General features: G+C 33.6%; 2 protein-coding genes and 1 long non-coding RNA gene across 3 annotated transcripts in view; 2 read left to right on the forward strand and 1 right to left on the reverse strand.

Annotated features, from left to right (window-relative positions):
- The window catches only part of LOC115966099, a 4134-nt gene extending 671 nt beyond the window's left edge, over positions 1–3463 (reverse strand). The window contains exons 1-5 of the long non-coding RNA XR_004086307.1: positions 3209–3463; positions 2755–2865; positions 878–949; positions 759–779; positions 498–565 (exon numbers count right to left, since the gene is read on the reverse strand). This is a non-coding gene — a long non-coding RNA (uncharacterized LOC115966099). The remainder of the gene's footprint in view (positions 1–497; positions 566–758; positions 780–877; positions 950–2754; positions 2866–3208) is intronic.
- Positions 3464–30673: 27210 nt separating this feature from the next.
- Positions 30674–38148, forward strand: LOC115964135. The gene is made up of 4 exons (XM_031083472.1): positions 30674–31175; positions 32950–33021; positions 34221–34292; positions 35784–38148. Exons 1-4 carry the CDS (start codon positions 31166–31168, stop codon positions 37928–37930), a joined length of 2301 nt encoding a protein of 766 aa, XP_030939332.1. The 5' UTR covers positions 30674–31165; the 3' UTR covers positions 37931–38148.
- A 6805-nt stretch (positions 38149–44953) lies between these two features.
- On the forward strand, positions 44954–60637 carry LOC115965852 (E3 ubiquitin-protein ligase CHFR). The gene is made up of 15 exons (XM_031085142.1): positions 44954–45155; positions 46647–46797; positions 48090–48187; positions 49299–49363; positions 49466–49557; positions 49797–49920; positions 53281–53367; positions 55462–55555; positions 56306–56413; positions 56753–56853; positions 57514–57579; positions 57672–57759; positions 58460–58520; positions 59079–59142; positions 60320–60637. The coding sequence occupies exons 1-15, from the start codon at positions 45095–45097 to the stop codon at positions 60449–60451; spliced, it is 1392 nt and encodes a 463-aa protein (XP_030941002.1). The 5' UTR covers positions 44954–45094; the 3' UTR covers positions 60452–60637.
- Positions 60638–65902: the final 5265 nt, after the last annotated feature.

A 65902-nucleotide genomic window follows, 5' to 3' on the forward strand; every position in this document is an offset into this window, starting at 1 on the left:
AGTGGAGGGTTTCTCTTTGGCATTGTCGAGTTTTCTTGTAAAGGATATGGACTACTAAAATTCATGTTAACAGTCCTAAAAAGGGGGGAGAAGGGGGGGTGGGGGGGGAAGGGGCATGGTGGTTTTAAGGAAGGAAAAATATCACCCATCTATATGGTGACTGGAATTCTTTAATTCTGTTAGTCTTTCTTTTTGATTGGTTTGTATTCTTTTCAGTGCAGTGAGTTTACTATCGTAAATTCATTGTCCTTTTATTATCAATAAAGTTTTTTATTACCTATCAAAAAAAATATATAGTGATTGGAATTCCAACAACATGGATCCACTATAGACCAAAGCAAAGAACAGTAATTTATTCACCAAGATTATATAACCTCAATCGCCAAGCTATTAAGCATGACCAATCAAGTACAATTTTCAAAAGAGCAATGTATTTGCACTCTAGTTAGAGCTTTCCTTCTTTGGCTATGAAAATTAAATCTGAGCTATATACTTACCGTGCAGTTTCCTTCACAACATGCTAGCTATCCATGTATCTTGGAATTCCATCACTACTAGGTCTTTGCTGCCGAGGGAAACAGATATGACCAAATTCCATCCATTAATAAAAAATACAAATGAAACTAAAGGCTATGCAATATTTCAAGGGGAAACTTTAATAGTTATGATGAATGGATCAATCATCTTCCTTCAATATGTTTGATAATTACACAACATATACAGAGACAAAAAGGAATTAAAGGGTCACATTGTCAAACCTGCAATTGAGCTCTTACAACCTGGAAAATCAAGTCACCTAACCATATAAGAAGCAATGATCAACTAACAAATGAAATCAACAATTCATGGTCTAACACCAGGCAAGACAAATGCCTACTTGGAATGGATATGTCAGAAGAACAGCAGCAATTTTTGAGGATGCACCCAGAACAGCATAATCCACTGAATTCTGGGAAAAAAATTATGTAGAGTGTAAGAATTAATATACCATCAAACATTCATATCAGAGATACAAACAAATGCCAGTTAATAATATCACAAAGCAATCAATTATACTTCTGGAACTATGCGTAACTTACAGAGTTTTAAAAGCAGTGCAAAAGCCTACACTTAACTCCAATGTGTCTTTCTTAACTTAAAATACTCCTCATATACAATACTTAGAATGCCCCATGTTCCAAATGCTTTAGATAAATTATAGTGGACATTAAAACTTATTGTGCCTTATTTCTTTTAAGTGGAGTAATATTACAAATAAATAACAATGAAGTATGATATAAATTCCCAAGAGAACATACTTGTAATACTCCTATACACTTAGAGGGCACTAGCCATAGCACCAAAATCCTACCTTTTAATACTCCTATCCACTTATTTTTCTTTTTTTTTTAAAAAAGGATGGAATCTCAGTTATGGACAGGAGATCCATTCAGAGAGATGTGTGACATGGGCAAGAAGATATATCCAAGTTATCATGCATCTCACCTTGATAGATTTTGTTAGATTATATCCACCCACATCAAGGCCAAATGACCATTGGTATAGCAAATACTAGCAGAAACAAACTAAAATCCACTATACAATTAGGAATGGCAACAGGTTGGGTTCGGGCCAGGTTTTTCCATACCCGAACCCGACCCGCGGGTCTGTCCCAGAAACTCGGTCCCGGCCCGTTTATTAAACAGATTTTTTTCTTCACTCCAAACTTGGCCCATCGGGCACCCACGGGCCCCGCTAGCCATGCCCCAATTTGGGCCTAAACCGTGGCCCAATCCCCCAAAAAAAAAAAAATTCCTGAAGCCTATACTGTGGCCCAATAATTAAAAAAAAAAAGAGTTTGGCCAGAATGAAATTGTTGAAAATTTGTTGAAAAATAATAAAAGATATGAGGATCGACAGAGAAAATCAAAGAATGAAATTGAAAAATTGAAAAATAAAAAGACCCATCAAAAAATCATGGATGAACAATGACCAAAGATTTATGATTTTCCCTTTCAAGACGAAATGAACCCAAAAAAAAAAAAAAAAAAGAGAAAACGAGGTGGTCCGGTGGAAAAACATGGAGAAAGCAAGGCGACTGGAGGTGCAAGTGATGGCCAGCGGTGAAGAGCTTCAGGTTAATCAAGCTGGCGATGACAAATGTTTAGGCCGACGGTGACAGATCGGAGGTTGGGGGTGAGTGAGAGGGAGTGACCGAGTGAAGAGTGGGAGAGGAGAAAGAGAGTAGGGAGCAGCTAAGTGAACTGATTGTGTGAAATGGGTATGGGATTAGGGTTTTTTTTTTTTTTAACTTATATATATAGGGGTATTTTAGTATTATTCACTTATATATATAAACGGGTCGGGTCTGAGTCCAGGTTCGGGCCGGATTTTTGCAAAAACCTGAACTCAACTTGAACCCGCTTCGATTTTTTTTTTTAAAACCCATACCCGACCTTATAATTTATTGGGCCGGGTATCTGCAGGTCGGATATAAATTGCCATCCCTATATACAATCCTACATGTACACACCCTATCCGGTCCACTAATAGAACCACAGATTCAACATACAGATTTCTGTTAGTGACATCTTTCCATTAAACTAGGACTTGAATTTTCAAGAACATGACAGGACAAGAAATTTCCAGATTTGCTAAAAGGGAGTAAGTGACCCATTTGTCAATGCAAAAGTGTGCATTGATACTTCTAGTATATGCACATTTATACAATTATGCAGACCCAAATTCCAAAGAGCGTTGATTGTAGTGACTTACCAAGAGTTTATCATCACTTTCAAAATCCTTTTTTCTGTATTTAGACTTGAAGTCAATAATAACCTTATGAAGTTCCTCATACGCAGTAAACTGAATAGCACCATGAGAAACCTGCTAAAGCAGCACAAACACCTCTAAGTGGGAAAAATCATTGATTTAGCCTTTCATGTATTGATTTAGCCTTTCGACAGAAATGATGTAATTTGCTAAAGTGCACTGATTTTGAATTGAGAAGACAAGTGAAGTGTTTAATGAAAGACCATAAGAAAGTGTCATTCCAATAAATCCTGCAATAAAAGGAGAAATTGTCATAAAGAATCTAATACGCATATTTTACAGCTCAATATAACTCCACAAGCGTGTTTAAAAAACCATCTCCAGTAAATTGAAGCATCTATACAAGAACTGTAAATCGTTAAAGATAGAAAAAATAACTCTTCAAGGTAAAACTCACCAGAGCTAAAAATTCCTGGAGGAAGCAAAACCATGCAGAGTGCTAAAGAGGCAAGAACAACTACACTAAGTGTTTCTAATCTTTGGATCAATCACTCATTTGCTGCAAAACTATGGAATAAATGACTAGCATTTCTGTCAATCAGTTCAAGATTCTTTGCAAAGAATCGGTCTTCCTCCTCAAAAGCTCTTATAATCATGGCTCCTGCTAGAGACTCGGATAAATGATTTGCTACAAAGGACTTGGTTGTGCCATTGATCCACATAAACTCTTTTGCTGATGAAATCTATCCCCTCTCTCATCCGTCTTTATATAGACCCATTTTTTTACCCAAAAAAAAAAATTAGTAAAATATAGTGACCACTGAAAGTATTATCCTTAGTGTTCATAAACATATGAAGCCAAGAATAGCTTTGAACAAGCTTATTTTGTTAACCAATTAAGATTGAGCTTGGTTCAGTTAATTAATAAATGATCCCAAATTAACATCATAAAAAGTGAAACTTGAGCTGCTCACAAGCTGCTTAGTTCATTTTATAGCCTAGTTTCATGGAAATATGGCCATAATTTGAGAATTGAGACCATAGCTCCAGCCTTGCATTCTTTTTTAAATCGAAGAAGATTATTGGTTTAATTGCATATTTCTAAGCTAGTGATATGATCCTTTTTCTGCCTGAAAGGTGAAATTAAAATATTCGTTATTTCCCCTTTTCCTTAGGTGTGTAAAGATTTAATCGGCATTGAAAAGGAAGATGGAAACTCACGTTGTAAGAATTCATTGATGTTTGAACCCTTTGTGCAGCCTTAAAGCAAGTAGGCCTCCATCATCATGACCAACAAGAATTACCAAAGTAAACCCCATCTCTGAGTAGAAAGAAAGAAGCAAGTCTACCTGAAACATCAGAGAAAATATTTAGACCAAAATCTAAATTTGTTCCAGACGGAATGGGTGAAGATTGATAGGCCAAAAACGAATTGACCCCTTGTGATAAATTAACCAATTAATTTAGCCAAGTGAATTAATTAAGTTAATTAACATGCAAATGCGTGGTAGCACAAACAAATCACCAATAAACTAATTATGTAGCAGAAAATAAATAACACGGTGATTTATTTATGAATAGGGAAAACCTAACGGCAAAAACTTCACCGGATGATTTTCAGGTTACCACTTCCAAAATTCCACTATTATCACAACAAGGAGTTACAAGTAAAGGAATCCCAGTACTTTATACCAACCTACAGCTGAACCCTTACCCCAATACCCAATTGGATTTGTTCTGTAGTGACAATTTCTCCTTTTGATGCACGGCTCCCAAGTACGTGACCAACCAGTTTGATGCACAGATCCCAGTATGTGGCTTACTCCTTTGCACGAATCCATGCACGTGACTAACACCACAACAACCCCTTGATTGTTGTAGTTGATTTGCAGCAGCTTTACATAGAAACACTAATAAGATCTTCAATGTTGGTGCAAGAGACTTTGCTTGGTTACAAAACCCAAAGGCGTACAAAAAACGCAGCAAGAACTCTCTCTTCTGTAATAGGAGGTTAGAGTTTCAAAAATAAAACCTTATGAAGCTCTCCAAAGTTAGGTTTTTCTTTTTCCACCTCCTTTAAATAAGAGCTTAATGGGCTCTCCTATTTCAAATAGGTTTACACAAATCTTGGGCTTTCCTAGTCCAATAAGGATTATACAAACCCACAAACCTTGGGTTTTCCTAGTCCTATAAGGATTATACAAAACCCATAAACAAATAGCCTTTTAGAATAAAAACGTTGCTGGCTATAATCTAAATCTCGTAAGCTCGATAGATCGAGACATCTGTCGAGCTTTAATGAATCTCGACAAATCGAGCTTCTGTCGAGGAGGCATCGAGACCTGCAGATTGTACTTTTCTTGAGTAATCTTCATGTTTTCAATTTAACCACTTGTAATGATCATCTTGAACCTATTTGGATTTACCCAAAAAGAAGTAAAGTGCGTTTTGTCAAAGAATATGCCAATTACATAAAAATATGTCCCTAACAATCTCCCCCTTTGGCAATCCGTGACAAAACCACAAGAGTACATTGAATGTCCTAGAATACATTCTACTCAAGATTACAGAATAAATAAGCCTAGTCTAAAAGATCTAAACCTTGGAAGTTGCTACAAGAAGAAGGTTCTGAATCTTGACTTGGCTTTAACTTGTCTTTCCTAAAAGGCACTAAATAAAACACATCAAGGTACCATGTGGAAAATAATGACAAGTTAAATAAACAAGAAACATGTGTATAAAGAGAGAAAAGAAACAACACATGTGAGATAAAGAGTGAAACACATACATCATAATCAAATAAAGAAACAACACGTGATGTATGTAAATGGTTACAAAACCAAAAGATACACAACACAAAAAAAAAATATATCAATATCAATGTGTATCAAACTAACTCTCCCCCTAAGTTAGTTACATCAAAAACTTTCTTCCCTTTTAACATGAAGTTCTCCCCTTAAGTCTATTACTCCCCTTAAGGAAAGACATTCAATTCTCAAATTTCTCCCCCTTTTTGACACGATTGTCAAAGGGCATAAAAAGCCAAAAGACTTGACTTGAGACAGATAGAAAACTAAAAAAGAGGGAATGAGGAGAACAAGGAACCTTAGACCTAAAAGAAAAAGAAAAACAAGATGCTATGGACACAAAGGAAAAGGAATGCAAAAAACAAAAAAAAAAAAGAAAAAAGAAATGCGTGCAAGAGGATCTCGATCGATTAAGGAGGTGTCAAGAAGCTATTGAGGATCCAGAAACTTTCTCGATCGATCCACATAGCTGTCGAGAAGGTGTTGAGATTGTGATAAAAAAACATCTTAAGAGCTCGACAGACAGCCAGGTGTCGAGGAGATATCGAGGAGGTGTCGAGATAGCTTAAAAATCGTTTTTCAAGAAGGGAAAAACACAGATATAAATGCAATCAAGCATGCAATTCAACCAAAGATCCAGTCAACATTTTAAGCTCTCAAGATCATCTCTCAACAAAAATATTAAGCACAATGATCCCAAAAACACACACACACACACTAGACAAGTCTAACCAATTTTATATTTCAAAAATAGATGAAGACAGTTTAGTGAGCATACATTAACACATGTAAAATCTTGTGATGGCCAAATCACATTGTACCTGCACATGTATCAAGAGTAGTAAAGAATATTGCGTGTTGTGTGAAAAACATCGCAAGATTGCATAAGTGTATACATGTTATAACGATTTGAGATATGAGAAAATCAATTTAACTCACACACAATCATAACTGTTTGATGGGGACTATTACCTTCGAAGTACATCCTATAACTCCCACATTTCTTGGAATACACGCTTGCAATCATATATAAAGCATTTTTGATTTTTTTGCTTTTCATTTTCTTTGCATATTTTTATTTAAGCAAATCATGCATGGACATATAAGAGAGAGAAAAGAAATACCCAATGTTGGTAAGCATTTGACATTCCAATTTTGCTATGTCGAAGCATACAAATGTCATTGACACTGCACTTTTTCTATGCCGAAGATTACAAGTGTCATATTATGATTGGCGGGCAACAGTGGTGAGATGGTTATTTATGTCTTTCTCTTAGGATTTTCTAGTCATTCCCATCAAAAAGAGTGATACGAGTGTTAAGTACAAGATATTACTTAATCTTACTCATCACAAACACGAACCACAAAGTTCACTTGCTTAGTTGTACATAGAGATGCTCATCTAAGTTACAAGAGATACAAAGTTTAGAAAACTCTGTTTCAATGGTCATCCAAAGTACACAAGTACCAATGTACACATAACACACACTGTTTTTGTATTTTTCTGATTTTTCAATTTTTTTTATTTTTATATTAAAAACAAAATAATCAAAACTGAAAACTGAAAACAAACAAAAACATGTTAAACAATACAAAGTATAAAAACTATATGCAAATGCATGAAAGCATGATTCCAAAAACAAATAAGAAATCAAGAAAGAAAGTCCAACTTTAGATAGAAAGAATTAAAGCAGAGGACAAACAAATTGACAATTAAGTTTTAGGATCCTTTATCACCCACACAGCACGAGTCTTTGGCCGTGAGGATGAAAAGGCTCGTGTCCTAGTATGACTACTAAAGGACATAGAGGAATTAGAATTCCCTTGAAATTGAGTCAAAAAGCTCAAAACTTTTAATAATTCACCAAGAATAGGTATAGAGCCTTTAGATAAAGGATGAGACCTATTTGACACTTGCTTATGAGGAAACAACTTGAAACAATTAGGGCGAGTGTGACCAGAACCACCACAATGGTGACAAACATGAGTAGTTTTAGAGCTACTCGACTTCCTAGAAGGAGGTCTAACCTTAAAGGTTGACAGAGACCTCAATTTAGGACAATTTGGCTTAATATGACCAATAATATGACAATGATGACAAATGGGGATAAATTCAGAATTTTTATTCAACCTAGGAGGAGTTTTAGACATAGGTTTAGAAACTTCAGCATTAACATCAGATTGTTTACCTTTGTCTATCCTAGTAATATTAGTCTTCAACTCTTCATTATTCCTTTTAAATTGAGGAATATAAAAATCTTTTTCTTTTGAGTTAGGCTCAACAACAAGCTTGGCACTAGTTAATTTTTTAACTTCAGTTTTAAATTCAACTAGTTGCTCTTCCAAACTCTTAATTTTGTCCACCTGAGATGAAATTTGATTTTTAAAATTCTCATTCAAATTCTTGGCTTCATCCAATTTTGAAATCAAATCATCTTTTTCAAGTTTGACCTTTTTAAATTTAGCTTTTAATTTTGTAGAACATTCAAGAGATTTCATACAAAAATTATAAAGCTTGCAATAGGCATCTTCAATATCATCATCATCATTCAACATAAGATCATGCAAATCAAAACAATCAAGAGTTTCCATGACAACAAGGGTCAATGGATCACACAACAAAGATTAACCCTAATCAAAGTGTGCCTGCTCTGATACCACTTGCTAGGCCAAAAACGAATTGACCCCTTGTGATAAATTAACCAATTAATTTAGCCAAATGAATTAATTAAGTTAATTAACATGTAAACGCGTGGTAGCACAAACAAATCACCAATAAACTAATTATGCAGTGGAAAATAAATAACACGGTGATTTGTTTACAAATGGGGAAAACCTAACGGCAAAAATCTCACCGAGTTATTTTCAGGTCACCACTCCCAAAATTCCACTATTATCACAACAAGCGGTTACAAGTAAAGGAATCTCAGTACCTTATACCAACCTACAGTTGAACCCTTACCCCAATACCCAATTGGACTTGTTCTGTAGTGACAATTTCTCCTTTTGATGCACAGCTCCCGAGTATGTGACTAACCAGTTTGATGCATGGATCCCAGTACGCAACTTACTCGTTTGCACAAATCCATGTACGTGACTAATACCACAGCAACCCCTTGATTGTTGTAGTTGGTTTGCAGTAGCTTCACATAGAAACACCAATAAGATCTTCAATATTGGTGCAAGAGACTTTACTTGGTTACAAAACCCAAAGGCATACAAGAAACGCAGCAAGAACTCTCTCTTTTGTAATAGGAGGCTAGGGTTTCAAAAAGAAAACCTTATGAAGCTCTCTAGGGTTAGATTTTTTTTTTCCACCTCCTTTAAATAGGAGTTGAATGGGCTCTCCTATTCCAAATAGGTTTACACAAACCTTGGGCTTTCCTAGTCCAATAAGGATTATACAAAACCACAAACCTTGGGTTTTCCTAATCCTATAAGGATTATACAAAACCCATAAACAAATAGCATTTTAGAATAAAAACGTTGCTAGCTATAATCTAAATCCCGTAAGCTCGATATATCGAGACATCTGTCAAGCTTTAATGAATCTCGACAGATCAAGCTTCTGTCGAGGAGGCATCGAGACTTGCAGATTGCACTTTTCTTGAGCAGTTCTTGAGTAATCTTCATGTCTTCAATTTAACCACTTGTAATGATCATCTTAAATCTATTTAGATTTACCCAAAAATAAGTAAAGTGTGTTTTGTCAAAGGATATGCCAATTACATAAAAATATGTCCTTAACAAAGATAATGAATACATAAAATGAGTGGGAGGAAGTCTCTCTAACTTCAACATCTGATATATGAAGAATCTGCAAAGAAAAGCCATAAATTAATAACAATACCACTAAATATATTTCCTGATTTTTTCACTTATAACTAAAAAAAGAAAGCGTTAGACTGTAGAAACCATTATGACCTTGAGGAAGCCTCTTGTGGCTAATGCACCTACCAATGACGGCATTGGGACGATCAAAGAGTTGAAGCATCTCAGTCGTGCATCCTATTTGCTTCTGCAAGTCTTGATCGTCATCTGCTAAAGAATACAAGAGTTTTGTAGCCATCTCCACCTCCTCTCCTCAATATTAACACAATTAAAATACACCTACTTATTAGACCTCCAACGTTCTTTCTCCAAATGAGAGAATTGCATCAAATTTAGTCTCCTTCTTGTAATTTGAACCTCAAACTCTTCAAACATGTTGCAACCACTACTTGCAGTTCACAATTTATCAGATATCTAACAAAATCTCTAGTGACCCAATTTAGAATCAGGGGTTTTGGACACCTCAATGACCCAAATTTGACAAGATCTAAACCTTATCTTCCTTCTTCTTGCCTCCTTCACAATGTGCAGAAAACAAAGGAGAATTTAACTTGTTTTCAACCCTTCGTGACCATAAGAGAACAATGCACTTTCCTTATTCATGAAATTCCAATGGCAGCATTCCAAAAAGAGAAATTACCAAAAGTATCAAATTACTTCTTCTTGCTTATCAACAATGCCACATAAAATCTCTCTTAGAACCCACTTTACTCTAGCTAACAACATATCAAAAAACAAGAAAGTTTGGCTTCAAATGAATACCTACCACACATTTGTCCTTTTGCAATCAAAAGTCCAAGCCCAGAAAAACTTCTTAATACATCAGTAAATACAATATACCTTCTGGGTTTTCTCCAAAATCTCAATTTGTTGACAATAAACACTTTGAAAGCCAGTATTCTCCCTAAGCAATGATCCACAAATAGATGCATAGCCACCAAGATTCTCCCCAATTAGAACATTTTGCATGCTTATTCCAGTCACCTATAGACAGGAAATATAAGCACACACTAACTTCAGGCTCAATGGCCTTTTCGTTTCCACCATATATGAGCTCTAAAAAAAAGATACAACTTTAAAAGAAAAGTGAAACGAAAATATCCAGTCACTTATAGACAGGAAGTATAAGCACACACTAAGGCATTTAATGATCTTTTCGTTTTTGCCCATATACCCTCATAGGTCTAATCTTACCTGTTTCATTAGACACAATAGCATAATTAAATTAACATATTCAATCAAATGCACAGTATAAGTAGCTCAAGAAGATGGGAAGAGTAGAAGAAGTACATACCATCACCGGTCTGCAATCAAGAGCATGCGCAGGAAGGCGTCACGATCTCTGCAAACCCTCCACCGGCTCAATGTCCTCAACCGATATCTGCTCAATTTGTACAGCCTCTTCATGGGGGGTTGGAGATGAAGTTCCCATGATGGGCTCCACATGCACTAGAGGTGGGGTGGGCATGCTTGGTGTGGGGACAAATATGCATCCACCATCATAGGCAGATTCACTGAAAACTGGGGGCGACATACGGGGAGGGTCCTCATAGTCCGTGCTAGCACCACGAGACGTAGTCTGGGCTGGAACAATGTCCTCATGACCAGCGGTGTGGGATGGCCCAACACCAGCATCAGACATGCATCGCAGTGTCCTACCGCTATCGTCAGACAGTACCCAATCAGTGCCAAGCCATGACTCTTCTACACTCGAGTCATCCCCTTCCTTGTAGAATGGATCCGTTTCAATCATACGGCTGCGACTAGCTCAACCACCTCCACGACATCCACCCCCTCGAGACCCACCACTTTGCCCCGTCGCGGCCCGAGGCTTGTGTACCAATGTTGGATGCTTCTACGAGCGCATCTGCTAATTTAAGTCAGCCCATCTCCTCCATAAGCTCTAGTGTTAGCTTAAGGTCATTGTGCATGTCAGAACCTTTGCCACACCTCTGTATAGACCTAAGCATCGTCCGAACTTGCAAAACACGAGTGTCATAAAAGCAGGATCGCAGGTATGATGCAAAACATGGATAAATCTATTCCAAAATCAAAAGAAAAAAATTAGTAAATATAGCTAATGAAATCCTTATATTACTTATAATTATTAAACATCTTTAAAAAGATAGCGTATAAAAATAGGGGTTGTCCCCCCTTGTGCAAAAATTTATAGTCCCACCCCAGCAGTCATAAATTTTCAGTTTCCTATTATGTTTATGGCTATGCAATCTAAACATTGAGATAATACTTCCGAAAAACACGTATGGTTGGTTGTACATAAGTTGAATCTTAGCATAAGTGAAAATATTTGAATTTCATTTGTGTATCTAGGCTTCACCAGAGTTACAACTCCATTAATATCATACTGCAATCAGGACACATATTTTGAAGTTATTATTTCCAAAGATACACCAAGAATCCAATGAATTGAAAATATTAAATGCAATCTTAAAGTTTCAATTAAGGGAAGTATCATAAATTACAACATATATCATACTTGAATCTAGTAGTCCAGCACATCTCCTTGCGCATACTTGCAAGATTTCAAATGACCTTTAAAGCTGTTGGAAATTGCATTCTACCAATAGTTTAGTAAGGGACTTCCCAGTCCTAGAGGTAATATCTATCATAAAATATGTAATTAGCTTTCAGTCCTGAAGGTAAGGCTATTTAGTGTGACTGTGAACTATCATGAAATGTCTAATTATCACTACTAAAAAGAGTTGCACCATCCATTTGAAATTACAAGCCAACCAAAAACAAAAAATAAAAATAAAAGAATAAAACCCAACCCACCCTTTTTAAAATTTGAATGTAATTATATGAACAAAAGTGTGGTCTTTCTTGTCATTGCCAATTAACCATTCCTCACGCAAACAAATTGGATCAAGACAAATTTCCTTGTTTATGAATAACTTAAATCATAGTATTTTTTGACTTTATAATATAATGAAAGATAAACTCATAGAGATGTAATGACAATAATTATTGTGGAGTTTTGCATGCATGATAAACCTATTGAAGATATTTAATCGAACAATGGTTTCAACAAAGGGGAAGGAATTGTTGCCTCACCATGAGTTCCCAGTATGCAAACTCTGGTGTTATGTACCGCCTTGTGCTACGATTGTACCACGTCATGTACTCAACAAGGTACATATCATCATTGTCCAAGAAAGGGGCAGCACGAACTTCATGCCCTCGATTGGCCCATTGCTGAATATGGACAACATGTTTTGCCGCCCAGTCCTTCTCCCATTTGCCCTAGAGGGATATCCTGTGAAGGGCAGTCGACGTATCCACAGCAAGTGGAACTGGTTGCTTCATCCCAAACTGACAGAAGACCCGCTCGAGATGATGCCCTTCCACTATCCAAAAGTATATCAATGACACCTCAACCCTCCAAATATGCTGCCCAGCAGTGCCATACACAGGTAGGGAGCCAAGCGTATGCATGTACGACTCCCATACAATCTGCATAAGTGGATTATGTTTATGATAGTAAGACATCATACTAATTTAAGATTATGTTTGTGATATGTAATATGGAAAACATGGAATTTCTTGCTTTTATTCATACACAAAATCTTCAGGTATTATTGGGCAAAAAGTAAAATAACAACAATATTGTGTTCAAAATATTAACAAAATGAAGTCAACAAGCAATTAAAACAATGACTAGCATTGATCTGCAAAAAATAGTAAAAGATCTAGGTTGACCGAGATCCACATTTCATTTTCAGCCCCATGTTCATATGCATAACATTCAAAGCTAAGTGACACCATCAGATACTAGGGTTTTCAATCTGAACCAGACTTAGAGGAGGGTACTGGAGCATCCTTATGGCTGTAAGATGAATCCAAGTTGATGATTTCGCAAAAGCTTTTTATCGTAATAGAAAACTTGTACTAGATTAATTGCATTAGTCATTAACAATGTTTCAATGAATGAGAACAAAATGACTATTAATCATTCTAAGAGTAAACTAACTGTACTTAATTTTCTCTTGAAGCTATCAAGTATATGGAGGGAAGACATATATAAGGTCTACTGAAGACATTGCATTTCAAGTAGCACTTTTTATTTCAAGTAGCACTTTTTAGTTATAATTCTCATCAAATACTGTTATCATATTTCTATCTAAATATATTTTCTTTTAAATTTTAGTGTTGGAAATTACGTAAGCCTTTTAGTTATCTTAAACTAATCATGTCAATGTCTAAAATTACATTCCTTATCTTAGTATCATGGTGGAACAAATTTTGTGGAACAAGCTCTGCATGTATCATAACAGCTTATTATGATCAAGCTCCTCTTGATGAATATGGTGAGTAGCATAAGTTCCTATGCTTCTAAAATTAGATGAATAAAGTAGTAATTAATAATCCACAACTTTTAATAATTTTAGGACTATTAAGGTAGCCTAAGTGGGGACATCTTAAGAAGTTACATGCTGCAATTAAATTGTGCTCTACAACTTTGCTGCAAGGAGCACGAACTAGCTTTTCATTTAGGTCAACAACAAGAGGTATCCAATTGTATTTTCATATATGAAAACTTCCTTCATAGTTGTGCATAATGGAGTTCCCAATCAGACCCAGAAAGTTAGAATAGAACAGCTTTCAATGAAGCCTCTTTTAAACCATTATTCTGGCTTGATTTATCTCAACTCTCAGTGGAAAGCTCCAAATTATCCTATCCCTGTTGTCACTAAGCAATGGCCCTTTAGGATTCTACAATAGGCAAACATTGCTGTATAGCATTTTACTGCAATAATCCTTAGTAGGAAGAAAGAGAAATTTGATGCACTTTTCATAAAAGAAGCATTCTTTAAATAGGTTTACCAGGCCACCACCTATATATACATATGTGCAAAAATGATTAACAGCCAACTTTTATACTAGCAGACTTATTAATTGACTGAATCACAATTTTCATTTACACTAGCTGGCTAGATAGCTAGGTAGTGGGACTGCTATGTTTGTTGTTTGATATCAAGGATTCAAGATGAATGAATTTGAAAGCACTTGTCATAGGTAGCACATGTTTGTTTACATTGCCCATACAAGGAAAATCAAGCAATAATATTGCAGCCTTGTGATCTCACATGGGTATGTGGGAAACTGGATCTAGTTATTTTGCTCACTTGGAAGACTAATTTTGAAGTTGTACTACCACTAGATATGTAAGCATACCATGACTCAGTCAGCCCATTTCCCTGCTTGTTAGGTCTATTCTTAACATTTTAGGAGTTAATTCTACTTAATTTCCTGCTTGGTGAATCGTTTTCAAATTTTAGGCTCATTTCCTTGCTTGCTGGGTCTATTTTACAAATTTTAGGAATTAGTTCTAGATCCATTTATATGAGTATGACTCTATCACACTCCAAACTATACCCAGATCTAGTATTAGCTGTAAGCAATAGTCAATCAACATGTACCAAACTCATTAAACCACAATGATGGAGTGAATACTGTTTCTTAGAGTAAATGCATTCATTTTTTTCTTGAAGTTACTTAAGCAGTTTGATGTTCCAGTGAATATCATTTCTTGTTTAACCAAAGGGTGAAAAATTACAGAGGATTCTCCTAAAAAAAATTACATAATCAAAAGATTATAATCGCAAAGTGAGAAAATCAATAAAATCTACAACATAATGCCCATGTCATTTTCACTAAAAGGTACAGGACCAATAACAAAGAGCTCCACACCATTGAATGTTCAGTTATTCCTCTCCCCCTCCACATGGTCAATTTTAAACAAAGAGGAGCTGTATTGCAAGCAAAAGTACTTCTATGCTTGCTATATCAGCTTCTCTAGCTATACACTTGCACATATAAGTTGAGGGTACTAGGGAATGAATTTTTTTTTTTTAGTAAAGTTACTTAAAATTTTCTAGATTGGACTGATATGCAAAACAAAAGTAGTGTTAATTCCAAGAAATGTGGTACTGCCACAAAAAATAATGAAATTTATAAAAACCTAGATATACCAAAACAATGAGTAGTAAAACTTTTAAGGGATATGAAAGAACTTAATTTGTTTGTTGTTGTACTAAACGCTACTATTTCATCACTCTTACTGGTTTTTAACTAGACTTACAGTAACTGACTTTCTGTTTCATGTGAATGTGTATTGTATTTCATAGATTTATGGATATAGGAAGTCATTATGGGCAGAACATCTTGGATTTACTGAAGACTGCTTCAAACAACTAGAGTCTCAAAGTTTTCATAATTTTTTTCTTAACTTGTGTACCCAATAGAACCAATCTTTGTCCAAACCAATCTTTACGAGATAGGTTCTGCTTCAGAGCTAACAGTTGCTGCTAGAGGCATGAGACACATTTTACACCATTTACAACAACTATTTAGACTCAAACGTAATTAGTTTGACACCATTTACAACAACTATAAAAAACCATGCCTACAATCGAATAAGACACATTTTACACAAACCCAGAGACATCACTGAAACACCACCACTCGATTTGCCAAAACCCCCCATCAAAACCCCAAGCACATTTAAACTCATTAATGAGAAAATAATCATTGCAACATGTAAAAGACAACAAAATTCTCATTAATGAGAAAATCACACAGATATAACCATATAGCAAGAAATACTTTAGATCATCATCATTGCAGCATATAAAAAACAACAAAATTCTCATCTTGATTAGTAAATTTACTACTTTTAAGTAAGTTTTAACAAAATAATCAAAATCCCACATAAAACACAACCTAATATTAACCAAAATTAGAAAAGATATCAGAGGAGAGCAACATACCTGTAATCAACGGCGGCAGGAAGCAACAACGACTGATGGAGACTGGATAGGGAGAGTAAGACTGATAGAGAATGGGGAAGCCTGATTGCAGAGCGAGCAAGGGAGAGTGTAGAGGGAGAGTGATGGCAGAGAGCAAGGGAGAGAGAGTGTACAGGGAGAGAGTGAGTGAATAGGCGTTGTGAGACGTTAGGGTCCTATTGATTCAAATCGCTAAAGCAAACTCGATTTTATTCTTACCGAGTTATGAATAGCTACACGAGCATTTTTTTTTATTGGGAAAAAGCTACATCTGATGCGCTTGCATGGCACAACAATCAGACTAACTCGATCATAGGAATATCGAGTTCTTCATAAAAACTCGACCCTCATATTGTTGAGTTACGAAATATGGATATTTCCTTAATTAGTTTGAGAAAGAGGACAAAAGGTTGTATATTTTGTGCGGAAAGGACATTTGCCCATTTTGGTCTAAAAAGCTCCCAAAAAATACTTTATTGACCTAGAATATAGCGCATAAAAAATATTCGGCCACGTTAATGAAAGCTGAGAGTTGATTGTCAAAAGTGTAAACAAAAGGCTAGACTAGAGATCAAAAATTCATATATATCTCGTTGTTTACACTAGTTAAGGCTCACACATAGCCTTTCTATTTAACAAACTTTATTACATGAGAAACGCATGACTGTTGAATTTTTTTTTTTAGAGAATCTGACTATTGAATTGAGTATGGAAAACATTTTGTTACTAACCGTTTTGAGCATATTTGCTCAATATTAAATTTAGCAAGAAAATGCGAGATACTGTCAAATGACAAATTTTGACTTTAGAGAGCATCCACGTTGGTGGAGCTAAAAATTTTAGTATTTAATAACTCAAAAAGCTAATTTATCTATTTTAACACACAATTTTACAACACACCATGCATCAATGGTATTATTTTTACCATCAGCTAAACACTATTCTTTTTTTTTTTTTTTTAATTTCTTTCTAACTTTCTCTTTGCCAGACTGCCACCAAACCCAACTAAGTGATAAAGTAATAATTTTTTTTATAACTTCTTGCTACACTAAATTGCTAGTCTTGGCAGTTGACTGTAGCAAGAAGGCAAAACAATTTGTCTTTGGCTCCACCAATGTTAGGCACTAAATTGGAGTTTGAGGTGGTAAAATAGCTAAAAAGCTATTTAACCACCACCAATGGTGATGCTTAGGAGTTAAAAGGTATAAAAGTTAAAATTCATGAACTTTATATGCCATTAATGGTGGCTCCAAGAGTTTTTTCTAGGGGGTCAGTAGTAGTGGAGCTAGGAATTTTTCATTTGTCATGGAAGCCAAGTAAAAAATAAAATGATTAATTTTTTCTATATATACAACTTCCATATTATATACAATAATCTAAAGTAGTATCCTAAATACAATTTAGTACACGATACAGCTATTATACAATAGTCTAAAAAATGTTATTAATAGTTTAAAGATTGGTAAGACAATAGCCATTGAATGCATAAACAAATATAATTAAATAACTAATCAAACATTTTTGGCAAATTAATAATAACTTATTATATTTATATGTAATATCAATTATATAAAAATATATGATAAAGAAGAGGAAGACTAGTAACACACTTAGGAGTAGGACTAGGAGTAAATGTAAACTAAGAAAAAAAAAATAGTAGCTAAAATAAGTTTTTTCTTTTGAAGTAGATGACTTTTTAACCATACACAGACATATAATCACTCTCTTGGAATTGGAGATAGAAAGAAAAACCAAGAAAAAATAGAAGGGAGAATTCAAGATAGAGAGAATGAGGAAAAAAATTAAAGTTGTAGATATAGATTTGTTGGTTGTAACAATGATGTAATTTTTATGCTAAGAAGAAGAAAAGTGCAAGAAAAAATAGGTTCATTCCACTGTCAACTACAAAGTAAGCCATAATTTTGGAAAGAATATTTATATTCTTTTTAATGAATGAGCAAAATTTTGGAAATATTTTTTTCTTTCTTATAAAATTAAACATTTTAAGAGCAATGTTACCGATGCGGTCCTTTTACAAAAATTTCACAATAAAATTTAAGTGACAAGATGTTAAAGGTAGATTAAAAAATGATGTCAGTTGTACGTTCAAGTAAAAGCCAATTAAAATTTGCCACGTATTATTGTGAAAATAACATTAAAATGATTATATTAAAGTTTATTTAAGTTGGATGTAAATAAAATTTAAGGTCAAGCGTTCAAATTTTTATTTTAGCGGTCAAAATAAAAAAAATTAGGGTAAATTGCATATTTGGTCCCTATCCTTTACACTATATTTCAATTTGATCTCTAACCTTTTAATTGTGTCAATTTTGTCCCTAACATTTTAGTGCCGTGTCAATTTAGTTCCTAACGTTATATCTTAAATGAAAATTGATGACATGACAAACGGTCAAAATAAAATTTTAGTTTATTATCACATCAATGGAAGCTAATTTTTTATTTTGGCCATTAGACATATCATCAATTTTAATCCAAAAGATAACTGTAGGGATTAAATTGACAGGGTACTAAAAGGTTAGGGACCAAATTGATACAATTGAAAAGTTAAAGATCAAATTAAAATATGATGTATAGAATAAGGACAAAAAAATGTAGTTTACCCAAAAAAATTATATATAAAAATTTTGTTTGGGCGAGGTCATGAACCGCCTGGCCTTAATGTAACGTGGCCCACGTATGCCATCAACTACTTAGAAGACCATCAAAATTTAAAATGAATTTTTTTTTTTTTTTTTTTACATAAAATATTCCAACATCGGGTTTCAAATCCTTTTTCTACTGAGCGTAGATTGTGGTTTCCTTTGTAGTTTGTACCGAAAAATCACCCATCTGCACTGATGATGAGATAATATTTCACCATTAATCATATGTGAACAGATATCTCTGTGGATACATTTGTATCTTTTGTTGGATTATTTTTTGTGAGAATTTATTTCGATAATTCATCACTTATATGCATTCAAAAAAAAAAGTAAATATTATAAATTTCATTATATAATATTTACAAATTGATGTGTCATCAATCACAAAAATGTAATACTAACAATTATTATTATATTGTTAACATAAACTAAATACAGTACATTTGTTATCGCATCAATTTATAAAAATTAACAGTAAATTTGCTAAACCCAAAAAGTGACTGCCGTCCACCAAGCTCAAGTCAGATCTAGGCTGAAATTGGGTGTCCTAGGCTCATCCCCTCCAACAAGTAAATTATTATAAAAAGATAAAAGATTATGAATTTGTAATGTTTGTATGCTTGTTAAACCTTTTTTTTTTGGTAAAAGCCAAGTATTTTGATTAAATATAATACCTTTTAATATTTTCAGCAAAAACATTCACAATTTAAATCATTTTTCCTAATTATTAAATTATTTTATTAAAAAACAATCATTGAACATTTCAACACACAGCCAAAGAAAACAAAAACATGAACCTTCCCGTGCACTCAGAGATGATTCCTGCAATTAATTTGTTGCTAATTTTATGTATTTTATTTAGCTTTAGCCAAAAATAAATAAATAAAAACAAAAAGTGAGCATTCCAATGATGATGATTATTAGTTTATGCGGCATTCACAAGCCTCTCTCACTCATGCGGACTGACATGATTAAAAAAAGTTTTTAATTTGGTCGAATTATTGTATCCTGCGAGGCGTGGGAACAAGGCCTAGTAGACTAGCGCCAAAGAGAGCCCCAGGCCTTATAATTATATTGGGTAAAATATGGTTAATGGTTATCATCTTTGAAGTTTAGGTTATTGTCAGCTAAAATTTTTTTAAAATCGATTAACCTAGTTCCTAGCTACTGTAAGGCTGTGTTTGGTTGGGTGAAAAATGCTGTTTTTTACTGTTTGGAAAGGGAAGGAAAATGGGAAGGATAAAAAACACGGATGGCAGTTTTCTCTCCTAGGTCCAAAATTTTGATTAGGAGGAAAAGTAAGAGGGAAAGGACTTTCCAAAAATACCCTCTCCCTGATGGCACTTTTACAAAAAACCCGGATGATAGTTTTTCTTTTTCCTTTTTTTTCAACGTGACCTGATTCTCTTCTCTCATTTTACCTTCTCACTTTTGCCCACAAATTTTTTTTTTTTTCATCGTGACCTCATTCTCTTCTCTCATCTTACCTTCTCACTTTTGCCCACAAATTTTTTTTTTTTTTCAATGTGACTTGATTTTTACATTATAATAATAAAAATTATATATATGATGTGGTAAATTTTATATTATTTAATAAGTACAAATAAATCTATTTCTTACATATTATGTAACAATGGTATAATAGTCAATTTATATAAATTACATTCTCCATCCCTTCCTTTTTCTCTCCAACCAAACAAAAGAGTTTTCCACCCTCCCACTTTTCCACCCCTCCAACCAAACATACAAGAAGGAAAACTAAATATTTTCCATCCTCTCACAATTTTCTATCCTCCCACTTTTCCACTCCTCCAACCAAATGGACCCTAAGAAAGATTTGTCAATACTTAGAATGTTATTGAATAGATTTGTCAACAACCATGCTCCTACATCACCCAAGCACTTCCATACTTCAATGCAGATTCTATCCGATCTCACGGCTTTTCCCATTTTTATTCTCTTTAATACATTTTTTTTACCTCAGTCATCCTAATTCCTTAAAAAAATTTACAGGTTTTATCCTCCATTGAACTACCCAAATCACTCAATATTTTATACCATTTCCATTAAAAAGTTTATCAAAATAATTTTTTTATTATCATTTAATTTTCTCTTCTTTTACTATTACTATTTGATTTTCATCTTTAATGCACCAAACACCGTTCAAGCTTATAATGAGTTTTAAATAAAATATTAATTATATTAAAATAAAATAAATATGATTTAAATAGTATTAAAATATAAGAAAATCTATCATGTTGTCGCCTTATAACTCAAATCATAGAGGTGAAAAATGGGCGAGTTGGATAAGTTTTGAATTGGATCACAAATGAGTCAAGTTTATTTATACTAATTTATCGTTCATACGTGTTTTAAAAAATTAATTAATGTTTAACCCATTTAATATGGGTGGAACCCAACCCACACATTTACCTATTTATCACATTCATATACATAATTTTTTTCTCCAAAAAAAAAAAAAAAAAACATATGTAATTATAAACACACAAAAAACCTCTCAAAAATGACCAAAATATCCCCAAACTTCCAAAATAAATATAATACTGTCTTGAACCACCAAAATACCCCTTAGAAACTCCAAATTGAAAACAAATATCCTCAAAATCACAAAAATAAAACCTAAAATGTTCAAAATACCCCTCAAACCTCTAAATTAACCAATGCCCCAAACTTCCAATATTAACAAAATACCATCTTGAACCACCAAAATACCTCCTAGAAACTCCAAAATGACCAAAAATACCCTCCAACCACCAAAATGACCTTTAGGGTGTGTTTTTTTGGAAGGGAAACAAGGTAGATGGAAAACTTTGAAGAAAAATGGGAAATAAAACTTTTTTGAAGTGTGTTTGGTTGGATGGGGAGGAAGCAAAATAAATAGTAGGACCCAGGTGTTTTCTCCCTTAACCTACCAAAAAGTTTTCTCTCCAAAATGGAGAGAAAACTGAAAGGAGAAATAGGGCATCATTTTTGGACGAAAATGTCCATGTATAATTGCACCTTCACCCACATTGCTTTTCTTCACACTTTTTTTTTCCTATGTTGCCTGCCTCTCTTTTTTTTTTCCTTTTCTTTTGATTTACTGGGCAGGCTTGTCTAGTATTCTTTTCTTTTCTTTTCTTTTTTTTCTTTCTTTTGTGTTTTTTTTTTTTTTTATGTGATTTTTTTTATTTTTTTTTTAATAAATTTAGGTGATTGAATTTTTTTTTTTTTTTGGTTATTTATCACTTTTTGGGTTTTAATTGGGTATCATTTTTTTTTTTTTAAAAAAGGGTATATGCGTAAATTTCTTTAAACTCACTTTTTTCATCCCTCCATTTTTCCACTCCTAACCAAACAAAAAGAAAGGAAATTAAAATCTTTTCTATTCTCCCACTTTTCCATCCTCTTACCATTTTCTATACTCCCACATTTTCACCCCTTCAACCAAACGAACCCTTAGTTCTAGAACCATCAAAATGATAAATATACTTCTAGAATCATCAAAATAAACAAAATACTCTCAGAACCTCCAAACTAACCAAAATTCCATTAAAAACCCCCTCCCCCCGCCCCCCTCTTCCCAAAAAAATGTCTTCTAGAACCATCAAAATGATAAATATACTTCTAGAATCATCAAAATACTCTCAGAACCTCCAACCCCCCCCCCCATGTCTTTTATATAACCAAAACACCCTTGCAACTGTCAAAATATTTTTTTTTGTTTAAGGAAATAGTAAGCGAGTAGCAATTCAAGAGAAGAAACCCTAATAACCAAAAAAAAAAAAAAAAAATTGTGATTTTTTAAAGTGAAAAATTAGTTTAATACATTTCTGTTTAAGAGGGTTCACAATATTAATGTTATGGGATTTGACAAGAGTATATATATATATATACTCTTTTTTGACGAGGTGATGGACTAAATTGACAAAAAATAAACATCAAAAACTAATGTGACATTTATAGTAAAAGTAAAATGACTAAATTAAAATTTTGCCAATTTATTTCAAACTTTTATCTCAAATTTAGACATAAATAATACAAACAAAGAAAGCAAAAATTAGAAGAGTATATATATATACTCCTAAAATTGATTAGGAAATCGATTTAAAAATTAAAATGACTCCTCCACAAATCAATCCAAATAAACAATAACTAATATTTTAATTCATCACTCATCTTAGAACACGAAAACATTTTTATTCTAAATTTCTAATCATTTACATTTGAGGCTAGAATACATATCTTGCCCTGCATTTTGCTAAAAAAAATAAACTTTTTTTTTTTACAATAATATTCCATCAGTATCACATGGCTAATGGAATAGGATTCAATATATTGGCAGATTTGGCAAGAGGAATGGCATACCTGTGACTGTTTAATCGATGGTTTTTTTCTCCAAGAGGAATGTCAACCTGTGACTGTCTATCTGGCTAATTGATGGTTTTTTCTCCTGTCATGTATGATCTATTTATGTCATTAATTAATCATGCATCATTAATAACAATGAAAGAAAATAATAATACCATTTTTTTAGACATAAATAAAACCACATTTAAAGGAAGCATACTAATTAAATGGTCTGGATTAGGTCCAGTGCTTCCAGTGCACTGGACCTGGTCGGATGGTGACATGTGTCACCATCTTAATAGGTCCAATGCCATTGGACACTGGACCCAAATCGCCCCCTTAATTAAAAGGTGTAATGAAAAGATACAAGCATTGCAATCACTGGTGAATTTTCACATAGGACTGCTCTTTTTTCCATTTCCTCTCTCTCTCTCTCTCAAAAGTTGGGGGTTGACATACTCATATGTGATGGTTTCAATTCTTTTTTTTTTTTTTTGGTTAAAGATGGTTTCAATTCTATAATCCTATGATACACAGATATAATCATGCTTAAAAAGCTTATGCATATCACAAGCATTTAAGATAGTAAACAAATTGAGTTGAGTATTCAAAATTTAGGATTGGTTCATTTATCTTCATTAAAAAATGCTATACTCAAGCTCATCATGAAACTAATTTGAACTCAAACTTGATTCACTAACTACTTGATTAATTTTTTTTCCTCATCCATATATAGTTGACACCAATGATTTTTTTTTTTTTTTAATGAGCATATAAAAGTTAGATTCACTAATGTCGCATTCTTAAAAACTATATGTATATATATTTTTATTAAGAAGAAATACACTATTTATATTATCTATAAATTACATATAATAATTTAATATCTTATAAACTTATCTACAAGTTCATAAATTTAATATCAAGTTCAAATAAGTATATTTTTACACATGTATGTATATAAATATATACTTAAATCAAAACACATGCATACGAATTTGTTCATAAACAATTATTATATTTTAGCTATTTAAAAAAAAATTAAAAAAAATTGAGAATCCAATCGGTCTGAGAAGTAAGCTCTGTACTTAACATTCTCCATTTATATTATAAGATTCCAGCTTCTTGAGAGGTGTCAGATGTGGGTTGTGAAAAATGTGTGGTCCGTGTGGAGTCTATATGGACGGTATTCACCGGACCTGCATTGCTGGCCAAAACTTCTAATAACTGGACCTTGCACTATAAAATTCATGAAAAGTGAAAGGATAACGTGATTTTATTTGCTAGTTAGCCATACCCACGCTCTCCCGTGGAAAGTGGATTGCACCATATTGTAGGACTCGGTGCAATATGCCTTTCTTTTTTTCTTTCTTTTTTCTTTTTTTTGGGTTGAAAATGACTTCCCTATGCTACTTGTTGGTGATAATAGTTGAAACTAGTATTTTACCCGTTGGGTTTATTAGAGCATCCAAAGCAGTGAATTTAAAATTTTAGCTATTTAGCTACACAAAAAGTCACTTTATCTATTTCACCTACACACATGCTATAACAGTGAATTTATTTTAGCTTTTAACACAATAAAATAATATAAACACTACAATAAAATAATATTTCATTCAACCACCAACACACAGGCACAACCACCGTCAAACCCATAAAAATCACTGCACAACCACAATCTCGCTGTGCCTATCAAAACCAGTGAAAAACAAAACAAAAACCCAGAAAAATCAACACAGCCAAACTGAAACCCATGCCCGATATCTTGTCCATTTCAATACCAGCAGACGAGACCTACGCCAAGGGGCACGGTTTCACGGTCTTCACTGACGAATCGAGCCCTAACTGATACTGACCGCCCGATTTTGCTGCCAACGGCGTGGCTTGGTCCTTCTTGATCGAAACAGAATGAGTGCAAAGCAAAACGAAAGGATCTGTGGTGGTTGGGCTTGTGAGATCGACGATAGAGAGAAGGGTCTGTGGCGGCTGGGCTTGTGAGATTGGCAATGGAGAGAAGGGTCTGTGGAGGAAGAAAGAAAAGATGGAGAGGCAGTGAGGAGAGACACAGAGAATGAAATGCAGAAAGAATAAAAAATAAAAAGGTAATGTGAACGCAAAATAAAAAATTAATATTTTTTTTAGCTCTCATGAACAGTGCACATTTATCTATAGATATGCACTGTAGCAATGGAGCTAAAATTTTTAGATTTAGCTCCACTGCTGCAGCAAGCTCTTGGTGTTTGAGGAGCTAAAATATAGTAATATAGCAATATAGCACAACTGCTGTGAATGCTCTGAACTATAGTTATATTCTAGAACTAGATGAGCACTAAATCTATGTTTCACAAATAATTCATAGGGTAAATTCAATTTATTCACATGTTGTTTCATTGAAATTTAATTTGCCTACCTGTGATTTGAAATTTGATATTTTATCTACCTGGGGTTAGTTTAGTTAGATTTCTATAATCCACCTTTGTCAAAACAATTTTTTTTTTTTGAGAGAGAGTTTTAACCTATGACGTCCACTCCTAATGATAGCTCTTTATCATCAGATCAAGACACCAATTAGTTTTTGGTGTAGACGAGGATTGAACCCCAGATCTCTTATTCAACCATCAAAGACTTTACTAATTGAGTTAACTGGAACCCATTGTTAAAAACAAAATTAAATATGTAATTTTGCTCCACTTTTATATCCTCCTCCTCCAAAAATACAAAAATATTAAAAATACAAGATCAAATAAGATAAAAAAAACTATCCATCAAAATATTTGTATTATGAAATTTCAAGCTACAGATAGACAATTTAAATTTTGGTCAAACCTTAAGTGGATAAAGTGTTAAATTTTAAACTATAGGTAAGCAACTTAAATTTTAGCCAAACCACGGATGGATAAGTTGTAATTTGCCTTAATTCATATTATTGCGAGAATCAAATTCAAGATTTAGTGTTTACCAAACCACTTGGGAATATGCGTAGTGACAAGTGAACCACGACCGTTGCTAATTGCTTAGCTACTAGTTTAAAAAATATATACAAAATTCATTCTTATTTTTATATGTGATAAAATTAGCTTAATAAAATTGTTGTGATGAGAGAGAGAAGTCAGGGAAGCTCTTTATAAGTCGAAACAAGAAGGTTTTTATGGAATAATCTTAGACTATGATGCATTGATGCTTCAAACATGAGCCTTTTACAACCAAAGAGACCCAGACTGTAGAAGATATATAATTTTTTGTTGTATAAATTTTGTCTTTAGTGAAATCAACTTGGCTATTCATTTTTAATGCTTTGGCCCATGGGTCATTTTTATTGCGAATTTTGTGATAGGACTGGATCCATTCCCATCTTGGGGGAGGCCACTGTATTAAACAAAGGTAGGACCATGTCCTTTTTGTTTCTAATTAATAAAGTATATCTATTCAACGTTCAACCAGAAAACACTTACCAAAAAAAGTTATAAAGTAAAATTATTAGTGATCATCAAATCCATGTTACTTAGAATTTGGAGAACCGACGACAGGATGAAATCCCATAAAAGTTGGTGGGGTCATATTTATTGATCTAAAATTTTTTTAGAAAAAAATCTATAAAGCATGACAATAGACAATTTTATAAATTAGCTTGAATTAATAAAGTGAACTGCTCTACATATTTACATATTTTGTTTAGTGAACAATATTTATATATGACAAAAATAATTTCGTTTTTCTAATTAAAATAAACACTTAATTTATAATTTTCACTCAACTATCTACCAAATAAATTCTTAACCTTTTTTTTTTAAAAAAAAATTTATACAAAGTAGAAATTCTACTATAATATAATCTAAGTGTATATACGTGTGAAACTCCATCTTGGAAATTTAAACCTTAAGCCCTTACCCTCCACACCCCACAAATACTTAAACTTGTAGAATGATTATCGCGTCAAGGATGCACGGTAGTTAAATTCTTAATCTATTGAATGGGTTAAACTGTAACAAAATTTAACCATCATCTATAATATGTAGTAAATAAAACTTAAAGATGTTTAACTTTCGATTGATTTTATAATATTTTTCCACATAAATTTTTGAAGTCTCATAATTTTACACCTTATTATCTTAATATATATTTTATAATTAAATTTAAATTTCATTCTATATTTAAGCACTCAATTAAAATCTTGACACATCATGTGTTCTTTTAGTAGTAGAATATATGGTTTTGTATATGAACACAATTATAATAAATGTCCAATTGTCCAATGGTAAATAGTTAGTTCCATATACAAATAAAATCATAATAAATGATAGTACCTCATCTAAAAAAATAAAAATAAATGATTGGAATTTGGAACTAATATAATTATTATATTTTATATTTAGAAAAAAAATAGAGAAAAATTATATTATGTTAAATCTTCTCGTGCATTGCACTATATACCGACTAGTACATTAGAATTATATCGCCCTTATTACCTTTCATGAGTCATAGGCTTGCATCTCTTTCCTGAAATAAGAAAAAAGCAGTGAAAATTATTCTACTGAGGATGAAGGTTGCGCCAATGGAGGGAGAAAGGATGGGGACCAGTGGAGAGGTGGGTTAAGACTGAAAGGGCAGAGAGAGAGAGAAAGAGCAAAGGGTGGCAGGAGAAGGTTTTGTTTGGGTCTAAAACTCATTTAATTGGTCATGTACTTCTAATCTTGTTTGTAGGAATTTCTACAACCCGAATTGCATAAAAACCTTGTCCTTGAAATTATGATTCAGACCCAAAATTTAAGAAAGTTTCATATTTTCAAACACAATTCAAAAGTATTACATTTTTATGATGGGTTAAATGCAAAGAGACCCTTGTGATATTGATCATTATAATACTTGTTTCATGTGTTACATAATGGACTTCTTAAGCCACTGTGGTATTTAAAATAACACAATTGACCATTTAGTTATACTTTTGTCATTTTTGTTAGACGAAAAATAACCACACATATTTTGATATATGTGTTAGGCAAATATTAGTTACCGTACACATATTTTGGCTTACTTGATGCCCCATGATCATTTTTGTCTAATAAAAGTGATAGAAATCTAGCAAAAATACTAATTGCATTATGTTAAATACTATTGGGAGCAGTTTGGGTCTAGTGTCCAGTGACACTGGACTCATTGAGATGGTGACACGTGTCCATTTTTGAACACATGTCACAATTTGACCAAGTCCAATGCACTAGAAGCACTGGACCTAATCCAAAGCCAATACTATTTACCTTAAAATTTAATTTTATAGCATTTGAGTGTGTTTAATAATAAATGATATCACTTGGATCTCTTTGCATTTACTAACCCTTTAATAAATGGGTTTCGATCGTTAATTTTAGAGCAAATTACACTTTTTTCACCCTAATCTTTCACGTTGATTACATTTTTCCCCTTGAATTATCTAAACACGCTATCAACCCCCAATATTTCACCCCGATTATAATATCCCCCTATCGTTTGTGTTGGTGTTAAGTCTAATGAAAAATGTAAGCACATATACCACATATGACTACTAGACCCACTGAGTGAGTTTGACTCCACCACCTAAAATTAAAAGATGAAAGTGCCACTTATCCATCTCTATATACATTTTGAGAGAATCTAATGATAATATTCAAGAAAACCTTATATATATATATATATATATATTTTCTTTTCTTTTTTCTTTTTTTTTTCTTTCCCAAATTTGAATCAGAAAACCTTTCAGAATTTATTTTCCATTTGCATAATTTCTTAGGAAATAAACATGACAAGCAAAAAAAAAAAAAAAAAAAAAAACATTTTCTTCTTTGTTAAACATTGCATTTCTCTTCTACGATGAAAATACATAGCTTTTTCTTGTTAAAGTTATGAATTGCCCAATTTGTTGCCAAAGTCAATGATCCACTAACCCTACGTTGTGACTCCGCTCACAATTTCACAATGCAAAAAATTCAATTCCTCCAATACTCAAAACCTTAATCTCCCAAATCCTAAGAAATGTACCTCCAAATCTTTGTCTAATCCCCCGATCCACACAAGGCTTTGGCAGTTATGCCAAATTCTAATTTCCACATATTTCTTCTTGATTAATTTTCTTTCCCAAGTATCTCATTGCTAACAAGGCTTGGTAATCTCTTACAACTGCTTTGAGGCAACTGTCACTTTGCTGCTTGTGGCTACTTGGCACTTGTCTCTATATGTGGCTGTTCTTTGCAATTGCTCAAGGTAAATGCTTGCAACTTCCATGGTAACTGCCTTGGAAGCCACAAGATTAACACAACTTGACATCCCATTGGGCTTTAATCTTTACTATAATTAATTCCAGTTGAGAAGTGTCATTGTCACTTTTCCACATGGCCGTGCCCCATTTTGCTAAGTGTTTTAGTTAATAAATTAATTAGTTGGCCTAAAGGGGTGGTTATTGTTGAGAATTTAGGGTTATTCCTTCTCTTTAATTTTCTCGAGAAATAAACAGATTTGGAAGAAGAGTATTTTCTTGTTTTAAATTTAAATAGTGGAGTCTAACTTTCTCAGTGGATCTAGAAGTCAAGTCGTGTATGTCCAAGCAACTTCTGTTAGACTTAATACCAAAACAAACACCAAAGAAGACATTGAAACGCAATTATAACTTTAAAGGTCAATAATGTATTTTGACCGTTCAAAATGTAGATATAATCGGGGTGAAATGGGTTGTGTTAACGGGTACCTTAAGGTGCCAGTTAACAACACACTTTTGGGTAATTTTTTGGGTAACCTTTTCAGCTTTTGGCAGTTTTTTAGTTTTTGGCATTTTTTTAATCTCTTTTGACAACTTTTTTTCCTTTTTTTAAGCTCGTTTTGGATCCACGTTCACGTTCATGTTTATGTTCACGTTTCCTTGTGTTTGCGCGTTTTCAGCTTCTTCTTCTTTTCTTTTTTCTTTTTTTTCCTTTTTTTTTAGAACCAGTGCCTAGTGTACTGTTTATGGGACATGAATAGTGCACCAAGGCATATGAACAGTAAAAAAAGAATGAACAGTAATTTTTCACTCATTTAAAAATTATTTTGCTAAAGTATTTTTAGTTTTCAGTAAAATAAATTGTATTCAAATGAACCCAAGTGAAACACAAAAAAAGGGAAAAGTTAAAAAGTTAAAAATTCCCTAAATATTTATATATGGATGAAAAAGAATAATTTTCCCTTAATTTTAATTGTTTTGACCAAATAAGTGTTGTGGAACTAGAAAAAGGTTCATTTTTTATCCGCATACTGCCAACTTGCCAATTGACCTTTTGGTATGGGCCATGGGCCATGTGGAGTAATGCACGCGCGAGGCAGTAGCAAGTGGGGAATGATTATGAAAAATTTGGAAACATCATGGTCAATGGGACCAACTGCCAAGAAGACTTGTGGGGTCCGACAGACAAAGTTCACTCACTATCGCTGGGGCTTTCCTTCTTCTCTCATTCTTTCTTTCTCAGTCACTCGCATCCTTCTTTCTTTTTTATGCTAAATATTTTCTTGTCCCTGTTGTGTTGGTTGTATTGTGTTGTCTCTGCTTTAAAAACTGTGTTGTTTTTCTTGTTTGCTTCAATGCACACCAACACACAACACCAATAACAAGAAAGAACCACAGCATTCACCAACAACATAAGCTTTCAACAAACAAAAAAAAAAACTAGTACCCCATTGACAACAAGTTTTCAGCTTTTGAAGAAAATAAAAGACAAAAGTAATGCTTGCCTCATTATATCCCAGCATTGCTTCAAGATCTCTCATTTTCCTTGCTTTCGTTTTCATTGGCTCCCCATGTTTTTCCTATGCTTTTGGTGTCAATGTTGGTCCAGATCATCCTATCTTCACATTTCAGTATCTGGGTTGAAGAATGCTCTCCTTGAAGTCCCCCAAAGATCTGTGATTCAAGTGCTTCCCATTTTTCTGCTTGTGGTTATTCTTTGGCTTCGAGATGAAACTAGGTGAGTACTTAGTAATGTTGGCAAATAATTTAACAAAAGCTAATACTTCATGTTTTAAATAAAATTTATTTTGAAACTGAGAATCTCTGCACCTTGTGAGAAACTAAAATACATGGCATTTTTTCTATCTTTCTTATTTTTATTATAATTTGTCATTTCTTCTGGGTTGTGCTTTGTTGAAGATTTACATTGTTGTGGATCAGTTGGTTGTCTGAATCGGGACATTGTATGCTCTTGGTTAAATATTAATTTGGTAAACCAAAAAAGTTAAGAAAATCTAATTGCTGGGTTCTTCAGGGACTTATTTACTTCTTAAATTTGTATTTGGAATACTGCTTGGTGGTTTTGGGCCTTTAAATGATGGATGGATTACCCGTACATCCATGCTTAATCTTGCACTAATAGGAGTATCTAGGACATTTGTCAAATTCACCAAAGATAACATGAAATTGTATAGATGTGCTTGGAAAAGAAAGAAGAAGACATTGCTTGCTTACTAATTCTTTAGATTCAAATTCAAAAAGTATTGATGCTCATGAGTTAACTTTTGGATCATTTGGAGACCACTTGATGGCAGTGGCATAATCCTCCAATTTTACTGCTTCCATGCCTTATGTGTTGTTATATTTATGTTGTCTACTTAATACTTAGACTTCCTGCATGTGTTCTTTAAGGGAATACCGGTCATTAGGCCTAAAGGCTAATGCTTTCAGGGGCCTGTGAGATTGATAAAATCAGCATTGAACGATTGAATTGTTATTGTGTCTTCCTTGTACTAGAATTTCCCTTGAGGGAATAGTGGCATCTAGCTTATGGTGTTTCATTATCTTTTTAAGTGAATTTTATTATTCATTGACTATACATTGTCCCACATACCCTGATTCTCCATTTGCATCACTTCGAGGTTAATTGCCTATTTTGGCTACATAAGCGTCAATAGGTAAAGGCAATACCCTGAGTCTTAACAATACCTGTTACATGTTTTCTTCCACCTATCAGATCGCTGCTATTTTCAGTCAGTTTTGGCCAAATAATTGCTATTAGCCTATTACCATTTACGTCAGGGTTGTAGTATGACATAAGTGCAACATCAAATGAAAATTTTTGATGGGTAAGACCATACATTTAGCAATTATACATTTTATCAAAAAAAAATTCTTTTAGCTCTATGCTGGTTAAAATGGTCCAGTAAAGTTTTTTGGACTAGACTACAATATTGGCTTGTCATGACACCACCATAGATCACGATGAATGCTAACATGTAGAAAAACCTAGGAGGACAATATTGGTTGTGAAAACTACTACTTTTGACATGTATAATTATTGGAGTACTTCAAAGACACTGTCTGTGTATTTCAATCACAGAACAGAATGCAATAATTTGCATGGTTCACTCGACAAGCGCTACATCCATGGACATTATGGAGATTAAAAACCTTAAGCAAAATCTACTCAGTCGGATACTACCCAAAGAAAAATACATATATGAGCCACATCAAGAGTTATCCCACTATCATTTTCAACAAGAGAAACCTTGCTAACTTGAAGCTTGTCTCACAATCATGGGTGCCAATCTATTATAGAAGTCAGTCCCTTATGCTCATTTACCCTGTTATATATGATAATTCTTCATTTTTGCATGATATCTTTCCTAATTTGATCTGCCAGTTCTCTGCCTATGTGATATTTATATTTTCTTCTGCCAGAACATCAAGTTTAAACCATGTCATGGAATGTTTTTTCATTTACAACCTTTAAAATTAACATGATTCAGGTTCTCAACAAAATGATTTGGACTTTTATCCTGAGCAAAGTCTGGATGGAAGTTTCCGAAAGTTCATATCTGGTTAGTATTAATTTTGGACATCCAATGTTTTACAAGTACCTTTATTTTGCCTTCTATTTTCTAAGATCCTTATATGAATGGACGAGTGCACTTGGAAGCCTTCATTTAATTTAATTTTCTTTTCTTTTTTTCTTCCCATTGCAAACTGTAGATTGTAATTATATGATAAGTCTGTCTAAACCCCCAGTGTACTTGACTTAGCTTCATACTTAGATAAATAATATAAAAAAGAAAATGTCACATGCTATATTCTCTAGTTTCTGGTGATGACTGTGGCTAGCCAATCATGTTTCATTTTCTTGCTGTAAAAGAAATAGAAGGCCAGCCATTCAAAAATTTACCGCAATAATATTTTAAATCGTCATATTTTAAAATCAAATCCAACCTCACTATCCTTCCCCTCCTTATCCCTCCCTCCCTCCCACTCTCTGGTTTAGGTAGACACCCTGCTATCATTTACAGATAATATTCTTTCCAGAGCCTTTCTAGTTTTTCTTTCTTTTTTCTCCCTTCCAAGTGTCTTTTTATATTTGTGATGAGAAGTGAAGATGTAATTAAAAAGAGGAGATAAGTGCAACATAGAACTTGAGAATCCTCTTGATACTTAAATTAAGAAAAAAGCTATAAAGAATTAGAGCCTAGACTAAACCAAAACATGGTTCAATTTAAACTTATTCTTGAAAATGCTATGACTTTGATTGGCAACTTGATCAATACAAAAGTTTTTAATGAATGATGATTACTTTGGTGAATATGAAGTGAAATGCTAATGTAATAGTTATCAATTAATGAACTGTAAAAGCCTGAGGCTATATCATGCCTTTAGTTTGACCCTTCCAAAAGCTTGTATTTTAAGCCTCATATCTTAAAATTCAAGCATCTGTATTGCCTAGAGTTGGAATACATGTTTGTTGCTTTCACAAAGTAAAACTATTAAACTAGCATCTTGTTTTGAAATGTAGCTCTTTGTTGTCCTTATTTCCCTCACTTTCTGCAGAAGATCTATCCTCATATGCTATGATTCTTATTATAGCAAAATATCTGTTCAGTAAAGTATATTGCTGGAGCTCCATGCTTATATCTGTATTTGCTACTTTTATGAAAAATTCTATTGCTTAGTGTAGTCAGTCTGTGCATTACTTGTTTAACATATTTCTAACATGAGTTTTTTGCACACTTTAACTGATATTATGTCTCAGGTTTTATTCACAATGATATGGACCTATCTCCAGGGCAAAGCTTGGACGGAAGTTTCAGGAAGTCTAGCTCTGGTTTGTTATGATTTCTTTATCTTTTTCTTGTTAAGCAGTTGGTAGTTTGCAATCCTCCAATTTATCTTTTACAAATTGCAATGCTAGTTGTTTTCAACTTATGATTATCAATAGCATAGATTTTACATGCTCTCAGTTCCTTTCTTTTGAAATTAAACTTAGATTTGATGTATAAGTCACATATAACTAGAGGATGATTGGGGTGAGAGTGGCTTTACTAGAAATGTCCAGTGATGGAATGAATATAAATTATAAAGTTCTCTTCACAATATTCCCAGAAAGGGGAAAAAGTATAGATGACTTTTCTCACTTTTGTAGTCTCTTTCACACCTTTTCTATTAGTAAGCTCTTCCACCATTTGCTGACACCAATATTCAACCTATATTTTGGAAAACTTTATGCATGCAGATTGATGGGATTGAGGGAGGTGTTGTGTTTGAAAATCGGAGTCAGAAGCTTGATGTTCTGCCTATTAGGTGGTACAGGGTGTTGGAGCTGGTATTTTTCCTTGGAGAAGGAATTGATAATTAGGTTTACCTTTGGAGGTGTCTTATTTAACTCTGATAATTTATTCAACATAAATGACTTCATTAGTAGCCAGTGCTACATGTTAGAAAGACTGAGACTTGGTCCATTTAAAATCCATGAGCAACAATGTGCTCAGTGATCCAGCACTAATATTTTGTTTGATAATATAGTCTGTCTTGTGGGTCCAAAGGGCCTTGCCTTGTGAGGTTCCATGTCATCAAAAAAATATATAGTCTGTCTTGTGCTAAGGAGAATTTAAAGAGGAGTTCTTCCCTGTAATAGTGGTTCTCTCCTAACTGCAAACTTGGTCTCATGCTAACTCACTAGAGTTAGGTTTTGAATTACAGAGGGGAATGCTATAGTGTTTGCCAAACATGACACTGAAGCTATTGTTTGGGAATTGCACCATTACGAAGCCTTTTTCTAAGTTCGAATTCGGATCACCTGCTTTTACACCATGATAAACTTAAGATCACTAAGTTGCTTCTTTTCTTGTTAAGTTGAAGATAATATAATGTGACTTAATAACTAAGGTGAAACAGAGTGCAAATTTTGAAAAAGGCCTACTAAATGCTGGGAAAGGTTTCAGTTTGAGTTAGATAATTCAGCCAAACAAAAAGAGAAAAGAAAGAGTAGAGGATATTTTTTTGTCGTCTTGTAGGAGAGAGGGGGGAGGGAGTCAAATCTGTAAGTGCAACACAATCGAGTAAACAGGCCCACACATGCAAACTCGTACAAAGGGCTTAGAGGTCATCTTTCCCCATGCTTTCCTGCTTTCTAGGAGAAAGGTTCCTAATCTATATCTCTATTGAATTTAATATGCTTTGATCAAACTTCTTAATTCAATAACTACTCGTGTTCTTGTTCTTGGTTTTTTGGTTCTAATATAAGTTCTCTTTGTTACCATCTTCTAAGTAATGCATCGATTTATTTTTAATATTTTTTTTCATCTATGTGATGCAGTAACCTCTACTCATAGTATCTCTGGTGCTTCTGCTTCAAGTAAGTTTGTTCCTACTTCTAGAAGAGTATACAAAGGGCTAAAGGACTATGGAAGGAAACTTGTCAACCTAGAACTTTTCACACAAAGTCTTGAGGATTGGGTTTCTGAGAAATCATGTGCAGATTCAGCCAATGAGGAGCAGTTCTTTAATTCTCCCTTTTTGATTGATGAATTGCGTAAGCTTGACTTAGCATTGGAGGGGGTTTTATTTCAGCAGTTGTTTCGTATGCCATGCTCACCTTCTGTAACAGACGATCTTAAAGAAGATGAGTATCTCGCAGTAGAAGACTTTCTTCATGTAGTTGCCAATGGCTTATGGCGTACCTTTTGGCGTAAAAGTGGACCATTGCCATTCTTTGTATCTGGTCCCCGTCATCCTGGATCCAAGTTTTATACGGTAGAAAAGGCAATGTCAAGGGGAAGGCTTGAAGAGCTATGTGGTTTAGCTTTGCTATCAAAAATTGGGAGTGATTTGCAAGTTCACTGGGATCAAGTAGCGGAGTTTGTGTTATTTAAGCCAGATATATTGTCAAAAAATGAGTTGAAATTGTCTGCTCACAGTATTTGTGAAGCCCTCTTCTATGGTTTTCATATTCTTGTATCTAGGAGTTTGAGCAACATCAATACTGTCAGCAGTGATTCAGTTTTCCTTGTGGTTCTAGATTCTAAATATAGTGGGGTGGTAAAATTTGGTGGTGACCTTGGAAAACTTGATTTAAACTCAGCTAACCCATACCATGCTGTAGCTGAATGGGTGAAATCTTATGCTGAAGTTAGTGTTTCCCCAGTGGATCGGATATGGAACAAATTGGGGAATGTGAATTGGGGAGACATGGGGACCCTGCAAGTACTTTTGGCAACATTTTACTCCATAGTCCAGTGGAATGGACCACCAAGAAAGTCGATAGCCTCATTAGCCTCAGATCATAGCCTCCGCCTTCAGAAGCGTAGGATAGAGTGTCGCCCTAATGAGAATGAAAATGCACTAGTTCCTTTCCAACAGGCTAGCCATCAACATGGAGAGATTGTTGAACTTGATGAGAATGATTCATTTTTGAGAAAGCAGGCCTCACGTTTGAAGCTTACGAAGGGCGAGGTACTGCTTTTGGATGATCAACGGCAGGGACAGAAAAGTTTCCAAATACAGGGTTCTCTGGTAGGAGGGAACTGCTTTCTCTACAGTGCTGTTTCTCTTGATTATCCCACAGAGTTGTTGTCTTTATATGTAGGTGCCCATCCATCAAGACTTGAGCCATCATGGGAGGATATGAGTTTGTGGTATCAAGTGCAGAGGCAAACTAAAGTACTAAATATTTTGAAGCAGCAGGGAATTTCAAGCAAGTATTTGCCTGATATAATTGCCTCTGGCCGCATTTTGCATTCTGGTCCCTGTACAAAGCAGAGCCCAGGAGGGCGATGTGATCACCCATGGTGTGGTACTCCAATACTTGTGACATCTCCTATTGGGGAGCCACTTTCATCTGTTGTTGATCGGGATGGCCCATTCTCCCCTGAGGAAGCAATCCGCTGCTGCCGAGACTGCTTATCTGCTCTAAGAAGTGCAGCTATGGCCAGTGTCCAACATGGTGATATTTGTCCAGAAAATATAATATGTGTTGTTGATATGCAAGGTGTAAGAAACAGACATTTATATGTCCCGATATCATGGGGACGTGCAGTTTTGGAAGACAGAGACGGTGCAGCTATAAATTTGCAGTTCTCTTCGTCTCATGCACTTCAGCATGGGAAACTATGTCCAGCATCTGATGCAGAAAGCCTTGTTTACTTGCTCTATTTTGTCTGTGGGGGAAGTATACAGCAGCAAGATTCTATTGAATCAGCATTGCAGTGGAGGGAGAGAAGCTGGGCAAAGCGAATGATCCAGCAGCAGCTTGGTGAGGTTTCAGCTCTCTTAAAGGCATTTGCTGATTATGTGGATAGCCTTTGTGGAACCCCATACCCAGTTGACTATGACATATGGTTGAAAAGATTGAATAAAGCTGTGGATGGCTCAGCTGGTAGAGGTAAAATGATTGAAGAAGTAGCCGTAACTTTGAGACTAGAGGATGTTGCCGAGTCTTCAGGAACCTCTGGAGGTGGTTCTTAAGTTCCATACTGAGTTTTTGGGGGTTTGCTTTTGTAACTACATTTGGGTGAGATTCAACTTCATTTCTTGAAAGGGCTCTTAAAGCTTCTAATATCTACAGTTTGATATCTTTTTCAGCAATGGCTGATTGAAATTTGATGAAATCATGCTAGCATTTTCTAATATGGATGCGTTGTAAATTTACTATCAATTGTAATTATACAACAAATCTTGTCCTTCTGGTATTCCTTTTCCCTCTATTTATGATTGAAAGTTGTACTAACTCCAGTCTTACTTCTAAGTAATCCCTTCAAGAAGGTTGGCACAATATTGGCATCATGAGATGCCATTTTGTTATACAAAACTATTCTAAGACCGCTGCTTGGATATTCTTTCAACTTTTTTTTTTGATGCCACGGAATATCAGTTATTGGATTCTCCCTATCAGCATCACTGTCACCTTAATCATTATTCCCTTCAGAATTTGAAGTTGGAAGTTGTTACTACCTTCATGTTGTCAACTCAAGTTCTTGCCATGTGAATCCTATAAGTTAAGTAATAACCATAGCCCATAAGGGGCTCTTTTTGCCTAGATGTGAGATTCATGTCAATGGCCCCTCCTCATTTGGTTCATTTAGACTTTTAGGGTCCAACAAGAGTCCTATCATATTTGGGGTCTAGGTTTTTTATAATTGTTTTTATGATTATTCTTGAGTTGGTTATCTTTATCTTATGAAAGAAAGGTCATTATTGTATTTAATTTTAAACCTTTTTATACGGAATTATACTCAATTTGATACTTAAGTTTATATAATAAATTTGGGCCAAAATGGCCATATACCACTATTTAGCAATATATTACGGTTTGCGAAATATTTAGCAATTTACTATATTTTTAAACTTGAGTTTGTGAAACTCAAGTTTGCCATGTAACTCGAGTTCTTTGAAAAAATAGCCTTCAAGTTTGTCATGTTATTTTTATGGAACTTGAGTTCTTGAAACTCGAGTTACATAAAAAAAATGGTGGCTATTTTTCATGGAACTCAGAGTTTGTGAAACTCGAGTTACACGGCAAACTCGAGTTATAAAAAAGTGGTAGATCCTAATTATTTCGCAAACAGTAGTAGATTCATACATATTTTGGCAAATAGTAGTACTTGGCCTGGCTAATAAATTTGATAATGTTGGTGAATTTTTGTTATACATCTTTATCGTAATTCTTTGATGATTATGGCATAATTCATCTATCTTATTGTCCACATACCACAGAACAAAATAGTGTGGTAAAGTGAAAGTTAAGACATTTATTAGAAGTACCTGCCTACCTGGTGCTCTTTTTATTCCATATGGGTGTTCTAAAAACATATTGGAGTGGTGTCATGTTGACATCATGCTATCTTATTATTTGCATGTCATAACAATTTTTGATGGTGAGATTCCTCATAATGTATTGTCTCATGATGCACCATGATTCATTTACCTCCTAAAATCTTTCAGTGAGTCTTCTTTGTTCACGTCTTGGGTCTTGAGGGTGATAAAGCTAGTTCCAAATCTCTTTTTTTTTTTTTTTTTTTGCTGAAAGTTCCAAATCTATTTAGTACGTCTTTCTTAAGTATATTCTGCTAAGAAAGGATACAAATCTTATTCCCTACTTAAAACATAGCCTCATATTCATTATAATGTTTGAACTTGATTTGTTTAATAGTCAAGCTTAAACTTAGGCTTAAGTTTGGTTCATTTACTAAATAAACAATGATTAAAAAATAAAAAAAAATAAAAATTTCCTAAGCTAAGCTTGGAATTTTATAAACAACTAAATTCATTTACAACCCTATAAGAAAAAGGGATTATTTTGCCTTAGAGAAAATATGTATTGGATATTTGGGAGGAAATAGGCTTGTTGGGTTAAAAAACCATCGACTCTAACGGATCCTAATGTCAAATTGTATATGGATCATGGAGGCTTGTGCTTGTTACATAATCCTAAAAGATGTTGCCGCTTGGTTCATAATTTGAACTAACTCACTAATATTTGCCCGCATATGACAACACCTTGTCTTCTACATTGGGAGGCTATCCTTTAGATTGTGGATACCTTAAGGGTATGTTTGGTTGGGTGGATTTTAGGGAGTATGAAAAAAAAAAAAAAAAAAAATTTGAAGAGAAAACATTTTTGGTGGGTATTTGGTTAGAGGGAGGGGAGGGAAAAAAATTGGTGATGCCCAGGTGTTTTCTCTCTGGGCTCACCAAAATGTTTTCTCTCCAAAATTGGGAGAAAACTAGGCAGGGATTCTAATTTGCTTGATTGACAAAAAATGTTCATGGGCTTTATCCAATTGCCTTTTTATTTTTTATTTTTTAGCTTTCGTAGGCATAAGGCAATAAACGTTATCTTTTTTTTTCTTTTCTTTTTTTTCTTTTGATTTCCTAGGGCCTTGGGTGTGATAGTTGTTTTATTTTGTTTTTTTTTTTTTAAACTACATATCTAGTTCCGAACCTTTAGGATGTATGTCAACTTAATCCCTAACCTTTCAAATATGTCAATTTAATCTCTAACCTTTTGATATTATGCCAAAATGTTCATTGTCGTTAAGTGATGGATGAAAAATGCTAACATGACTAACAATGGAAATAAAAAATTATTTTTATGCCATCCAAATTGCCACATGGCTTGAATAAATTTTAAAAAAAAAAAAAAAACTAAACTAAACTAAATTAACTTAAAAACAACCCTAAAACCCAAATGAAGCTTTTCATCTCTCTCAACCTGATTGAATCATATACCTCCATGGCCAAACATTCAATGCTTTCACCGCTCGCCACAACCTACTTGATGGTGGCCTTAATCTTGTCATCCCTTTGTCACTCTCGCTATTTAATCTTGTCATCCCTTTGTCACTCTCGCTATTCCCACCCTTTCTCTCTTTTTGCTCAAACCCAGATCGGTTAATCTAGCTAGATTGTTTGCTCTTATTTTTTGTTCACATTAGGTTTTGGGTTTGTATTAGAATTTAGGTTAATTCAGTCAAACAAGACAAGTTTTTGTTTTGTGGTTGATTGTGTAAATGGGTTTGTTTTTGTTGTGGGCTTTTTAATTGGCATGTGGTGTACAATTGTGCTCTAGTTGTATTGGGTTGCTTGAAAATTCATTGTTGGTATTGGGATTTGGGTTTGTATCAAAATTGTGTGCAACAATACGAATAGTTTGGCCAGGTTGGATTGAAAAGATACAATGATTATCAAAATTGTGTGCAACAACAATCCTTTTAGTTGTTTTCAATTAGGCAAGCTTGGATTGAAAAGATACAATGATTTTTTGAGTAAATAATAGAAGTTTTATTAAAATTGAATCATAAGTATACAAAAAGTCTTGGAGACACAAAACTAGCCTAGGTTTGACATGTCTAGGATAATAACAAAACAGAGGATAAAAACAAATAGAAGGTTGCAGAACTAGGAGTGTTGTTGACTTGCTGCTAACCTTTGATATTCCTCTAATAGTTTGGTAACTTCCTTGAAAATTACCATTGGGTTTACAGTAGAATTCAATTCCCATATTGGACTTGAATGAGAAAGGAAACAGAGTGATAAAGTAGTAGCAACAGCAATGGTCTAGTTGAGTACTTCTTAAGTTTGAGTGAAGAGAGTGAAAGAGTGAGAATAAAGGGAGTGAAAAAAGCTAGGGACAACCAGTTCAAGGCCACCGCCATGGTGGCACTGGAGACAGGTGAAAAGACCGAAGTATTGAAGGTTTAGCCATGGAGGTTTGGTTCTGTCAAATTGCGAGAGAGGGCTTCTAGCTTGGTTTAGCATTTCAAAAAATGTTTCAAAGTATTTAAAAATTAGTTTAGTTTTTTTTTTTTTTTTTAAATAAAAAAATTGAGATGGCAGTATAGGTGTTTGTTGAGGTGGAAAAATATTATCTTTTATTTGGGCCATTTGCCATGTTAGCAAATTTTATCAAAAAGATAACGGCAAAGACTAAATTGACACAATACTAAAAGGTTACGGACCAAATTAACACAATTGAAAAGTTAGAGACCAAATTGAAATATAGTGTAAAGAATAGGGACCAACTTTGTAATTTACCCTTTTTTGTTTAACCAGACGTGATTTTTTTTTTTTACTTGATTTTTATTTTTTAATAAATTTAGGTGATTGATTTTTTATTTATTTATTGGTTGTTTGTCACTTTTTTGTTTTAATTAGGTATCATTTTTTAACAAGGGTATATGAGTGAATTTATACAAATTCGTTTTTTCTATCTATCCACTTTTCCACTCCCAACCAAACAAAAATGAGAAAAATTAAAAAAAATTTTTATCCTCCCACCATTGTCTATCCTTTCACTTCTTGATGCAGATTAGTTAAGGAAGAATAAAATATTTTAATATTTTATGTTGTTTTCTTTTTCCTTGTTGAATTAGGATTTTAATTGTTCTTCTTTTCCTAGCTAAATTGTTTTTCCTTTCTCAAGTAGAAGTAGATTTATTATTTCTTTTCCTAAAAGGAGTAGGAGAAATTCTATTCTTATAAATACTCTTTATAGAGGGGTTGATTATGGTTGTTATGCGTTGATTAATAAAAGTTTGTTAGAGATGTTTTCTCTATTATTTTGCCTACTAGCCTAGTGTTCTTGTGGAACTTAGGTTTCGTGGAAGAGTTGTAGTAATTGTATGTTACAGATTCTACTTCTACACGCCTACGCTGCATTAGTTGGTATCAGAGCCAAGCTAGGTTCCTACTATGGTGCAAAGAGGAGTACGTGGGGGAAAATCTGTTGCCATAGATGACGTGTATGAATGCGATGAGGTTACACGCGATGCGCAATTAGAGGCATTCTTTCAACGAATAAAGGAGTGGTTTGATGCGCTTTGAAAGCAGTTCACCGCCTTAGCCGTTGGAAGTCAACCTCAAAACTACCATCCAAATCCATGTTTTGTGGAGGAGGAGGAGGATCTTGATATCGAGCAGGAGGGTTGCGATATCAAAGAGGATGATGAATATATTGAAAGAGTTTGTTTAGTAGATTGGGATTCTCTACCAATTTATAATGACTATCCTGAAGATTTTAGTCAAGGAGAAAAGATTAAGCTTGATAAAAATAAAGTCATATACATACGAGATGAGCCCATAACTCACATCGTTGATGAGACTTTCGACATTCAAAAACAAAAGGTTATTGATCCCTTTTGGGAGGATTTTATTGAACAAGAATTGATGGAGGTCAACAAGAGGCATGAACGAATGATTTTAAGTAATCTTTGTTGAGGAGGAAATATGAAATTTTTGGATGTGTGCATGGATTCTTTTTTAGTACTTGCTTCATATATCCCGCCGTGGCAAAAGAAGTCAAGAATAAAAATCCGTACATCAAGATTTATTATGAATGAGAAAAGATTGATAAGTAGCATACTGATTCGTCTTGTCTTGCACAAAAGAATAGGATGGAGAGGATTATTTGGGGTTCCAATTGATCGTGGAAGATTGCTACAAAACTCGAGGACGAGTTTTCCCCGACCTTGAGAGAATGATGCAGATTAGTTAAGGAAGAATAAAATATTTTAATATTTTATGTTGTTTTCTTTTTCCTTGTTGAATTAGGATTTTAATTATTTTTCTTTTCCTAGCCAAATTGTTTTTCCTTTCTCAAGTAGAAGTAGGTTTATTATTTCTTTTCCTAAAAGGAGTAGGAGAAATTCTATTCTTATAAATACTCTTTATAGAGGGGTTGATTATGGTTGTTATGCGTTGATTAAAAAAAATTTGTTAGAGATGTTTTCTCTATTATTTTGCCTACTAACCTAGTGTTCTTGTGGAACTTAGGTTTCGTGGAAGAGTTGTAGTAATTGCGTGTTACAGATTCTGCTTCTACACGCCTACGCTGCATCACTTCTTCACCCCTCCAACCAAACGAACCCTAAAACTCATCTAAGTCATGGTCTTTTATATAATCAATAGTCATTTGTGTAATGTCATTTTACAGATTTAGACTAAGATCTACTGCAAGGTATTGCTCTTTCCTAGGAAGAAACTTGATCATCTGTAAAAGCAAGAAGTAGAATGTCATGTCCGACTCTATTGCAAAAGCAGAGAATAGAACCATAATTCATATGTTGTGTGAACTTATGTAGATTTACAAGTATCCTCTAGAGCGATTAAGGTTTGATGTGTCATTGACTATGACTATGAATTGTGACAACTAGACAACAATTCATATATTTAGCAGTATGTTGTAATTATTTCTAAACAAAAATACAATCTATGCAGATGATATGGCGTTGAACTTGAGGGTGTAAGGCTGTAAGCACATTAAAATGAAATGTGTCATCTTAATGTTTATTAAAAATAATATAATATTATTTATTAGCCACATAAGCACCAAGAGTGCCAATGGTGTACATTGTTTGCTGCATAAATGTTTTTCATTAGTAGGTTAATAGTAGGGATCAAATTGACTATAAATTAAAAATAAAAAGGACTAAATTGATTGCTAAAAAAAAAAAGGCTAAATTGAAAATGACCTCAAAATGTAGGGACTAAAGTAGTATTTTTGCCTTTATAATATTGTATGGAAAATATTGGTAATTTTGTCACATTGTATTTGTGCTTCACCTATAAATAATGTGTATTAGGGTTAATTTCAATTTAACCTAAACACAAATTTGCTAATTTTTTATTGAACACAAATTTGCTAACCAAACACTTAATATACACATTTCAATCAAGGGTCAGGGAGTTTAGGGTTGGGTAAGTATTTTTGAAATAATAAGAGAGGAAGGACATTGTCACGGAGTTTAGGGTTGGGTAAGTATTTTTAAAATGATAGGAGAGGAAGGATATTATTATCACGTATAACATTACAAAAGATATTATTATCATATGTTGCTTCAACTTATGAGTCGATAAAGTTGGTAACCTTGGAGCTAGGCAACAAGACGTGTACAAGCCAACATCGTGCTTAGTGGGACACATGATTAGAATTAGCGTATAGCAACAAGCAAAGACCCAAACTTTAGTTTTTTTTAGTCACGCAGAGCAAAGACCCTTGCACGATTTTCTCTTTTCTCTTTTTATTTATTTATTATTTTTCACTATTCCTCTGCTCTAAGCATATATATATATATACCATCTGTTCGAAGTTTGAACGTCTGGGACAAACACAGTGAAAACTAAAAAGCTTTGATGGTGGAAGTGGGAGAGGGTTCAGGTTCAAAGCCCTCTGAAGAAATCTGGGCTAAGCTTGGTATCTCCATTTTTCTTTACTTCTTCTGCTAATATTTTCTATAAAGTTTCATTCTTTGTTTGCCCTGAAAATGTATGAAGATACAAAAGAAGTATTAGAATTGGTTTAGCTTCCTATAGAATTTTATTTTCTTGCATAAAACCCATTTAATAACTTTCTTAAAGACCCTGAAAATGAATGATTTTCTCACTGTTTTCAAAACCCACAAAAGGGTTTCCTTTTCCACTCTACTAAGCGCTGGATTTAGCCTTTCTCTTTGAAAACTGAATATTGTTGAGAAAAAGGGACTCTTTTCTTGTAAATTCATTTTCTCTGCAACCAAACGGAGCACTATCCCAAATGTTATTGAGAAAAGGTGATCAGTCATACATGCATTTTTATTGAAAATCAAATTTGGAAAAGTTGGATTCTTTTTGCTCAGCAACCAAACGGGGAAGGGCATGCAATTAACTGTCAATTCCTAGTTTTGTTTGTGTTTGTCTTCTTGATTAGCTTAAAATCAATGAAGAGATTCATGTACTAATGTGCAAATATATGTGAGGTAAAGCTAATTGTTCAGTATCTGAATGAGAAGTCATCAATTTTAGGTGTGCTTCTTAAAACTTCAGACAGCACAAAACTCACCGGTTTGCATAAGTGCACACATGAAAAGTTCTAAGATTTTAAACTCTAGAAATTACCCCCAAAAAATCGGTTTGTATATGTGCTCATCATGTCATGCAGCATCTTGTTATTGTGAATTTCTAATTTTCGAAGCTATGAAGACACAATATTCTGGTAGGACTTGGTTTGGATATTAAAAGAAAATTTCATTTTAGATTTCTATATTAATATGATAAGTGAATTGAGCTTTGAAGATTAATGCAACCATTCAAAGCTGATGAAAGTTGTAGAAAAGAAGTATATATGTCGTCATCCAATTGAGTCTGCTTTGCATTGACCATTTGCCAATCACTTTTTTTTTTTCCTCCATTTTACGTTTTGAAAGAAGCCATGTATGAATCACATCCTTGGGACCTCTAATGCCTTTAATTCTTTGTTTGATAAGTAATTTAGAGATGACACAGACAGTATTATGTCTTACAACTTGTGAGTGTATGTGGATCCTACTGATTGATGACCGAGAAGCTTCTACCTTTGAGATTCAATCACAATTTGTAGGATTTGTTTCATTGGATGTCTTTGGATTCGAATAGACCTTCTACACTCCTTGATTTTATTGAAGCATGAACTTTGTATCTATGTAAAGAATCTTAGGTCTACAACCTATATCCTTATATTTTGCTTTTTTTTAATAAAGTGGTTTTATTACCCATAACAAAATGGTGACTAATGGGCATAGATACAATTGACCATATTTTATAGTTTAATGAACACGTACTTTACCATTACTAGACTCAAAACAAATGAGGAAATTAAATTAACTGTAGATTTTGAAACTTCTTTACTTTTACTCTATATTTTTTGATAATTTTTTTTATCATGTTGCAGTTCCATTGGACTCAAGATATTCAGATATTGAGATAAGGTCAGATGAGATTGTAATATGTTCAGAGATCAGATCATCCTCTATTGAAAAACATGACTGGTGCCAAATATCACGGAATTCTGATCTATGTTCTGCCACAATGCTAAATAAAAGGTATTTTCTTTTCATTGAATAATATTGAGCTGTTTGATTCTTGCTTGTCTCTCAATTCTGAAATATACTTTCGGGGTGCCTAATAAGATCTACATTTCAAAGTTTCATTATGTCTAAATCTTCTGCAATATTGGTGGTTAATTTCAGATTTAGAAATCCAGATTCATGAGCAACCTGGCCCACCCCTTTTGTTAAGATTTGCACTTTATAGAATTAAAAATAATTTGGATTATTTGTAAGAGTAAAACTGGAGGTTGTTAATATATTGGTCAACAACAAAGATACATGATCTAAGATACACTGGGTATGACGAACAAAGATATAAAGAGCATACAAAATATGAATGTCATAAATATATATCTATATATATATTGATCTTTCAGTAGTCTCAACTGTTGAAATGTAGGTTAAGTTCATATAATGGATAAAAATTATCTTTCATGATGGTGAGAAATATGGAAAAAAAAGAGCACTTCTTCTATAAGAATGGGTGGAGGGTGAGATCATGGGTTAAAAACTCACTTGGGTGTATGTGTAACTTACCAATTTTAAAAAATAAAAAAAATAAAAAGGAAAAATTTGGGGAAATTTTGTTGGAAAAGTAAAACTTTTGCTCAAAATTTTTAACAAAATTCTAGAGGATGATATATTATACAATCAGAACTCAGTTTACTATCGTATACATGCTCCCCAAAAAAAAAAAAAAAAAAAAAAGAAGAAGAAGAAAAACACAATGTGCTTTGATGGATCAGTGTCTTAGCAAGTTAGAATATTTATTGTACATGTGTAAGTAACTTACCTCTTATATTTTGTTCACATCATCAGTTGTTGTGGAGGACTGGATGTAACTAAACTGCTTGGTAGATCTGAAGTATGTGTCAATACTATGATTGATTTTGTAAGATCATTATGTTAAATAATATTGCAGATTGCATCAAACTATTTTTAGATCTTATTGCAATGAGAATAGATATTGACAGTGTTAACCTAATATCACAAAATTGACCTTTGTTGTAGTTCAAACTTCAATTTATTATACATCACTAAAGCCATCCCACTTGTTATTTAGCATGTGCTCTATATAATTTATGCTTGGTGTTTTATGCTTCATCCTTTCTCTATGTTGGTATGTCATATAGCAATGATGTTATTTAAAGAATATTTATATTCATTTCTTTTTCAATAGAAGATTCACATTAGTGTATATCTTACCCTTTTGTTGCTCTCTTTTCCACTTGTGTTGTTTTTTGATTTTTTTTTTGTTGTTTTTGGGGGGGGGGGGAATGATATAGTTCAAAAACGGTACTTGTTGATGAGGTTGTTGTTCAAAACGGAGATGATATTGTTATCAAGTGTGGAAGTAAAATCTTTCCAGGCCCTGATACAGAAGGTCAGTAATCAGTATCTGTTAAGTCTAGTATATATCATAGTAGATGATTTTAGATCTAATAAAATGTTATAAATTTAAACTTTTGGAATCCATGCCAGAGAGCATTTTGAACTTCAGTTTGTATTTCACTGTTTCTTTTAGTTGCTTGAAGTATCATACCATTGGTTGATATTCATACTGGATGTTATAATAGTTTGCTAATGTCATGTAGGACTGTTAGGACCTTAAGAGTGTTTGACAATAGTTAAATATTTACTATGTTAAATTACTGATTGTCCCAAAAGTCTAAGCTATTGGGATATGGTAAATTTAATCATTAACCATATACTTCTAACACTCCCCCTCACATGTGGGCTCAACTCCCTTTTAATAGGTGAGGCCCAACACATGAGATTTTAAATGAGAGGTAGAGTAGAGAAGACAAGGATCGAACTCAGGACCTCCTGCTCTGATTCTATGTTAAATTACTGATTATCCCAAAAGCTAAAGCTATTGGGATATGGTAAATTTAATCATTTAATCACATACTTCTAACATACTATATTTGGAAATGTTTTCCTATTGTACTTGACGACATGTTCCTCTAATTATTATCATAGGCTATGTAAAAGGGCTTTGTCCTATAAGCTTTTGTAAAAATAGGGCCATTGTTTACTTGATTTTATTATTATATTATTATTGTTATTAAAGTGCCATTGGTACCTTGAATATCTTTGGCACTGGCACGAGTTTTTGAAGGCAGTGCTTTGTTTGTTTCTATTTACCCCTTATGTGAATAGTTTGAAAAGAACAGGTGCTGTTTGACCTTTTATTATGTTTGCACCGTTTGTGTATCAAATTATAGTCTTCAAAGTGAACTAACTAAATGTAAATTCAGTAGTGATATTGTCATGAAAAATGGAATAATGTTATTTCTTTGTTTATAGTAAAGATATGAACCTACCTACACATTTCAAAAGTGGATACAGTTGTGAAAGTGTGCTTTCAGGAGGGATTATACAGTGTTGGAAAATTATACTTTTATTTTGTAATTCTTAGAATTTGTTTCAAATTTAACATATTGTGCCTGGATACCTTAGCATATTATTTTATCTTTTCTTGATGCCTCTAGGTTATCTGGGCTACAGATTTGAAGTAATGCCTAGCCAAGAAATCTGCAATAAGCAACTAATAACGGTGAATATATTATGTATTATATTTGGCTCCTTTAAATGTTCCCTTGAGTGCTAATCCATCTGTAGTTATGCTGATGAAAATCTCTTTGTTTGGTTTTACCAGATTTCTGTTGATGCTGAGCATGCAAAATGCAGCATATGCTTAAATACATGGCATGATGTTGTTACTGTTGCTCCTTGCCTCCATAACTTCTGGTTTGTAACTTACCTTTGCTTCAATTATGAATATTTTTATTCATCCTCCTCCTCCCCCCCCCCCCCCCCCCCCCCCCCCCCCCCAAAAAAAAAAAAAAAATCCTGAGTGTAGGTGGGATTTGAACCTAAGTCTCTGATACAATGCCAAGTGACTTTACCAGTGAGTCTAGTTGGCACCCATAGGGAACATTTATTTTAATCTATAAATTTTAATTGAAATTGTCCTTGATTATTTACAGCAACGGATGCTTCTCAGAGTGGTTAAAGAGATCTCAAGAGAAACATTCAAGTGTACTTTGTCCCCAATGTAGAGCAGTTGTACAATTTGTTGGAAGAAACCACTTCCTGCGTAATATTGAGGAGGTAGGCAGACCAACTTATGGTTATATAGATAAGAATGAGATGTTAACTAAAGCTAGGGGAAAATTACATTTTACCCCATGTAGTTAGGCCATAAAATACAAAACCTATCCACATTATAGTTTGTTACGCTAAACCCCTAGAGGTCATGTCCAAAGTGTTACACATAAGCTATAGAAACAATTTTACACCTTTACTGATTTGATCATTTATACATTCATAATAAAAAGCTAATATATAATAAATTATTTTGTTGCTCTCTGGATGATGATGATGATCATCGTTTGTTTGGCTATATAGCATGATTTGACTGGGTGAAGGTGTACAATTAATTTGTGACATGTATGATGCACTACAGTGAACATTGATCCAAATTGATACAATACAAAATTCTCGAAAGAAACTTGTTGCAAAAATAACAAAAAAAGAAACCTAGGAATCAACTAGAGTTGCTTGGAATCAGCACCAAGCAGAATAGAAAACCTAAAAATCAGCACCTGGGGTTGTTTGGAGTTAGCAATAGCCAATTGGGAAAATTCCAACTGAAATTTTATTCATCAAGCAAAACTGTCTTCATTGGATTGAGATTGTGTGCTTATGTAGACCATCAGGGCCTAATATTAATTCTAATTGGCTTTCGTCCATGCCCTTCCTCGCCCTTGGGCGAGTCAGGGCCTCCGGCGGCGCCGGCATCGATGAGGAATGCCCCTTTGGCAAATAGGTGCTGTATGTGCTGCTGTAATGAGGAATTTGTGGACCATCTTCTCCTATATTGTCCTGTAGCTCATTCTTGTGGGTGCAAATGTTACAAGTTTTTGGGATCCAATGGGTCATGCTAGGTTCAGTGGAGAGTTTGGTGTTTTGTTGGAGTAATTAGTTGGGGAAATTTCTTTGGACATATGGAATATGGTTCTTGGCTGTTTGATGTGGGTTGTTTGGATGGAAAGAAATCGGCACTCTTTAGAGGCTAAAGAGAAATCGCTTGTTCAGTTACAAGCTCTCTGCCAGAGTACACTTTTTGAATGGGCTAGGTGCTGGGTTTCTTCAAACTTTTCTTCTACTCTGGAGTTTCTTACTTCCCTTAGTATTGCCCCTTAAGTTGCTTTTCATATTTTTGTTGTTTTTGGTTGTTGTTTCTTGTGTTCACCATCATGAACACCTTGTTTTTGCTGTTTTCAATATTTCTTCATGATTAATATGATTCTTATTACTTATCAAAAAAGAATAATTCTAATTGGCTTGGGCCAAACCCTAATTAATTCTAAAAGTAAAATTGTCTTCACGCTCAATGCATCATTGTACCTTGAACCTGACCACAAAGGTTGTGTTCCAAACTAAACTCAGGGAGGTTCCATGTTTTATGGTCTAACCACATGGGTAAATTGTATTTTCCCTTAAAGCGAATATGTATTGGAGTTGTCATTGATGTGGTTGGTGGAATAGCATCTTTTTTTTTCTTCTTCTTCTTTTTTCCTTTTATGTTTGGTTGGTGGAATAGCATCCATTTGTTAATATTCTAAAGTATCAACACAAAAAGTTGGAATGACGTTAGCTATTTTGAGCTGGTGGACTATATCTGCTTCTTAATTGTGACTTCCAGAAATATTGTTATGCTTTGTTTAAAGTTCCTTTCACTTCTCCTAGGAACATCATATTGTTGTTCCTCTGCAGTCTTTTTGTTAATGCTAATGATAGTCATGAAGTATTGATGTTTAAAGTGATGAAAGTATAGTGATAAACATATTATATGGATGAATTTTATGTCTGCTTGATAGTGTAACACTAATATATATTTTTTTTGATAAGTAAGAATGATATATTTATGAAAGGTTACTCTATGCATTAAAAGCACAGAGCAAACCCAAAAATTACAAGAAGAAAAAAACAGAGAAAATACATAAAAGAAAACCAAGCAACAAATTAATTACAAAAAAGAAAGAGAGCTAAGAAAAGAAGGGAGAGAATCACTAGTCGTGAGTCGCCAAGCCCAAGACCAATCAAAAAGAGTTCTACTGAAAGAATCAAGCATCTGATCACTGGAACTATCCAAATCCTCAAAAGTCTGCCGATTCTGTTCCTTCCAGATACAACATAGTATGCACTACGAAACTAAATTCCAGATTTGAGACGAATGTTTCCCCAACCAATTCCACCATCGAAAAAGCAAATATGGAAACGATCTAGGTATGACCCATGGCAATCCAAAAGTTATAAAAACAAAGCTCTACAACCAATAAGCCATCTCACAATGAAGAAGTAAATGGTCTACCGTTTCCCGACAGTGTTGACACATAATGCACGAGTCCACAAAATCCAAGCCCCTCAATCTCAGGTTATCACCCGTTAGGATCTTATTCCAAGTTACACACCAAACGAAAAAAGAAACACGCCTAGGGACCTTAACTCTCCATATACCTTTCCAAGGAAAGACAAAGAGGGAGAATCCCGCAACTTGTTATAATACAACCGGATGTCAAAATCCCCATTAGGCTTCAACTTCCATCTCATTTGGTCTCCAACATCCATTGAAGGAGTATTGGCTCCCAAGATATGAGGAAAATGCAGCCCTTCATCCATCTCCCAATCATCCAAATTCTTCTATCCTTCACCCCCTGCCTTGACAAAGAAGTTTCTACAAAATCCTTCGCCCCCTACCTTGACAAAGAAGCTTCTACAAAGGCCTCCCTGTCAATAGCAATACCATACAGCCTCGGGTAAACCAATTGGAAAGGTTGATCCCCATACCACTCATCTTGCCAAAATCTCTCTCTATTCCCCAACCCAACAACAAACTGAGCATTTTTGCTAAAATCCTCCCAGCCTATACGAATACCTCTCCACAAACCACACCCACGAACTCCCCTACCTAGCTTAGAAGTCCATCTCCCCACTCTTCCCCAAACTTTGAAGCTACTGCCCTTCTCCACAACCGATTCTCTTCTTTCCCAAACCACTACAACCATTTCCCCAATAAGGCCTTATTGAAAGTAGTAAGTGCCAAAATACTAATATTAGTGCCAAAATTTATACATTGTGTAAGATTCTAAAGCTAATTTTATAACATATACGTTTCAGCTACAACCTTGTTTCAGCTACAACCTTGTTACCGTACATAACATTCATGACAGAAATTTTCAATTGTCATTGAGATTGTTGTATACCCATAATATCAAATTGCATAATTTTGGGAAGGTTCTCGTCATCCTTTGGATTCAATCTCTCCTTTGCCTTCTCATTAATTAACGTGTGTGTGTGTGTGTGTGCAATTTTTGTGGTTTTACAGCATGTCAGTATCTGCTATAGTATGGCTTTCATTTATGGATTTTGTTCTCTTTTAACTAGTTTGCCACTTGTTTTGTGTAGGGTATACTTGAAGCAGATTCTTCATTAAAGCGGTCTGATGAAGAAGTTGCACTTTTAGATTCCTATGCATTGATACAGTCAAATCTTGTAAGTAATCTTACTACTTTCTAGATATGCTACTTGGATGCTTCAAAGTGTGTGAAGTACTATTATCATACATTACATAACAAGGGTAGAGATGTTGCTTCAAAGTGTGTGAGGTACCATTACCATACATTACGTAACGAGGGTAGAGATGTGGCACACACGTGGTTAGGTATTTACCAGTTAGGCACATCCAATGAAAAGAAAGATGAACTTTTTCTATTTCATTTTGAACGATTTTATTTATTTATTTATATTTCTATAAGATGCACTACTCAATTATAATAAGAGAAGTTTCGGTGTCCCCCCCACCCCCCCAAAAAAAAAAAAGAAGTCAATTTTGATGGTTTTTAGTGTTCTGTATGATTATTTAAATAATAAAATACACTGTTCCGTGTCATGCATTATCTTTCATCTTGAATTGTGGAATGTTGTTTAGTAGAGATGGCACACAGGTTGACCACTGATTCAATGTTCAAATTAAAAAGGCAGTTCTTGCTACTAGAAAGATCTAGGAGCAAACCAAGGAAGCTTGTGTTAAAATAAGAAATTTCTACATTGAATCTGTTAACTGGCAATTTTTTAATCATTGGTCAATGAGCTTAGTTCAAATGGCATCCTCATCCCCTGGCTTTTCACACACTTATAGTCTTATACATGTTATTTATGGTTAATTCCAATACAAATACTAGTTTGCCCCTAACAATATATTACGTACAACACTCCTCAGGTTGGGACATAGATATTATATAATCTGAATTAATACTATATTAACAAATTTAAACTAGTTTTGTTCACAAGTTTAGTACACATACCTGCAATTTGAGCTCCTGTATGGGGTAACAATTACGTCACTTCCACTGTTGTCGAACAAGATGACAATCCCCCTCTATATGCATGGTGATGGTCTATTCATGAAACACAGGAGTAGAAGTAATGTGGGTTCAGAATCACACATGGGCTGGTGGTAAAGCTCCAGAAGACACTTGTTTATATGCCAACATATACTCCCATTGGTAGGGTCCAGATCAGAGTTAGACTATATGAATTCAGTTCCCAAAACATAATCCAATCATGTGGCAGAACACTAATTTTCCAGATTTATTTTTTCTATTTTTTTATGACTTCTTTTAACAAACCAATTTAAATCTTCCACTCGATGTTTGGTGTAGAATCCAAAAATGAAAATATTCTTTCTAAATTTTAATGTTAAGATCAGTTTTAGAGCTAATTTGCTCACTAATCCACTTAGAGTGAATAATCTAACCTTAAACCCCAAATTTACAAAAATATGAAGTCATTTGAATGTGATTGGCTTTGATAATCTTAATCATGCAAAATCCTCAAAAATAATTTATGGATGCTAAATAAAATTCAGTAAATAAAAAACTCTAGACTATGTTCTTGAAAATATTAGAGATGTTTGGAAGGATTTCTTACCATAGGGGATGAATTTGAGTCATTTTTGTCACCAAAAATTCAATCTTCTTCCTTTTGTAATTCTTCAGGAAGCCTTTTTTGGAGTCCTTTCTGAATGTGCATATGTTTTTATTTATCTATTTTTTGATTGGTTATTTATGCACCTAGTAGGTTTTGAACCCAAGATCTCACCCGCCATCCTATTATTATGATAAAAGGAAGTGCCAATTGAGCTATGGCTCATCGGCATGAATAATGTTAATTATGATGTGTTCAATAACTGATAGGGGATATTAACCTAGTTTCTCTAAATGCTCTTGAAATAAGAAAATATATTTTTATCCCCCAAAGATTTTTTTGTTTTTACTGATGTACCCAAATTCCATTCAATATTTATATTTGAGTATTAAAATGAGCGTGGTTCCTTTAATGTTATATGTACCTATAAGTTAGAAAACGATATATCATTTATGAATCATATAGATGTCTATCCGGTGAACAGTTTGTTGTGTTGCGTCTTTTCATTTGAAATAGGTTCAGTTTTACTGCTATGTTTTCCTTTTATGTGTTCACACCATTGGCTGGTTTGATATGTTGCTCCTTATGTGTTATCAAACTTCAGAATAGTTTATGATTCTTTTCCTTTTTGTTGATTGTTCTGGTTATAATTTAAATTAGGTCGTTAGATCAGGGAAAAAGCTGCGAAGAAAGAGGGCTTATTCCCCCTTGGATGAGGAAAGTGATGGCATAGACCTTCCATGCCCTCAATGTGGTAATATTATTTGCATATGAATTCTTGTGTTTGGAAATTGTTTCCTCAACTTGGTGAATTGTGTATTGCACATCATTTATTCACCCATCTATCGACCTTAACTCCATTTTTATTGCTTAGTAATTAATTTTAAAGTTGGTCATTCTTATCCATCACTTTTTTTGTAAATGTATTTTTACCAACATGAAAATGTTAAGATGAATAAATGGAATTACTGGGAAAGATAAGATAGATTTGAAATGAGGAAATTCGTTTAAAGATAGGGGTAACCCTTATTGATGAAAAGATGTGGGAGAGTTGCCTTAGATGATTTGGTCATGTGCAGTGAGGAAGAGTGGGTTGATTCAAATTGAGGGAATGAAAAAAGGTAGAGGAAAACCTAAAATAACCTGGTAAAAGTAGTAAAAAAGGGCACATCAATTAAGGATGTAACAGAGATTATGATTTTAGATAGAATATAATGGTGGCAAAAAAATGTGGCCAACTTGATAAGTCTATTGAGGATCCATAGTTGAGCTCAAAGTTTTGTGGCTAAGATTTGCTTATGTTTCTCACCAACTTGCTCAAGTGGTTTAGATGAACTGCTCTTTCAATTTTCATGTTAATGATATGGTCCAACTTTCTGAAGTTCACTGCATTTTTATTTGGAAGGTCTTGAGAAGTTTTTTTGTTTCATGTTTCTAATATGTGATGTTTTCCTCTTTCACTGTGTCTAATTTATATATAACAAGGTCATTTACAAATTTCCAGGTACAGAATTGGGTGGGTTCCACTGCAATCAGAACACCATTCATCTACAGTGTCATGCATGTGGAGGAATGATGCCTTCCCGAACTGATATTAGTGTACCACAACACTGTAAGTTTTTTTGTGTGTGTGTGTTTGAAAGCAGCAAAGGATACATTCTAGCTTGTAGCTCACATTACAGGTTATAAAATAATTTTATTGAAAGTCAGTTGGATTGGTTTTTAAGACTTTGCTTTATGCTGCAGTCACCATAGAAGTTTATTTCTTTTTAATTTTAGAACCACACTATTGATGCCTCTAGACTTGGACTTCAACTTAGCTTTCATAATTTTTTAAGATAGGGAAGATGAAGTGATCCACTGAATCTTTACTTTCTTTCCCATTTAGTGTTAGGTGTAACAAAGCAATTGTTCTAAATTTGTCAACATTTCCAGTTTTTCCCTCTTGCAGGTGTAGGATGTGATAGAGCATTTTGTGGTGCTTATTGGCAAGCTCAAAGGCTTACAACAACTGACTTTCACCCTGTTTGCAGTCGTGAGACTTTTAAACCAGTATGTGCTGCTCTTTTGCTTCTTCTTTTTTCCCCTATTATTAATTAATTCCTTAAAGTTTTAGGACATTCAGTTGATTAATCATATTGTATGTGAGGACAATTGGTTTTGTTTCATATCTTATTACTATTTGCTGATAGGACATTCAGTTGATAAGACACTCTTTTAATGGACCTCTTTCTAAAACTTCTTTCTTTTCAACAAATTTTCAACTCTTTACTTAGTTGTCCCTTTCATTCTCTGCTGAAAACTACTTGCAAATTTTTTTTTTTAATGTGTGTTTGGGAACAGATTATAAGTCAGTTTTTTGCTTTTTAGCTTTTATGTATAGCTTTTTAAAACCTCACTTTTTCTTGTTGTTCTTCTTCTTTTTTATTTTTTTTCTCACTTTTTCAAAGTACAAATATACTTTAACACAATAGCAAAAAGCTAAATAATTTGTTCCCAAATCCTCTAAAAGATTCCATACACAAAGTTTCCTAGGTTCACATCTACTTTCGTTGGAGTTCCTTTGTTTTAGCCATCCCATTTTTAGAAAAATGATGTTAAATTATGACCTAATTGAAAGATTGATCAGTATTTATATGCTAAAAACTATGGTGTAATATTTACTATGGTGACATGTTTTATGATGATTATACTTCTTCCTATGCTTTGCAGATCTCAGATCGCACTATTTCTAGAATTCCTGATGCAGTGCATAACAAGAATCGGCATGAACAAGATGTGTGGATTTCTCTTTACCAAAACATTAAACTTTTGTAATTATTTTAGTTAATGAATGGTTTGATATGACTCACATCTTAGTGGTGTTTTAGATCACACAAAGGTGTATTATACAGATGGGCAGAACGTTGCAGGATGTTATCTCAGAGTGGATTGCAAAGTTAAACAACAGAGAAATAGGTAAGTTGATATATTCTTCAGTATTAGTTTAATGGTTGAAGAATGAATTTGTTGGGTTCCAATGTTCTGAATCACAATCATGATGCCTTAATTTTTATCATTTAGTGTTGATTCTAGTAAGCACATGATCAACCTTCCTCGTGAAGCGTATGTTTGTCATCCAATTATTAATGGAAGACTTGGCTTCTAAATTTTATACTTGTTACATATGTATTTTCATGGACTAAAACAAAGTTTCTTCTCTTCCCTGCCCCCTCCGAAAAACAAAAAGTAACGCTTGGGTCATGTATAACTTTCTAAATAATCTGTAGGAGGCAAGTTGATTAAATCTTTTTTTACTAACCAACTGGTCTTTTCTATCTGAAACATGCTATGGTTCTGGTAGCATAATGCTTGTGGTTTCTAACTGAAATAGTTATCTAGGATTCCAAGGTGGAATTAATAGAAAATAATGTGTGGTATAAAGTTTGAGTATTTTCTGTTTCATTTCAGTGCACGTGTTTCTCTACTTTTAGGTCCTCTAGGTATAAAGTTTTGCATTTCATTTCTTTTCTAATTTTCCGTTTCTTCATATGTGATAAAGGGTTCTAGTAAAAAATGATTAGTTTTTCATAGATTTTTCTGGTTATCATAGGGATCTGATGTATTAATTTTCAGATAGTATTGTTTTAATTTAGAGGTAATTTTGTTCTCATGGCAGATCGAACAAGGATGCCACTGAACCATGCTGAGATGATCACTTCCAGAACTCATGTTTGCAAGTAAGTTTCATTTTGCATTTGGTGTTCTCGATAATTGAATTAGTTTTCTGCCTGCAGTACAAGTCCAATTCATCTTTAAACTCATAACATTTGTGTAACACTTTTAATTCAAGGTGTTACAGTCTGAATGTACCCGAGGCATATCACTTCTTAATTTCAAATTTTTTTTGCATCTGATTTTCATGTTTCTTCTCATGAGTGGGCTTAATTGTTGTTGAATTTTTAATTTCTAGAAAGGTGCTATAAATCTCAAACGCTATTTCTTTTCTTGGTTCTATGGACATCGGACATAATTTTTGTATATGGTGTTTGAGTTTAGAGCTGTCAATATGATGTTTCAAGACCTGAGGCACCACCTTCTCAAAAAATTTGTTTCCTTCAGTCACTTTTGTGTTGAAGCAGTATTAGCAGTCTTAACTGTATTATCCATCAAATTGCGATTCAAACAATATCCATCAAATCATATTATAAAGATAAAATGGTGGATAAATTAGAATACTTGGATTTCTGTCTCATTAAATGCCAGATTCTTAGTATAGATAATTGTTTTGGATGCAGTGATTGTTATGACAAATTGGTCTCATTCCTTTTGTACTGGTTTCGGATTTCAGTGCCCAAATATGTAAGTATCATCAACTTGAAGCATTATAATTTCAAATTTCTAATTGTAGATATGGTTTTCTTTTCAATGGATGTTTGGTAGGCATTTCATGTGTCCTGAAATTACGTTTACCGTAACTCGTCTACCCACCATATCTTCTGTTTTCCCCTCTCATATATGTGGTTTCAACATCTGGTACTGTAATATTGAAGCCTTCACGTTATGAAGTACATACAATGATGAGTCTTTATAATAACTTGGGGCTCTATGCAATAGGTTAAGAGTCAACTGTGTTTTAGCTCGCACATGCCATTCATAAATGTAATAACCTGCAAATCAAATACATTGGAGGTTCAGGAGAGTTTAAACTTGAAGTTCTGGTTCTTTAACCAAAGTGGCAAAGTGTCACCCTACAGTTTTACCCGTGTGGGCTTGTGAAGTAGCAAATTCAACCATACAAGAAATATGGAGTCATCCTAGTCTAGTGTATCTTTTGATGAAAGCATTCCATAACTTACAAAGAAAAGGAGGTCATTTTCGAGTAACAAAGACATGTACCAAACAAACAATTGTCACTGTGGCATTTATGTTCATGACATTGACATTATATATATAAGAATTAGAAGCTCCCCTTTTTCAAAACCAAGGCGCTTGAAAAAAAATTGATGTGTTGTTCTATAATATGTCCCCTATTTTGAGAAAATTCCTTCTCGATCCAAAGCTGAAGTTTCCAAACCCAACTACTCACATGGCTGGTGGTGCTCCAAACTTGCAACAATCTACCCCAGTTCATAGAATAATGTGCTCAAATTGATTTAATAATTGAAATTTTGAGCTTTGTATGCCACTGTTTTTGAAGGTGGTTTGAAGAATTGCTTGTGTTAACAACTCTCTGAAAGGCTCTTTCCAATTTATTAGACCAGTGTTTTATCTGCCTCTTTGTTGTGGAATTATTTAACCCAATTTTCCGCCCTTTAAGATTCGGGTATGATAGCTTCTTTCTTAAAAATTGGCGTGTGATAGAAATCATTGATTAGTTCTTATAGATGTCCTCTTGAGAATCATTTAATTTCAGATTATGATTTGAGGGTCTGATTTAATCAGATGGTTCATATAAGTGATCACTAGTTAGTTCTGGAAAGTTGCCTGTAATTTTTGTTAGTATTATTTTAATGTGGTTGTGTATGCTTCTTCATAGCTTTTACCACCAGATGCATCAAAAAGGGAAGATTGCTGGTATGGGTATTCGTGTCGGACACAGCACCACACTGATGAACATGCTCGTAGATTAAATCATGTTTGCCGTCCTACTAGAGGTACTAACATGTAGTGTAGTTTCTGTGATATACACTAATGGATGTAAACAACAACCCCCCTCCATCCTTCCCCTTTTGATTTGGATATGAATGTAATCCTACTATTGGTTGTTATACCATTCATTCATGTCAAATTTACTTATCAATAGTGTTTTCGTGCCATTAAGGCCATTATTTGCATGGAGAATGACTAAATTTTATGATAATTTCTCTTGAAGATGGCTTGGGGTCTGGTAAATTCTGTGATATATTGCCTTTTAGGTCATCCAAAATTAAGAATAGAAAAAATGAAAAAAAAAAAAAAAAAGGTTCCACGTGGTTCAGGTGAGAATCATGTGGTACAATAGAGTAGGAAAGAGCTGACAGGCTATTACTCAACAATATTGTTGACTATTTTAAGATGAATAATAGACCACAACTTTTGCCACAATTTGCTCACCTTGCAAGTTGTGACAAAAATTGTGGTACTAGTATTTTCCTTTTTAAGATTGACAGTTAATTTTTTTTTTTTTTTTAAAGTAAAAATAAAATAGTTTTCATATGCGACGTTTCTACTCATAGCAGTGGCATATTTTCTTCCTACTTTAATGTGGGAAGCACGCCTTTATGGAACTGCAGGGTGTTTAGTCATTCAAATGGCTACTACTACATTTTTTTAACACCAACTTCGTTGACAAAAATAAACAACATTTGGTTTCACGTTGGGCTTACTGTATGCTCTGTATCATGTGATTTCTGAAAAGTGATATTGACTATTTAGGGCTTTTCTTATTAGTAGTTTTGTGGAAGTTTCCCATTTAATGAAGCTCAACTTAAGTCACTTCAATTCTTTGTTAAAGACTAAAAGGATACACCATCATCATCTTCGGCTTAAAATTTGGGTTTTGGGGTGGGGATGTGTTATTTTATGCCATGAGTCTCGTAGTTCAATTAGCACATTTTGACATTTTCAACAGAAATATCTTAGGTTGATATTCTCATCCAAATTTTCTAGTGATGCTAATGTAAACATTCAAATTTCAAATTTCCCGACTTTCAACTAACGAATTATCAATCATTAGTGTCTAAATTCAATATGGAAGATAGTTAGATACCATAGCTTATAATAAGTTTTGATCAATCATCATAGTTCATAGATGTTCCCTTCAGATTATTCGTACTATGAAATTGGCATAAGATCTTATAATTTATTTAGTCCTCAGGCGTAGCTTATGGCTTATGTGGATTAAACGGATAGTAAACTAGTAGACATTTTGGGAGAGGCCAAATATAAAATATAATATATATATATATATATATAGATATATTTGTCCATATATTGTGAGCCTGCCTTGCCGATTCTTTTTATGTTTGTTTATTCATATATTTATTTGTCCTTGCACTGCAAGGACTTAGGACTGTCCCTCTATGTCTTTTTCCAGTAATGAATCAAAGTTTTTATACGCACTTGCGCATGTTTTCGCCAACCTGTCTCTCTGAAATCTTTCTCATGCGTTCAATGCTGTCGTTTAAGTTTCTTTGAAAAAAAAGTTTAGGCAACAACCAATATATATTATATATATTGAGAGAGATATTAATATTATGTTAACAACATTTTCAGAACAATTTTACAATAAATTTTAGGCAACAAGTTATTGGTTCTAACTCACAATTTACATTATTTTTTTTACTCATCAATATTAATTTGTTAATTAAATTTTTCTGGGAAAAAAAAGTGCATTTAAGTTTAAAAGAAAATAATAATAATTGAGGACTCGTTTAGTAACGTTGTTTGTATTTTTTAAAAATACATATAGATGAAAAAATGTGTGGATAAAAAAATGTATAAAAATATGTGTAATATTGTTTAAAAATTGAAAATTGTTAATGAAAATCACATACCAAATGACACCCAACTTTCTAAAGTTTCTATGCTGAGTTGGGGCCCATGTAGTGGTTGTACTTGGGCCTATAACCGTTATGAATGGTCCGCGTTTCAAGCATTCATAGTAAGCTAGTTTTACCTAACCACCACTATTTTATTTTTCTATATTTTATATAGTTTATTTGAAAAAGACAATGTAATATGTACGGTAGACACTAGACAGCATAACCTTATTATATGAAGGGTTTTTTTTTATTTTCTTATTTTATTTTATTTTTTTTATGAAGGTTACTTGGGCTGTGTATGATGTATCTTTGCAGCTAAGATATGGTTGAAATGCATTTTATGACCCTTCATATCTCAACAGCTATATCTATAAAACTTTCATTTGTGTTAAGTAATGATATCCATTCAATGATTGATATTAGTGAAATTTGGCAAAATTTGATGTTGCTGGGAACTAGCTCTAGGATAAACTGCCTTTCTGTCTGCTACTACATCCACAAAGTTTGTTATTGAAAGACCTACTTAGTAATTATTAGTAATCACCAACGTGTGGAGGGTCTTGGTTTGGCACTTGGGCCACACATCCCATGACACATCTTCACTCTTATGAAAACTTAGCCCCCATTTGGCCATGCAAGCTAACCACTTCACAATTTCAAAATCACGAGTTAGACTCATGATTTTAGTGTTATTATACACTTGTGTGGATACACACAAGTGTGTAATAAATATTGCCCCAACCAAATTTCAATCTCTATAGAGTCTACACTTAACCAGCATTATACACAGAGCCGGTCCTTCCAATAGGCCAATTAGGCAATTGACTAAGGCCCCCAAGTGGAAGGGGGGCCCCAAAATTTTAGAAAAGAAGGGGTAGTAGGGGCAAAAAAAAAAAGAAAAAAAAGTTTCAGATGAATTACAAAAATCTGGCTCATCCTTTTAACAAAAATTTTGGTAGATCTGGTTAAACATTGTTTCTAAAAAAATCATTGTCCAAAAATAACATTATTATCCTCTAAACAAAACAAAAATCAATAAGATAAACTACAAATCTAGTCTAAGAGATTAACCACAAAACAATCACAAATCAAAACAAATAAAATAACTCAAATCCCTAAAAATTTTACTGTTCCCTTTGCTTCTTTCTCTCTACTCTGTGCCTCTTTGTCTCTCATTCTTTCTCTGATATTCTCTCCACTGCTCTCAACTACTCAAGCAAGCTTCCTTCGCCTGGACCGCCTCTCTCAACTGCTCAAGCAAGCTTTCTCTGCCTCTCTCATTCTTTCTCTGAATCTGATTCTCTGCTCTCCGCCTCTCTTAATTGCTCACCATATCAGGTATAAATATTTGGGCGCTTTGCTCGGCTTTCTATTCATTTTATTTGTTAAGATAATAAGATTGGGCATTTGGGCTTGTTTTGTTTATGGCTGCCTAGACATTTCATGTTTGTTTGGGTCTTCAAGGGTTTTTTTTTTTTTTTTTTTTTGGGGGGGGGGGGGTTTATAGACAGGATTTGTTTTTTTGTTTTTTGTTTTTTTTGGTGGGTGGGTCTTATTAATAAGCTTTGTGTTATGGCTGTGCTTAAATTTTTGTTATGCTTGTGCTTAAATTTTTTTTTTTTTTAATTTTAATATTGTGTTTATATATATATTTTAGTTAGTGGTAATATATTGAATAAGTCTTTATTTATGCGGGTTGAGATTGCTAAAAACTTGTTATTATTTGGTGAAACTAAAACAATACTTTTTATATAAATCAGATTCTATTTCTCATTTTCTCTACACTTGAAAGTTATTTTTTATTTTAGTCTTTATAAATATATTTTTTGATTAGAAATGTCTACTAAAAAATATGCATCTGATATGAAAATTAAAAAAAAAAAGAAAAAAAAAGAAAAAGAAAAATTAATTGAGTCTCAAAAAGGATCAATGAATAAATTTGTTATTAGTAATAAACAAAATATAACACAAAATTTAGACATATCACAAATGAGCAAGAAATTCACCAAAAAGAGTTAGAAGATAATGAAATGATACAATTGCAAGATAACAATGATGTTCAATTTTGCAATACAACAAATCTTGATAATGAACTTCAAAATAATTTAGAAGAAAATGAAAATAATGATGAAAATGTCACAAATGAACAAGTTCACCATAATGATGTTCAACAGAAGAAAATGAAAATAATAATGACATGTTAAATTATATTCCTTCAAATATTTATGATCCAAGTAATTGGAAAAATATTGACACAAAATTAAGAGATTTATTAGTAGAAAGAGGTCCAAGTAGAGACAATGATATAATTTTTTCTAGAGGTGATGACATAGACATTTTTCTACTATTCATTACACTCGAATATTATCAAATGGGGAGAAGCATGATAGAAAATGGCTAGTGTATTCAAAAGATATGGACCAAGTATTTTGTTTTTGTTGCAAGTTGTTTGAGTCTAAACATACTGGCCAACTATGTAATGAAGGAACTCAAGATTGGAAAAATATTAGTTCTAAAATTAGAAATCATGAAACAACTAGAGAGCACATTACTAACATGAACACTTGGCTAGATTTGGAAATGATATTGTCAAAAAATAAAACAATAGATAAAAATATCCAAGAACAAATTAACAAAGAGAAAGATCATTGGAAAAAGGTTTTATTAAGAATTATTGTTGTAGTAAAGAATCTTGGTAAAAATAATTTGGCATTCCGAGGAAAAAATGAAAAGATTTATGAAGAAAATAATGAAAATTTTTTAAGTCTAATTGAAATGATTGCAAAATTTGATCCAATTATGCAAGAACATATTAGACGTATTCAAAATGGTGGAATCCATAAACATTATCTTGGACATAAAATACAAACTGAATTGATACAACTGTTAGCAATTGAGATTAAATGTAAAATTATCAAAAAGATCAAAGAAGCAAAATATTTTTCAATTATACTTTATTGTACACCAAATAGTCATCAAGAACAAATGTCTCTCATATTACGATGTGTTGATATTTCAACAAGTCCAATAAAAATAGTAGAACATTTTGTTGAATTTGTAAAAATTGATGACACTATCGGAAAAGGTCTTTTTGATGAAATTATAAATGTAATAAATATTCTTGAGCTTTATATTAATGATATACGTGGACAAGGATATGATAATGGGTCTAATATGAAAGGAAAACATCAAGGGGTACAAAAAAGACTTCTTGATATAAATCCTAGAGCACGTTACACACTATGTGGTTGTCATAGTCTTAACCTTGTATTATGTGATATGGCCAATTCTTGTCCAAAAGCTATATCATTTTTTGGAGTTATACAATGCATATATATATATATATATATATATATATATATATATATATTGTTTTCTTCTTCTATAAGAAGATGGAAAATTTTATAGGATAATGTGTCAAATTTAACTCTTAAGTCATTATCACAAACATGCTGGGAAAGTCGCATTGAAAGTGTAAAAGCAATAAAATTCCAAGCTCCACAAATAAGAGATGCTTTGTTACAATTAGCACAAACAAGTGAAGATCCTAAAATAAAAAGTGAAGCTGATTGTTTAGCAACATATAAAATTGAAAG

Source organism: Quercus lobata, chromosome 10 (genome assembly GCF_001633185.2).
Source record: "Quercus lobata isolate SW786 chromosome 10, ValleyOak3.0 Primary Assembly, whole genome shotgun sequence".
NCBI lineage: Eukaryota > Viridiplantae > Streptophyta > Magnoliopsida > Fagales > Fagaceae > Quercus > Quercus lobata.

What these genes read in the sequence shown, in the direction of transcription:
- LOC115965852 (XM_031085142.1), top strand. Translation starts at nt 45,095, where the DNA reads ATGGTGGAAGTGGGAGAGGGTTCAGGTTCAAAGCCCTCTGAAGAAATC. An exon ending in GCAATAAGCAACTAATAACG is followed by an intron (nt 49,364 to 49,465) that starts GTGAATATATTA and finishes TGGTTTTACCAG; the next exon opens with ATTTCTGTTGATGCTGAGCA. An exon ending in CCTTGCCTCCATAACTTCTG is followed by an intron (nt 49,558 to 49,796) that starts GTTTGTAACTTA and finishes GATTATTTACAG; the next exon opens with CAACGGATGCTTCTCAGAGT.
- LOC115964135 (XM_031083472.1), top strand. An exon ending in TTTCCGAAAGTTCATATCTG is followed by an intron (nt 33,022 to 34,220) that starts GTTAGTATTAAT and finishes ATTATGTCTCAG; the next exon opens with GTTTTATTCACAATGATATG. An exon ending in TTTCAGGAAGTCTAGCTCTG is followed by an intron (nt 34,293 to 35,783) that starts GTTTGTTATGAT and finishes TATGTGATGCAG; the next exon opens with TAACCTCTACTCATAGTATC.